General features: G+C 42.9%; 1 protein-coding gene across 1 annotated transcript; it reads right to left on the bottom strand.

The window, feature by feature from the left end:
* Window positions 1–29,311: 29,311 nt before the first annotated feature.
* Window positions 29,312–71,446, bottom strand: LOC124594464. The gene is made up of 4 exons (XM_047132840.1): window positions 70,589–71,446; window positions 70,196–70,405; window positions 40,130–40,220; window positions 29,312–29,424 (listed from the first exon to the last, which is right to left on the bottom strand). Exons 1-4 carry the CDS (start codon window positions 71,135–71,137, stop codon window positions 29,312–29,314), a joined length of 963 nt encoding a protein of 320 aa, XP_046988796.1. The 5' UTR covers window positions 71,138–71,446.
* Between the last annotated feature and the right edge of the window lie 643 nt (window positions 71,447–72,089).

Genomic DNA, 72,089 nt, shown 5'->3' with positions numbered 1-72,089 from the left:
GGACCACAGAGTAAGCGCCTGCAGCCGTTGGTGAAGGGGGAAGGCCATAGGCATAAATACTGGACCAGGTCCACTCGAGGAGCAGTCTCAGGTTGCACCTGATGAAGGTTACGAGCTACGTGACCGAAATATCGTGCAATTACGACGCTGATATCCGGCAGAATGCCCGACAATCCAAGATGTCATCCAGAGGCTGAATTTGTCTAGTGATTGCAGGTGGAATAAACTGTAATGTCACACACTTTTCAGAAGGAATAATTTGCTCTAAAGGAGTATAATTTATACGTAGAACACGAATGAAGCAAAAGCAAGTTTTTTGGCCAGCTATTTGCCAAAAGCAGTGCTTATGTGATAGTTGTAGTTCTCGTAGGCCCATTTTACCATTCTTGCTTTGATATGATGTAAATATTCCCTACTGCCTTTGTAAAATCACACACATGAGAAAAAATCGTAGGGTGCAGAGCACCTCCAACTTCTCACAGAACAATAAACAACTTTTCCATCCAGATTAACAGTCGGCATAATTGTATACGAATGCGTTAAGTCTTTGATATTAGTTGACCCTGATACAACGCTCTTGGTATCTCTGATTTCCAGAGTTCCTTTCATATGCATTTCCTCTTCAAATCCCAATTGATCGGAGCTGAAAACAAATTCCTCGCTGAACGATGGAATAAGTTTGTTAGTCTCATCTACAAATTTTCGCACCGATTCCGCAGTTTGCTGTTCATCATCAAGTTGACAGTTCGTTTGAAATTTAGTTATCTTACATCTTGCAATTCTGCAACACTGTTTGAAGTTATGCTATCTACTGCTGCTCTTGAAATCACTTTAATGTATGTCGCACGCAATTTGATGAGCATAACGTAGTAGACCCTATCACGCACATCATGTGAATTTTATCAACCAAAAGCGCAAACACCAATATTTGTAACAATTACGCATTGTGCTCCGTTGACTATGCGTAGTTTTTTTTTGTGCACAACGCGTTTATACTACTTCGATCTTATTCGAACTTTGCTGATAATCCTTTTCTTTTCTTAATGATCTTCCATGTACGTAATTATGTTTATTACTGCTCCTTGGACAACTATTGCTCTTTATTACGTTTCACTGGAGATGGTATCTGTGGCTGCCTGTAGGACATGGATGATGACTCGACGCTTGTTTCAATATAACTTTTACTTGTGAAGCACACAGCCCACTGATTCATCTAGCAGAAACCCTAATATTTCATCTGTCATTTATTTCTGACTGGGAAATTCCTTGCGTCCCTTTCTGGCAACTGGCAACTGTTGTTGTAGATATTACGCAATGTTTGATTTGTTTATCGTTGTCATTGCTCTGCTTTATATAAGCGCCACTAGCACTGTAGCACTGTTGTGAGTTACTCGTCGACTAAGCAGTTCAACTACATTCCGTAGTCTCATGCTGTATTCACCACTTTATACCTGCAGTTCCACCCCCCGCTGCCATTAGCAACCAATATCGTAGTTGCATGGAAAACAGTATAAGTGCGTAGAATGCCGTCATTATCATTGGCCTTTTGCAATCTCGTATTCAAGGCGTTCCTTTACATATATAAGGCCAAACGACTTGTCTGACGTAGCGATAATAAATTATACACATAAACTATTCTCGTGAATCAGCCTGTCTATTAGTGCAAACCGAGTTATAATCCCTACCGTAGATTCTGTGATCAGCTTTAACATACAGGAAAACGGGGCGGGGGATTAAAAGTACTCATCACTTTCAGCAAATTTGCAGGAAATGTTGATGAAATGTATACACAAACCTTCAACGTGAATCTGTCTATTAGTGCAAAGCATGTCAAAATCTCTATTGTAGGTGCTGAGATTAGCGCCGCGGGCATCTTAATTCCTAACACGTATGGATGGACACAATTTATCAGAGTTGTTCATTTGTGCACAAGTACATTTTGTGATAATGTCATTAGAATTAATGAACTGTTACAGGCAAATCACTATGACTACATATTTCGTACATATAAGAAACCACCGCCTACAACATCTTGTACAGATGTTGAACAGGCAGCTGAAGTTTTCAGTGATAAACGTTTTACATGTCACTGTAGTTTCCAAGGTGCGCAGATTCCTTCAGTTGACTCACAGCGAGAGAACCAGCGTCACGTCTTTAACCGAGAAGTGCAGCTCCCAAGATTTGAAACGGAGCCAAACGCCCAAGAGCTCTGGCGTTCCTAACGACTTTATAGGCAGTTAGCTCGGTACTTGTGGTAAGAAAGCCTTATTCTGCCAGATGGGACGACGTCTTGTGCCAATAACGAAAAGACAGAGGAATGTACTAACATAAAAAAAGTTTCGGCCATTAACCAGTACGGGTGAAAGACTGACATCGATGTATAGTGCGTTCAGATGCCTGTCTTCCTATTTTCAGTTTTTTGTGTGTGAGTGGCGCTTTTTTTATATGATGATGACAAACAACGTATTTTTCTCCCAAAAAATATTATGTCAAGAGGAAAAGAAATACCTACAGAAGGGACGGATATTACACCTAAGAATGCGTTCTAAATTTTGACATAATAAAAATCACAAAAGTGATACATCTACTCCCAAAATCTGTATTTTCAAAGTAACGTGCAATATTAAATGTAATGTATCCGTCGAGTAAAGTGTATGATTTATGTCAGGTCTCTGTGGCAACCGTGTTGCATGCAGATATTCTCAAATATAATAGTGTAACTTTAAAAATTAACTGTTGACGAATTACGACAACAATTAAGAGCTAGAAAAAGCACAAAACAATGCGTAAACGTCATGTAGATGCTAAATCCCATCACAGTCCTGGTAGTACATCTGTCTTTAACCGGAAGCTTGGTTTGAAGACTGCAGTATTTTATGAGGGACGTTGCTTTTGGAGGTGTTGTGCCTTCAATAACTTCCTCTTGCTTTTATCACTGGAAAGAAGGAAGATTAGGGTTCAAAATCCCGTCGACATCAAGGTCGTTAGAGACGATGCAAATGCGCAGAATTTGTCGAGGTTGGAGAAGAAAATCGGCCGTGCCGTTTCAAAGGAACCATTCCGGCATTTACCTGGAGCGATTTACAGGAATCACGGTATACTTAAATCTGGATGGCTGGACATGGATTTGAATCGTTGTATTCCCAGATTCGAGTTCAGTTTGCTAACCCCTGCGGCATCCCGCTCGGTCTAAAAAATGGTTCAAATGGCTCTGAGCACTATGGGACTTAACATCTGAGGTCATCTGTCCCCAAGACTTAGAACTACTTAAACCTAACTAACGTAAGGACATCACACACATCCATGTCCAAGGCAGGGTTCGAACCAACGTCCGTAGCAGCAGCGTGGTTCCGGACTGAAGCGCCTAGAACCGCTCAGCCACAGCGCCCGGCTCCGCTCGGTCTTTAGAACTTATCATGAATGCCATCTGTGTTTCTACCAGATTTTGCTATTTCGAAATGCTTTATCTGGAGAAAGGTGAGGAAATGTTTTATATGAATGTTCGAATGTGTGTGAAATCTTATGGGTCATCAGTCCCTAAGCTAAAAATGGTTCAAATGGCTCTGAGCACTATGGGACTCAACATCTTAGGTCATAAGTCCCATAGAACTTAGAACTACTTAAACCTAACTAACCTAAGGACATCACACACACCCAAGCCCGAGGCAGGATTCGAACCTGCGACTGTAACGGTCCCGCGGTTCCGGACTGCAGCGCCAGAATCGCACGGCCACCGGGGCCGGCCCTAAGCTTACACACTACTTAACCTAAATTATACTAAGGACAAGCACAATACCCATGCCCGAGGGAGGACTCGAACCTCCGCCGGGATCAGCTGCACAGGAAATGTTTTATAGCTTTATCACTGTAGTCAGCCATTCATGTGATGGATATGTAAGAGCTCCGTTTGGAATCATAGCAATACACCTGTGACCGGCTATTTCTTTTGTACAAAGCTGTTATGTTTGACCACTCTGTGATCTGTTAGAGTTCTTGCATTTGAAGGCAATGCAACCTACCAGATACTTCATCGTGTGCCATGATGGCCATACTGCCATACCGCACATACTGAACTGTCGAAGTCAATTTGAAGAAGGTGGTACCTAGTTCGACATATAGCTGACGGAGAAGAACTTTTTCGTTGCTCGCTTCCGCCTATGTTAAAACTCAAACGGCGGTAGAGTTAAAAGGCTGCTTCTATCTCAGCAGCTACAGAACTAAGACAAAGGAACAGAGTTAGCATTTCCAGTGAATATTACAAGGCACATAGTGTTTTTACTTCAAACGGTGAGGGACCTATGTTACTAAACTGCCAAAACCACCATGTACCAGTTGCTCGTGCCTGTTTAAAGGCTTTCAGGGTCAACAAAAATTTGATTTTCGGTATTTCACATCGTTATTCACCGAATTTAAAAATTGAAAATCCTATCATAATCTACTCAGTAAGAGGAATACTCCTACGTCAAAGGTTTAACACAGTAAGTCAACGTAAGGCCATGTAACTCACGGCTTACAAATTACCCAGACTAGATTCACTTAGCATTTGCGACTTCCAACAAACTTTACACACAGTTTCAATCATTTTAGAAATTCGTACCCTCACAAAATATGAAAGAAAAAAATTTATCGGTCACTACATTTCCATTGTTCATTCAGTAAAACTTCAGAATCACCTTTTAATTTATTACTTCTCTACAACTAATTTCATTCTCAACACATTTTGCAGGTAGTACCCATATACACTACTGAATGTACTTTCAAAACTGTTCAGGAGAAATGATGTAATAAACATTAAGATGCGTCTTCAGTCATTAACGTTTAACGTGCTTCACGCCAAATATTTAAAACATTAACTCATTTGTAAAGTAAGAAGACGTCTGAAGCAGTTTTATACAGGAAAGTTCGATTCTGTAAGGAATCTGAGGTGGGGAGGGGGATTATCCACAAAGTTTGCAAAGTGAGGAACAATTATCTTTTGACAGTCTTGGTTAACCTAATACCCAATATGTACAACGCTCCAATGCTTCTTACACAACTAGAGAACTCAACGAATGTTTCTTTCTGAAATGGAAGGAGACTTGCTCTTCTTCCTACAAGTGTAACTGAACAAACTTCTAAACCTCTTCTTATTACGGTTCCCTGATTTTTAGTGTTGAGTCGTATCCAATTCTCAGGGAAGCCTTCTAATTTTTTTAACTACTTCGAGCTTAACCAATTAGATATACCGTTTACTAATTCAATAAAATTACTTTCATTATCCTTTTTCAGCACGTATTGCACAGTTTCCGCTGTGCGGTATTAGAGTAACTGTGCAGCCATTTTCACATGCAGGCACCCATTTTCAGTAACTTTCAGGTAAGTCTCTGAAATATGACATGCAATTGAAATGCCATCTTTCCAAGATACATCCACTAAGATTTTAATCACTTCTGCTCTAGCTCTAAGTTTACAACCTCTTTTAAACGCCCTTATTACATTGAAATTGCTTTTTATTTTTTGAGTGTTTAATGACAGGAGAAATAATATTTTAGTCTCCTCAAATAACTGTATGTTTTCGGAGAAAGTGCTCTTAATGATAGTATCTTAACTCTATCGTCTGCGCTGCTTTCTTTTTTAATAACCATCGTATCTGTCCTGTTGTGAAGCGCAGTAACAAAACACGCTGAGATCTTGGAAAAGGCACACATCACATTATCTGCACTCCGGCAAAATCATCTTAGCCAATCAGTTAGGCGACACACTAAGGAATGTATACCGCAGAGACAGGCTGGACAGTGAAGGGGGAGGCGTGTTTATAGCGATAAGAAGTGCAATAGTATCGAAGGAAATTGACGGAGATCCGAAATGTGAAATGATTTGGGTGAAAGTCACGGTTAAAGCAGGCTCAGACTTGGTAATTGGATGTCTCTATAGGCCCCCGGGCTCAGCAGCTGTTGTGGCTGAGCACCTGAAGGATAGTTTGGAAAATATTTCGAGTAGATTTCCCCACCATGTTACAGTTCTGGGTGGAGATTTTAATTTGCCGGATATAGACTGGGAGACTCAAACGTTCATAACGGGTGGCAGGGACAGAGAATTCAGTGAAATTTTTTTAAGTGCTTTATCTGAAAACTACCTTGAGCAGTTAAACAGAGAACGACTCGTGGCGATAACATATTAGACTTTCTGGTGACAAACAAAACCGAACTATTTGAAACAGTTAACGCAGAACAGGGAATCAGCGATCATAAAGCGGTTACGGCATCGATGATTTCGGCTGTAAATAGAAATATTAAAAAAGGTAGGAAGATTTATCTGTTTATCAAAAGTGACAAAAAGCAGATTACAGAGTACCTGACGGCTCAACACAAATGTTTTGTCTCAAGTACAGATAGTGTTGAGGATCAGTGGAAAAAGTTCAAAACCATCGTACAATATGCGTTAGATGAGTATGTGCCAAGCAAGATCGTAATAGATGGAAAAGAGCCACCGTGGTACAACAACCGAGTTAGAAAACTGCTGCGGAAGCAAAGGGAACTTCACAGCAAACATAAGCATAGCCAAAGCCTTGCAGACAAACAAAAATTACGCGAAGCGAAATGTAGTGTGAGGAGGGCTATGCGAGAGGCGTTCAATGAATTCGAAAGTAAAGTTCTATGTACTGACTTGGCAGAAAATCCTAAGAAATTTTGGTCTTATGTCAAAGCGGTAGGTGGATCAAAACAAAATGTCCAGACACTCTGTGACCAAAATGGTACTGAAACAGACGATTACAGGCTAAAGGCCGAAATACTAAATGTCTTTTTCCAAAGCTGTTTCACAGAGGAAGACTGCACTGTAGTTCCTTCTCTAGATTGTCGCACAGATGACAAAATGGTAGATATCGAAATAGACGACAGAGGGATAGAGAAACAATTAAAATCACTCAAAAGAGGAAAGGCCGCTGGGCCTGATGGAATACCAGTTCGATTTTACACAGAGTACGCGAAGGAACTTGCCCCCCTTCTTGCAGCGGTGTACCGTAGGTCTCTAGAAGAGCGTAGCTTTCCAAAGGATTGGAAAAGGGCACAGGTCATCCCTGTTTTCAAGAAGGGACTTCGAACAGATGTGCAGAACTATAGACCTATATCTGGAACGTCGACCAGTTGTAGAATTTTGGGACACGTATTATGTTCGAGTATAATGACTTTTCTGGAGACTAGAAATCTACTCTGTAGGAATCAGAATGGGTTTCGAAAAAGACGGTCGTGTGAAACCCAGCTCGCGCTATTCGTCCACGAGAATCAGAGGGCCATAGACACGGGTTCACAGGTAGATGCCGTGTTTCTTGACTTCCGCAAGGCGTTCGATACAGTTCCCCACAGTCGTTTAATGAACAAAGTAAGAGTATATGGACTATCAGACCAATTGTGTGATTGGATTGAGGAGTTCCTAGATAACAGAACGTAGCATGTCATTCTCAATGGAGAGAAGTCTTCCGAAGTAAGAGTGAAGAATGATTTCAGGTGTGCCGCAGGGGAGTGTCATAGGACCGTTGCTATTCACAATATACATAAATGACCTGGTGGATGACATCGGAAGTTCACTGAGGCTTTTTGCAGATGACGCTGTGGTGTATCGAGAGGTTGTAACAATGGAAAATTATACTGAAATGCAGGAGGATCTGCAGCGAATTGACGCATGGTGCAGCGGATGGCAATTGTATCTCAATGTAGACAAGTGTAATGTGCTGCGAATACACAGAAAGATAGATCCCTTATCATTTAGCTACAAAATAGCAGGTCAGCAACTGGAAGCAGTTAATTCCATAAATTATCTGGGAGTACGCATTAGGAGTGATTTAAAATGGAATGATCATATAAAGTTGATCGTCGGTAACGCAGATGCCAGACTGACATTCATTGGAAGAATCCTAAGGAAATGCAATCCGAAAACAAAGGAAGTAGTGTACAGCACGCTTGTTCGCCCACTGCTTGAATACTGCTCAGCTGTGTGGGATCCGTACCAGATAGGGTTGATAGAAGATATAGAGGAGATCCAACGGAGAGCAGCGCGCTTCGTTACAGGATCATTTAGTTATCGCGAAAGCGTTACGGAGATGATAGATAAACTCCAGTGGAAGACTCTGCAGGAGAGACGCTCAGTAGCTTGGTACGGGCTTTTGTTAAAGTTTCGAGAACATACCTTCATCGAGGAGTCAAGCAGTATATTGCTCCCTCCTACGTATATCTCGCGAAGAGACCATGAGGATAAAATCAGAGAGATTAGAGCCCACACAGAAGCATACCGACAATCCTTCTTTCCACGAACAATACGAGACTGGAATAGAAGGGAGAACCGATAGAGGTACTCAGGGTACCCTCCGCCACACACCGTCAGGTGGCTTGCGTAGTATGGTTGTAGATGTAGAAGGACAGGAACAACTCATCAAAAACGTGAGTCCGCTTATACACAGAAACTGCATAAACAAAGAATGATTATGTGAGCGAACAATTTTAGAACAAAATATGGTGTATTTCAACAAACAAATCAGATAAAAAGTACAGAATATGATAACAGGGGAAGAAAAACTATTTAAATGAGCTAATATAACGATGTATCAAGATGGAAGCGTTAACTTCCCAAAAGAGTTTCTGAATTTACTCGATGATCTCGGTATGTCCTCGCAGAGAAGCTTCTAAGCAATATCATAGTAGCGGAAATATTAGCCAAAAAAGGAAAAGGCAAGTCAGTAATCATACGACGAGTTCCACTCATTTTAACTAACTTACGATTCAGCTTTCAAAGTTTTGCAAATTTCCGTAAGATTAGTCAAAAAAGCATAACGACGAACATTCCAGTGTCGAAAAGCTTATTTAAAGTAATTGTGTTTCTCGCACAGACACCTAAATGTAGCGTATTCTCGTGCTGGATAACAAGAAAACTTGTCGTCTTTGCACTCGTAAGGAAGATTCAAAATACACATTATAACAATACACTTTCAATATGTTACATGCTATACAGATAAATTGATTAACTGCGCATCTTTCGTTTCGCTATTTACGGAGACCAAACAGAAAAAAGACCGAGTGAAGAGGACCCTTTGCGGCCACTAATAACTATACTTCTGTAAAACGTGACTTGGACCTTAGCGTTAACTGTCGTTGTATCTGCAATTATATTCTATAGTTGTTTCTTGAAGGGGCACATTTCACTTCTTCATTGTCACTAGTTGTTTGTTGCATCTTCAATTCCCTTACATATAACTAATACGGATGGATAGAGGATAGGATCAGTACTAACTGCCTATTCAGATTTTCCTTTTCCCCAAGATAATGAATGTGAAGTTGTTACGACACTCTTTTATTACGGCACACATCTCATTTACTCTCTCTTGCAGGACAATCTCTGGGAAAAGACAAAAATGCAAGTATGTCAGCAATGTATTATTAATAACAAGCAATGAAAGGTCATATTTAAGATAGGTGAAACACACACACACACACACACACACACACACACATATTTCGGCAGAAATTAAGGAATTAAAATGTACTTTACATCCTACATTGTTCAAATTTGCTACAGCGTTCTGAGTTTCATCTCCATGCCGATTAGTATTTACTACGAATGGGCCACATCCGGTGTCAATACCATCCTTAAAGACAGACATGATGCCGCATTTTTCAAATCCTGCAGTTTATCCTGAGGTCTGAAATATTCTGAGCATAACCTTTTACCAGAATTAAAAACTATCGAATCAGCACAAAAAGGCGACTATATCCTGGGCAGAATCAGAGATGTAAATGAAGGGAACTAGCTTTTCGACTTATCTGGCAGCTTCAAAGACATTTAAATAAAAACATCGTAGCTTATTCTCACCTTTAATCCACTCCCAGAAATGTTATCCTCCCAGAAAAGGTTTTTGGATAACACAGATACGCTCTTCAGCCACATGACACATTATATATCGTTTACTACTGTTGGCGAATATTCTGGTTTTGGACACATGATCAGGGACTTCAGCCTATAAATTGGAAGATGCAGGTGTGCCAATACCTTGCAGCTAACGGAGGTCACTGCGCTGTGGAAGTAGGGGTAACTCGTAAAAAAAGCGCGAATATTTCAAGATGTTTTGAGTTAAATGTCTTTGAAGCTGCCAGATTAGTCGAAAACTAGTGCCCCTCTTCTACATCCCTAACTCCGCCCACAACATATTTGTCTTTTTCACGCTGTTGTAGGAGCATTTTCATTCTGTTTCCCAGCTTTTACTCTCCGATAAAATTTGATATTAGACGTTGGCAACCGATGTAGACTTTCGTTGACTCGTTCAACCAATAAGTCGGATTTGATTTATTTTTTTTGTCTTTCGAACCATGTTGCTTGTATCGTAGCAAAAGACAAATCTGTCACAAAAAAGGACGAACTTTAATTGCATGTATGTGTCTACCTTCTTACAAAACTTGAACCGGTTGCAGATGCCTGAATATGAAAATGGTCCGGGTAAAAAAAAAAAAAAAAAAAAAAAAAAAAAAAAAAAAAAAAAAAAAAAAAAAAAAAAAACATGTTTTTTGCACGCAAAACGCAAACGATGCTAGATTTTTGAAAGCGAGATTTCAATTTTATGGTAATGCATTTTTTATTTATTTCATTCTCTTTAAACAGTTTCCGAGCATTCAGTTCACTTAAGAACGAGTTTTATGTGCTCCATTTAGCTCGACCTTACATTATTGTATCTTGACAACGGATACAGATTACTGGATAGAAAAATTCGTTTTTGCTTTATGCATTGATCTACCGTCATGAAAAGTTCGGAGCCGATTCGTACAAGTTTAAAGTATAGAAGTGGCGCGCTTCAAAAGCCTACCAGAAAAACGTGTTTTTGGACGTAAAGTCCGAAATGTGCCATTAGCTGAGCATTAATTTAGCCCAATTAAAATTGTTTGTAATTTGTCTGGACCCCAGCTCCGGTTCGCCATTCAACCGTGCTTAATATAATGCAACACAGCTGTAGGAAGTCAGTACATGAACTTCGTAACAAAATATTTTACTCGTCGCTCAACTGAGATAGTAAACAAATCCCGTTATAGAGGGAATGTGTTGAAAGTTATTTAAGTTCTGAAATTCACTTAATAAACTCTGTTATGGTGAATGAAAACGCCGTTGACAGTTGGTGAACCTCCGTTTTAATTGACCTCACTATCGATTTCATGGCTTACACACGCATCTTTATGCGCAAACTACATATTTAGTGACTGAAATATTATTACAGACTGTGTAAGCAGGCTGTTTAGGTTTTTATGTTGGTAATGTCATGTAGCGCTCTGTATGAAAATCACTGATTGCGCTGTGTGCAGTCTGTGGCTGGTTTGCATTGTTGGAATTAGCTATTGTAGTGTTGGGCAGTTGGCTGTTAACAGCGCGTAGCGTAAAGCGTTGCGTAGTTGGTGTTGAGCCGCCAGCAGTGGTGGATGTGGGGAGTGACAAGGCGGAGTTTTGAGAGCAGATGATCTGGACGTGTGTCCATCAGAGACAGTAAATTTGTAAGACTGGATGTCATGAACTGATATATATTGTTTTCTATCAAAATCTTTCATTTGCTAAGTATGCCTATCAGTAGTTAGTACCTTCAGTAGTTTGAATCTTTCATTTAGCTGGCAGTATTGGATCTCGCTGTATTGCAGTAGTTTGAGTAACGAAGATTTTTGTGAGGTACGTGATCCATGAAAGGTATAGGTTAATGTTAGTCAGGGCCATTCTTTTGTAGGGATCATTGAAAGTCAGACTGCATTGCGCTAAAAATATTGCGTGAAAGTTTAGTGAATGTCTGAGTACGTCCAGTTTTGCTCAGCTCTTTGAAAATCAAATAACGTAATTCACTAATTTCCTTAGGGGGCGTTTCACAACTATATTGCAATTTTTTGCTGTTACAGATGATTAATTTGAAGACTTACATTCACAAAAATTCATACATTAATCCACTGCAGGTGAACGCATGGTCTTTCGTCAAGGCATTGCCATTCTAAGAATATTTTCATTACACAAAAACTAGACAAAGGATAATTGAGAAGGTGGTCCATGTAATGTCCTCCAAGAATGTTGGCGAGTAAGTCGAACCGATATACTGGCGAGTCATTGCATATGCAAGTATTTTTAAGAAAAGAAAACCGTACTGAAGCGTGAAATGAATTCGTTGGTATGTTAACAGCGTTCGTCATCTGCAATTTTGTTCACAGAGGGAGAGATTTTCGCGACATCACAACTGTATAACGTAAAAGTTCACTAGCGAAGTTGTAATGTCACAAAAAATAAGGAAATTGTATTCTGCTGAAGTCGGAATCTTGAAAATACGTTCATTGTCAATAATTTGTTTTACTCATTCTGATTTTAACCAATGATTTGCTTCATAGGTGGTATTAGACTTGAGAAACTTTTAAGGTAAAAAAATGATTTTCGAGGACCATTCCTTTCTACACATGACAATCATTCATTTAAATTTTATAACTATGCCTCGACATCATTAATCCTACCCCATTTCTCGCTTCCATTACCTATAATTGTTACAGTTTCCGGCGACCTTTTATTAACGGTCCTACACCGAAGCTGGCTAAACTCTTGTTTTTCGGTATCTCCAGACAAAGCCGGGGAAGTTTTGCAATACTCCGTAAAAACTCGAGGGGAAACTTTGCCTATAAGTTGGTCGAGAAAGAATAAGGAATCCGTCTCCTGCGAGGGCGAGAAATTTTTCTGCTAACATTTCTCGCTGGGAGTTTTGTCGACTTCCGCGGCTGCGGTATCACCCTTACAGCGCCGCAGGATTGTGTAGCTAAGAGGCCAGCGGAGTTTCCGTTCTTTATAAATGCTGTTAACAGTCAATTAATTACCTAGTTTCACGTTCCTTATACCATCTAAATTAAGTTCCTTAAAGGTATGTAACATGCCAGTATCGAGAGCACGCTATGGTGGCAAACAGAACATTATTTACGGTCTATTTATTATTTTAGAGACGTACAGGCGACGAGTTTTCTCATGGTTCAAACACTACTTTTTTTATGGAAACTGTTTTATGAGGAGAGGATGATGATAAATCCCGGCGTAAATCAGTTTTTTACTTGCGTCTCTGCCTTTGCTGTTTTCATACACTTTATGTTGTTATCGTTTCTACATCTACGTCGGTACTCCGCAAGGCACTTCTTGGTGTGTGATGGAGGGTACCACTAATATATAGCCTCCTCCCCTTTACAATCGCGAATGGTGCGTTGGAAGAATGATTGACGGTAATCCTCTGAATTAGCTCTAATTTCTCGAATTTTCTCATTGTGGTCACTTCGCGAGACGTATGTGGAAGGAAGTAATATGTTGTCCGACGTTTCCTGGAAACTGCTTAACTTTGGATAATTATATTCACATTATGAATATATAGGAGCAACAGAGATATTTTGGATCTACATTTACAACAACAACCATGCACCGCAAACATCAGTGCTGTGCATTGCAGACGGATCGCGTTAATCCTAGAGAGTAATGGCAACTGCTCATATCATTAAATATTTATTCCTAACGGTGAAAAGTATCTATTCAGAACCATTATATTTACATACCGTGTGGGGCAATAAAGTAATGAGACTGAAGTGAAAAAACATGTTGCTTACCGTTTTAGTCAATTTTAGTCTTGCCTCCTTCAAAGTAGTTCCCTTCTGTTTGCACTCACTTTTTCCAGCCTTCTGCCATTTCTGGAACTGATCTTCTGTAATATCCTCCAAGACCCTCGTCACAGCTTTTTGGACACCTTGTGTTGTTTGAAAATGGTGTCCCTTTACCGCCGTTTTGACTCTTGGAAATAGAAAAAAGTCGTACGGAGCGTTATCTGGTGAATAAGGTGGCCGGTGTAGCACTGAAATTTGTTTTGAGGTTAAAAATAGCTGTACGGACAGAGCAGTATGGGATGGCGCGTTATCGTGATGCAGAATCCAATTGTCAGCAATGTTGGCACAGACACGAAGAAATGTTTTACAAAGTCCTTCTAAAATTTCTTTGTAGTGATATTGGTTAACTGTTTGCCCAGGAAACACCCACTCTTTATGAATAATTCTCTTGGAATCAAAGAAGCACACAAGCATGCATTGCACTTTTGACTTTGACGTGCGAGCTTTTTTTGGTCTGGGTGATCCCTTTGAGCACCATTGCGAACTTTGGCGTTTTGTCTCTGGATCGTACTGAAAAACCAACTTTCATCACCAGTGATAACATAGCTCAACAATTCTGGGTTGATTTCCCTTTGCTCTAACAGATCGGCTGCTACATTTTTCCGTGTTTCTCACTGTGTGATGTGAGATTTTTGGGGACCATTTTTGCACAAATCTTTCTATACCAAGATCTTCAATTATTATTAGACGAACCGTTTCTCGACTGATGTTCAGTTCCTCTGCAGTCATTTTCATGGATAATCTTCGATCAGATCGTACGAGTTCACGCACCCTGGCCAAGTTGACATCCGTCCGTGAGGTTGATGGTCGTCCACTGCGGTCTTCATCTTCAACATCTGTTCTGCCTTCACTAAACATTTTATGCCAACGAAAAACTTGAGCTCTTGACATAGCCTCCTCTCCAAAAGCCTTCTGAAGCTTACCGTAAGTTGTCGTCGCGTTTTCACCCAATTTAACGCAAGAAGAAATGGCACACCGTTGCGCAATATTATGCGGTTCCATTTCAGTGACGAGAGACACAAACACGTGTAACTTATTACAGCACAACTCACGGCTGATCAGTTGCATCGAAGTGCCCCTTGGACTAGAAGCAGCTTATAGACCGAGGTAAACGATATTGTGCCTACACAAGCCTGGAGGGTTGTCATAGTTTGCAAAGAAAATCAGTCTCATTACTTTATTGTCGCAACTCGTATATCCATTTTAGTTTTACACGAAGGTGACAAAAGTCATGCAATATTTTCTAATATCTTGTCGGCTCTCTTTTTGCCCGGCGTAGTGCAGTAAATAAACGTAACAAGGATCTACAAATCGTTATAAATCTCTCGCAGAAATATTGAGCCATTCTGACTCTTTTCAGACGTCCATAATAGCAAATGTGTTTCCGGTGCAGGATTTTATGCACGAATTGACCTCTCTGTTATGTCCCATACATGTTCGATGGGATTCATGTTGAGCGATCTGGGTGACCAAATCATTCGCTGGAATTGTCCACAATGTTCTGACACGGCGCATTGTCATCAATAAAATTTCCATTGTTGTTTGGGAACATAAAGTCCATTATTGACTACAAATGGATTCCAAGTAGGCCAACGAAACCATTTCCAGTCAATGAACGGTTTACTTTGACCAGAGCACCCAGTCCATTCCATGTACATACAGCCCACACTATTATGGAGTTACCATCAGCTTGTACTCGGTATTGTTGACAACTTGCATCCATGGCTTCATGTGATCTGCGCCACATTCTGACCATACCATCAGCTCTTATCAGCTGAAATCGGGACTCATCTGACTAGGCCACGGTTTTCAGTCGTCTAGGGTATAACCGAGATCTAACCGAGGAGAGGCTCTGCAGTCAATATCGTACTGTTAGTAAAGGCACTCGCGTTGGTCATCTACTGCATAGCCCATTAACGACAAATTTCACCGCACTGTCCAAACGGATACGTTCGTTGTACGTCCCACATTGACTTTTGCGATTACTTCACGCAGAGTTGCTTGTCTGTTAGCACTGACAACTCCGTGGTGAGAGTTAATTCCTAAAATTTGGTATTCTCGGCGCACTCTTGATACTGTGGACCTAGAGATATTGAAATCTCTCACGATTTCCGAAATGGAATGTTCTGTGCCTCTAGCTCCAGCTACTATTCCGTGTTCAAAGTCTGTCTAGCGGCCATAATCACGTCAGAAACCTTTCCACGTGAATCACCAGTGTACAGGTGACAGCTCCGCCATGCACTGCTCTTTTACACTTTGTGTACGCGGTACTACCACCATCTGTATACATGCATATCGCTACCCCATAACTTCCGTGACCTCAATGTATACGCGAAAGAGGAATATGGGATCAAAGGCGCGAGAGTCGTCGGAGCAAATCGGGAAGAAATGACTGCTAAGGAAGCAATGCGTGAACGTAAGCAGACTACTTTGCGAACTTTACCGTTGGATTTTAAAAATATTGTGTGATGCAAATAAAAACAAGAACTTTTTCCATTTCATTTACTAACAAATGAGATGTGTAATATCAGCTGCTTCCGGTTTTTCACTTCCTTATAGAGAATCAAATTGGTGTTCAGCCTCTGTAGCTTTATAGAGGATAAAATGTTTAATCTATATAATATTTACGTGAAGTGAAAGGGAAGTAGGAAAGCTGTGGAACAGCTACATGGCTCCCTTTGGAAAACACAATGAAACAAAAGTTTGCTATCCATTTAATAATGAATACGTATTCATGATAGTATATCTGCTCAAAGTCACAATACACTACAAAATGTGGTTTATAATGCTGCACAACATGCCGTTTTAAATCATAAAGACAACAATAATAATGCCTGCTTAAAAAGCAAACAAAAGTGGAAAATAAGCTTACACTGCAGATATCGTAAACATGTTCTACCTACCACGTAATGAATTATGTATAACTGAGATTTTCAGGAATGTAAGATATATCAGAAATTGCATCACTACGGCTTATACACGGTGACAATTACTGGACTATACGAAATAGAAACGTAAATTAGTTACAAACTACGATGTGTACACACGTTATTCAACATGCAAACGCCACTACAGATATTCGGATTTAGGTTGTAACATCTTCGATATGCCTGCAATCATTGGCGATGATGTGGCTCAGACGAATGGCGAAATTCTGCTTGACTTGCTGAAGTGTCAGAACATTGATACTCCCGATGACCTCCTGAACGGCTGTTTTCAGCTCAGCAATGGTTTTTGTGTTATTGCTGCACACCTTGTCTTTAATATTGACCCACAAAAGGGAGTTGCACTTGTTTAGACCCGGAAATATGGTGGCCGATCGAGGCCCATGCCAGTGGCCACAGCCATGTGGGGTAGCCGCACGGTCTACGGCGCCTTGCCATGGTTCGCGCGTCTCCCCCCCGTCATAGGTTCGACTCCTCCCTCCGGGGTGTGTGTGTGTGTTGTGGTTAGCGTAAGTTAGTTTAAGTTCGATTAAGTAGTATGTAAGGCTAGGGACCGATGACCTCAGCAGTTTGATCCCTCAGGAACTTATCACAAATTTCCAAATCCCAGTGGCCTCTGGGTACCCCAGAGCCATAATGTGCTCCCCACAGTGCTCCTCCAGGACATCAAACACTCTCCTGCTTCGATGGTGTCGAGTTCCATCTTGCATGAGCTACATCATCTCGAAATCAGGCTCACTGCGGATAATGGGGACGAAATCTTCTTCCAAATCTTCGCATGCCGTTCAGTAGTCACCGTGCCATCAAGGAATATCGCATCGATCATTCCGTGACAGGACATTGCACACCACACGGTCACCCGTTGAGGGTGAAGAGACTTCTCGATGGCGAAATGCGGATTCTCAGTCCTCCAAGTGCGCCAATTTTGCTTAATGATGAACCCATCCAAATGAAAGTGGGTATGCGCATACTAATTCCCATCATTCTCATCATGCCCCGCGACCAACCGTTCAGTTTAAACGTCCTAAAGTAAAAAGTTCAGAAGTTATGACGATTTCATTTCATATAGTTCAACAATTCCAGAATGAGATTTTCACTCTGCAGCGGAATGTGCGCTGATATGAAACTTCCTGGCAGATTAAAACTGTGCGCCGGACAGAGACTCGAACTCGGCACCTTTGCCTTTCGCGGGCAAGTGCTCTACAAACTGAGCTACCCAAGCACGACTCACGGCCCATCCTCACAGCTTTACTTCTGCCAGTACCTCGCCTCCTTGGCTAAGCCATGCCTCCGCAATATCCTTTCTTCCAGGAGTGCTAGTTCTGCAAGGTTCGCAGGAGAGCTTCTGTAAAGTTTGGAAGGTAGGAGGCGAGGTACTGGCAGAAGTACAGCTGTGAGGAGGGGGCGTGAGTCGTGCTTGGGTAGCTCAGTTGGTAAAGCACTTGCCCGCGAAAGGCAAAGGTCGCGAGTTCGAGTCTCGGTCCGGTACACAGTTTTAATCTGCCAGGAAGTTTCATTTTAGTTCAATAATTGTCAGCCTCTAAGTCCCTGGATACAAAAGATACTCAGGAAATCGCGGCATATAAAACAAAGGTTCTCTGCTACTTTGCGACACATAAAAAAGACGGGCTTGAGAGCACACGGAAAATTTCAGACAAGTGGCACCTGAGAAAACGTCACAAATTTAAGTTGAATGCACTGCCGTATTTTACGGGTTACAAGGTGTACTTTTTTCTTCGAAATATTGCCTCTAAAATTCAAGTGCGTATTATACTCGATATTAATATAAAAACTCCAGTGTTGGATTTAAAAATACCCGCCAGCCTTAGAAATAGCTCTATATTCTATGGTGCAGGAGACCTATCTCTATCTAGCAACACTGGATTCACCGGGTAGCAGCAGTGCACTGGTGGGACGAACATGAGTTGCGGGGATTCACAACACTGTCTCCCTCCCGCTCTGCTATCACAAACCCAGTGAACTAGAATTGAACGTGATTTGTGCTGTCGGTAACAGCACAATATTTTTGTTAGTAGCCATTTTCGTAATGAAAAAAAAGGTATTCATATGTCGCGGGCTATATATTGAAAGTAATACCATGCGCAGAACACGGAAACCGAGCAACTGACCCTCCACCCACCAACAGAAAAAAAAAACATTCGCAGTTGCCGGGCTAGTAAAGAAGAACTGAAAAATGAGGAAAACTAAATCTACAAATAGAGAGCTAAATGCAAAATGGCCAAAACCAGAAGGTGACATATTGAAATAAATTTAAGGTCACCGTCAAAATAGCACTGGAATTCACACAAAACTGATCCAAATACACGCTCGTAAGCTAACACTACAGTGGGACTTAACAGACTAAGGGTGGTGTTAACTGTTTATGAAGCGTCATGGACTTAGCAAGCGAACCGAAACCAAAATTTCTCAGAAAATTCCACAACAATATGAAGAAAAAGTATTATCTTTACGTCGCTGTATTCTTCACCATCGAAAGAAAACAGCTTTGGAACTAAGCCAGATAGGAAAAATGGACGAAAATCCTCTGACATCTGATGTGGCGAGTAACAGAACCCTTGCCGTCAGAACCGTTGCCATGAAATATGCTAAAACTGTAATTATAAAAACAGGTGGACATTAAAAATGCACTATGTTGTTGTCCTTTCATGTTATGCTGATGGTACTAAACTTAATCCTATGATCATTTTCAACAGCAAAATAATGCCAAAACCTTCTGAATACTGCCGGGTGCTGCTCACGTACATGACAAGTGTTGGCTGGACGAGGCTTGCATGGAATTTATGGATTAGTAGGGTGTGGGAGGGAAGGAAAGATGGTTTATTGCAGGAGAGTCCTCTTCTTGTGCTAGATCAATTTAGTAGTCATTTGAAAAACTCTGTGAAAGAGAAATCGAGACTGGGAAATACAGAGCTTGCTGTTATTCTGTGAGGACACAGAAAATGGCTCTAAGCACTATGGGACTCAACATCTGAGGTCATCAGCCCCCTAGACTTAGAACTACTTAAACCTAACCAACCCAAGGACATCATATACATCCATGCCCGATGCTGGATTCGAACCTGCGACCGTAGCAGCCGCGTGGTTCCGCACTGAAGCGCCTAGAGCCGCACGGCCACAGCGGCCTGGGACAAAGGAAAGAAAGTAAAGAAAGTAAATTGTACTCGTAAATTGTACACTGTAGTGAACGTTTAAATAGTGAAAAACTGTGAAGATAACGAAAATACAGAGAATATTAAGCATGGCTGGCTGGCTGGCTCTGAGCACTATGGGACTCAACTGCTGTGGTCATCAGTCCACTAAAGCATAGAACTAGTTAAACCTAACTAACCTAAGGACATCACACACATCCATGCCCGAGGCAGGATTCGAACCTGCGACCGTAGCAGTCGCACGGTTCCGGACTGCGCGCCTAGAACCGCGAGACCACCGCGGCCGGCTATTAAGCATGCTACGACCCTAAATATGGTCGTAAGTTTTTAATTCCTGGCGAAACTGTGACAACTGATAGATGTTACCACAGTCATTTTCTATTCCGTTGAAGAAGCTGTAGATGATAAATTAATTAAGCTGAAATTATTCATATACCCTTCACATCACGTAACATTGTCAATTGAACCAGAAACTAACTTTCCACAACCAAAGTGTTTATAAGGTATCACGTCATCTCACAGAAAAAATTAATTTCTGCAATGAACCACAAACTTAAGATGCGCTTAATATGATGAGGTACATCTGATTTGAAATATAACTTACTAATGTAAATCAAAATGTTGAAAAATGTTACGGAAGCAGTGCATGTGACTGTCGACATATTCGTTGAAACTTGTTGTGATACATAAATATCAGCTTTGGCTGAACAGCAAATCATGCATCACAATGATTTCCAATGTAAGTCTTGACCAGTATTGGTTAATTTAAAACATGTAAAACATTAATAACAGATACTTGTATAGAGTTTATTTCTTAAGACTCGCGAATATAACACTCGCATAATGACCAGAAAGGTAAAATTATAAAAAAAGTGCCCGCGTACGAATCACGACACGAGTCTGGTGCGGTATGCACAGACTGTATAGTGGCTTTTGAAGCGCAAATGAAATTGGAATCTAAGAGCTCATTCTCATGCAATGTTATTTTAATTCATTGCCTATTATACCAGCGACTACTATATTCCGTAAATATAACATTAATCATCTTGCATTTATTAGTAACTTCGACGATCGTAGATTTATAATTTTTTGCCCATCTGCTGTATGTCTGACATACCCATAGGTAAATCAAACTTACTAAGACACGCCATTGTTCACGAAGTTACAGTGTTCTCGCTTAATTACTATTAATAAAAATGGCTCTGAGCACTATGGGACTTAACATCTATGGTCATCAGTCCCCTAGAACTTAGAACTACCTAAACCTAACTAACCTAAGGACATCACACAACACCCAGTCATCACGAGGCAGAGAAAATCCCTGACCCCGCCGGGAATCGAAGCCGTGAACCCGGGTGTGTGAAGCGAGAACGCTACCGCACAACCACGAGCTGCGGACTACTATTAATAAATTAGTTTTGATGATGTATTATGAAAAATAGCTGTATTGCCGTTTGAATCCGACAGATAGGCCGTAAAATATTAAAAGCGGTTTCAGCATGGAAACACATCACATTATTCATAGCACATTGACTGTAGAAGTCTACCGCACGTAGAATATACGCATTATCGAGAAAAGAAATGTCTGAATTTGCACCGAGCACAGTAAAGTTAAAATTAAACGAAACATCAAATTTGTCAGTATTTAATTATATTACACCAGTGCCATTTAGGGAAAATATATTATGTACGTGATACATGAAAAGGAAAGAGAGATTAAAAAATGTAACTTCTGAGTCTTTTATTGCAGTTATTTATACAGCCAATTCGATCGATACATAACACGTAGAAATGAAACATCAGTAATTATAATTAATCGAGTGCTAATGGATGTATGTATATAGTAGATAACAGCTTGAAAATATGTTCAAAATCACATGAGATCTACAATTAAGATTGGTTCCAATAGTTTTGCAGCTATGTCTTTTCAAACGCTGGAAAATTAAAAGCATAATAACACCTTAAACAAACAACGTAACATATTTGTTCTACAACACAACAGAAGGAACCCTTTGTTCCGCAGTTTCCTCAACTGAGGTTAATTTGTAAACATAATAATACCGATCCGGTAATATTGTCAGTTTCTATATCTCGTGTGTAACAAAAATGTAAATTATTGGAGGAATGCACCTTTCAGAAACGTAATGGAATGTTTCTATATTTTCATTTTATATTTTTTCGGATTCTCAAAGGCAAGTAACTTTTCTTTCTTTTTTTGTTAATTAGGCACGTCAAGTACGATGTACATGACGATTCCTGTAGGGAAATTAGAGAACGTCTGCCGCGCTACAACAGATAGGAAGCAATCTTAAAAGTGCCAAAATGTGGCCAACGTGAGCTAAACTATTTCAACGTTGAAAAAATGTACAAACGCTTTCTGAAGGGATTCGAATGTGTAGGCGCGTAAGCAGAAATCTGCGTTATCATCATTAGCTCTACGGACACGAAATTTGATTTGTGCTTAGGTCCTCACTCATAAATGAAAAAAAAAAATCAGAAAGGCTAAATTATTTTTGAGAGTGTTTTCATAGTTACTGGTTAATAAGATCTAAAATTAGCAGTTGCTGACTAAAAGCCTGCTGACTGAAACTCATTCCTTCCAATTACATGTACTATTAGATTGACATGAAATAACACAACATGACTGATTCATTGTACCGCAGGCGCAGACCAGTGCACTGTATTCTTTTAAATCGTCGAACGTCTCGCTGTAGAACTTATTAAGATACTGCAGCAACTAACAATTAAGAGGAAAGCAAATGTACATTTTATCTATGAAAACTGATGAGCAAAATAGATTTTACAATTCATGACAGCAAATAATCTTGTGTATTGGTTTACCAAATTAAAGACTATGCCAGAAAGATCAGGTTTTAACTTCCAGTAGATGCCAACGTCATGAGGGGCATAGCACAAGCACGGGTTGGACGATGCAAATGCAATTTCCTGTGTCCTTTCGAAGGAGCCAACCGGGCATGACTTTGGTGATTTACGGAAACTGTAACTACACAAATAGTAAATGCTGGTGGATAAACGGGAATTTGAGCACTGTGCCCCTCGAATGCAAGTATGTGCGACGTCAACGAGAATATTCATTCTTTTTCAAACTACGCGACCTCTTTCTAAACAGGAGAACGATAATTCCAATGAAAAAAATTCATTTCGTTGCTAATTAATCCATGTCTACAATAATAGGTTTTGTTTCACATTTATCCAATATAACAACTAATTTCCACCAACATAATGGATAAACGCAGGCTGAAGTTCTGTGACCATATTAGGAGAATGAGGCCAACCAAATCAAAGAGACAAATTGAGGAATTCTATGAAAGTCGCAGTAAAACTAAAACTGAAACAACGAAATGGTTCGGTACAGTAGGAGAAGGACTGAAGAAAGCGACGTATGAGGAAGATTACCACCCTCTAGGAGGTAAACATACCTACTGTAACTGTGGCTGAGTTGTACAGCGCGTATCAGACGGCAGTCTCTGTAACAATGTATGAATGAATAAATGGTCTCTAGCATAGAAACCATGCATTTCAAGACATAAGTTCGTTAGACCTTCGTTAGACCTTTTTTGTTCCGTATCCTTTAATCGATCAATCCCTGGAGTTCGTACACGGTGGAAAAATCATCCTGTACAAATAAGACTTAGTATTCCATTTTCTACAATATATACGCGTGTTTATTAACCTTTCACATAATTTACGACTCAAACGAAGTCATTTCACACCCTTCTGATTCTTGTTTACATTCTCACAAACGTTGCCTTAAGAACCCCGTTCACGAGAGAATTGGGTTCAGTCTTATTATATATCACGATGGAAGTAAATGATCTGCTTTATTTCATTCTTCAACGTAATTTGCAGCTAACAAGATCTCGCAATGGAACTTAAGGCACCTATTTGCAGTGACGAAGACCTCGATTTTTAATAACGTTTCGAGCTCGTTTCAGTTTACTAGATGTTCTACATTATCGTATTCAACTCCATCTGCATGGCATGTATTTCTTCCTGAAGGAGGGATTTTAAAAAAAGAAAGGGAGTTAGTACGTGAAATTTTCTAGAAAGCTCATGGTTACAAGTTGCCTTGCTTTAGCTTGTGTTAAAATCCTCCTTTCATTACTTCATGGCGCTATAAGAAAGTCCCTGGTGGTTGTAGTACATCAGGTAAAAAGTTAGATTGCGTTATTGTTTACTTGAGGATCATATTTCACTTAACAAGTGGACTGCTATAGGGGATCAATAATCTTATGAATTCAAAGGTTGAAGTCAAAGGTAGTGACCGGTTTTCAATGGGCGCCGTTAATCCAAGGAAAGGAAGATGATATTTTCACCAAATCCAGCTCGACTCGATGTCCCCTGCCGTGAGTGGACCCTACCATCAGGCTTCATTCCTGCTCTACAGGTTTTCGCGATCTTCAGTTCGAAGAATGATTTGATGCAGCTCTCCAAGTTTGTCTGTCCCGTGCAATTCCCTTCAATATCAGCCCCCCCCCTCCCTATACAAAAAAATGCAACACAAATGGTAGCCAGTTTGTTTGTCCCACGGTAGAGCGTCATTCACGTGCTGAAAAACGTGAACTGCCAGACGCTCCAAGCTAGGCGCCAACTATTCCCTGAAAGCCTAGTTACACCGTCTTAAGAAACAACATTAAGTGAGAACTCTGGGAATGTATTAAAGCCTCCTACTGCCAAGACAAGATAAGACTAATTACAGCGCGCACAAAAGTATTACAAGTAATTATTTGACTCGGGCTCTATAAGTGATTGAAACAGAATGAGCCCTATTGGAAGTATCCTCTTTCATGTACGTCTGCAGGCGTTGCTGACTCTTGTCATTAAAGGTAAAAAAAAATCCTGTAGGGTGTTAGGCCGCGTCATGATCCCCTCAACTTTTAGATGGTACATGTTTCAACCCCTTTGCTGGGATCTTCTTCAGTATCTTCTGGCGTCCACAGTTAGCCGAGCAGTGTCGAAGTCCAGTGCCACGTTCGCTTATAAAAGACAGTTTTCATGCGCTTTTGCTGAAGAAGTGGGGTTATTGCGTAAAACTCTTCTGGATGCCACCAGCGGATCGTAGACATTGGATAGAGGGTAGAATTGTAAAACTGCGCTCGGCTACCATAGACGATCATAAGTATGTGCAAATAAGGTAGTTTCCCTAGTAGCTTTGGTCAGTTTAGATCGTAAATGTGATACCTGTACATTAGGTGTGTTGCAGACCTGACAGGCGTTACCTCACTTCGATCCCTTTGTTTACGTATGCGCTTAGTGTCTTCCTAGGTTCACCTAGACACCAGAAGAGGTGAACCAACTAGAAACTGAGCGAGAGTATAGATTAATTCCGTGTAACCTAAGGAACATTTTTGTCCCACATAGTTATGTTCCCCTCTGTTACATTAAAGATAAAGAAATATTTATCGCAAAATGGAAATTGCCAAAGTTTAATTCAGGCTTTATTGGAAAATTGTAGAATTGTAACTTGAAAGAGAGGGACGCTGTAGCAAAAATAAAATAAAAAAAGATTTATGATGTAACATCAAATATGAGAATTTTCTCAAAAAAAAAAAAAAAAACGATAAAACAAAACTCAAAATAAAAAGCATGTCAAACATAGCTTCAGCACTTCATCAAACTTATATAAAACATATTACTGTTACTCGTAACCAACTTCCGCACTTATCAGCAACAACAGGGAACTCTTGCTTTCGATTACGATGAAGAACGTTCTGTTGACTAAATAACAACAACAATTAACAATTACATAGACTATTTTGATCTAAATATAAACTGTATTTGCATCAAAGTAAGTGCTTTGGTTACATAAAAACGCAGAAGTTAGGCAATCATCAATTTTTATTACTTATAAAGTGCAATTTGTATTTTGTGAAGATCTAAAATCAGCAATGAACGGACGCTGATCGATGTCCGGTTCTAAACACGAGGGTCATTCTATAATTAAGGATACAAATTGGTTTGGGGAAAAAACTGCTAGTAAGGGAAGTTTGGTACCTTTATAGCTTCAAGTTGGCATCACTGGGATGAGCCCTGATCAGCTAATGTATCAACATTGTTTTGGTTATAACCTCAAAAATACATTTCAAGATGGCGAGTCCACTTGAAACGTCCACATTAGTTGAACAACGTTCTGTTATTAGTTTTTTGCTTGCTGAAGCCGAGAAACCAGTGAATATATACTGTAGAATGTCTAAAGTTTATGGTGAAGGTTGTATGAACCGTGCAAATTTTTACAAGCGGGTAGAGCAGTTCAGAAATGTCGCGACTCAGTGACTAACGAACACCGTTCTGGCCGACCAGTTGCAGTTTCAACTCTCTCACTTGAAAGTCGAATTGATGACACTATTCGTGCCGACCGCCGTGTGACTGTGGAAATGATAGTTGATAAGATTCAAGTTGGTACTGGTACAGTTCGTAACATTATCTGTAACAAGCTGAAGTACCGAAAAACATGTGCAAGAGGGGGGCCCAACAGAGTTGACACGGCTACACAAGGACACAAGGCTGAAGTGTGCACAGAACTAAATGAACATTATGAAAGAGAAGGTGAGTACTTCCTCAACAAAATTTTAACTTGTGATGTAACTTGGGTTCACTATTATGAGCCTGAATCAAAAACGCAAAGCATGAAGTGGAATCACAGCAACTCAGCTGACAAAAAAAAATTCAAACCCAAGCTTCAGCAGGAAAAGTCATGTTGACGGTGTTTTGGGATCCTGAGGGTCCAGTTTTTTGTGATTATCTCGAAGAGCAGCGTACAACGAACAGGCAATATTACTCGGATTTGCTTTTAAACAAGGTGAAGCCAGCCATGAGAAAGAGACGTCGTGGATCTCAGAGGAGAGGTGAGATTCTCCAGCAAGACAACGCACGTCCTCATACTGCTCAACTAACCCTTGAAACCATCGACAAAATGGGCTGGGAAGTACTGCCTCATCCCCCTTACAGTCCTGATTTAGCACCTAGTGATTTCCATTTGTTTGGTCCACTGAAGAAGGCATTACGTGGGAAGAGGTTTCAAGACAATGAGAAAGAAAAAGTTTGTGGGGAATTGGTTCAAACACCAAGTTACCGAGTTCTTTGCAGTCGGAATAAAAAAGCTTGTAGCCCGTTGGAACAGGAGCATAAATGTTCTAGGGATCATTTTGAAAAGTAGAAAAAATATTGTTTTGTAAAAATAAACGGTTTTTTATGCATATCAATTTGTATCGTTAATTATTCAATGACACTCGTATGTGCAAAACAAGTCGTCCATTCCCAGTTTCTCTCTCATATACTGCTTTATGTTTCTTTCACTACCAATACCAATGGTAATCCTACGATTTACTATGTAATTTATCTAGTGTATCCAACTACCCGACCGTAGTTTTGGTAGATCGCAGCTCTAATAGTAAGGGATATTTCCCAGAGTTATGATAAAGAAGGGTTTCTGGTTACATTCTTCCAGCTACGATTGGTGGAACATCGTCACTGGGTGGAAGTGAAACAGGCAAACCAGGAGAGGGCGAATGCTTTTCAAAATACACTGAAGAGCCAAAGAAACTGATACATCTGTATAATATCATGTAAGGTCCCCGCGAGCACGCAAAAGTGCCGCAACACGTCATGGACTCGACTAATGTCTGAAGTAGTGCTGGAGGGAACTGACACCATGAATCGTGTAGAGTGATCCATAAATCCGTAAGAAAAATGGCTCTAAGCACTATGGGACTTATCATATGAGGTCATCAGTCCCCTAGACTTAGAACTACTTAAACCTAACTAACCTAAGGACATCACACACACCCATGCCCGAGGCAGCATTCGAACCTGCGACCGTAGCAGCAGAGCGGTTCCGGACTGAAGCGCCTAGAACCGCTCGGCCACAGCGGCCGGCATAAATCCGTAAGAGTACGAGGCGGTGCAGATCTCTTCTTAACAGCACGTTGCAAGGCATCCCAGGTATTCTCAATAATGTTCATGTCTTGGGAGTTTGGTGGCCAGCGGAAGTGTTTAAACTCAAAAGAGTTTTGTTCCTGGAATCTCTCTGTAGCAATTCTGGACGTGTGGGGTGTCGCATTGTCCTGCTGGAATTGCCCAAGTCCGTCGGAATGCACAAAATGGACATGAATGAATGCAGGTGATCAGACAGGATGCTTAAGAACGTGTCACCTGTCAGAGTGTCCGCCCCCGGTAGCTGAGTGGTCAGCGCGACAGAATGTCAGTCCAAAGGGCCCCGGTTCGATTCACGGCTGGGTCGGAGATTTCTTCCACTCAGGGACTACGTGATGTCCTAATCATTATCATTTCATACCCATCGACGCGCAAGTGGTGTCAAATCGAAAGACTTGCACCAGGCGAACGGCCTACCCGACAGGAGGCCCTCGTCATACGACATTTATTTACCTGTCAGAGTCGTATCTAGACGTGACAGGGGTCCCACATCACTCGAACTGCACACCATTACAGGGCCTCCACCAGCTTGAACCAGCAGGGTCCATGGATTCATTAGGTTGTTTTCAAAGCCTTTCACGTCCGTCCGCATGATACAATTTAAACGAGACTCGTCCGACCAGGCAACATGTTTCCAGTCACAGCCATCAACAGACCAATGACGGGCCCAGGAGAGCCGTAAAGCTTTCTGTCGTGCAATCATCTAGGGCTCCGAAAGCCCATATAGATGACGCTTCGTTGATAGTTTGCACGCTGACACTAGTTGATGGCCCAGCACTGAAATCTGGAGCAATTTGCGGAAGGGTTGCACTTCCGTCACGCTGAACGATTCTCTTCAGTCATCGTTGGTCCCGTTCTTTCAGGATCCTTTGCCGGCCGCAGCGATGTAGATCGTTTGACGTTTTAGCGTATTCCTGATATTCACGGTGCACTCGTGAAATGGTCGTACGGAAATACCCCACTTCATCGCTACCTCGCAGATGCTGTGTCCCATCGCTCGTGTGGCGACTGTACTCACTTAAATCTTGATAATTTGGCATTGTAGCAGCAGTAACCGATCCAACAACTGCGCTAGACACTTGTTGTCTTATATAGGCGTTCCTGGCCGCAATACCGTACTCTGAATGTTTACATACCTCTGTATTTGAATACGCATTCCTATAGCAGTTTCTTTGGCATTTCAGTGTATTATTGCCTTGCCGCAGTGGTTGCTTCCTGGTCATTGTCTGTATTCCCCGTGCGCCGTGGATGCGCATGTGGTGTCTTGATCGCGGGATGCCACCAAAGCTGGCAGCCTATAGCTGTCTTCTCTATTGAAGTTACATTCGTTGTTGGAAATCTCTCCTCCGCCGGGACACATCACTCTGCCGAGTGGCAGGTAGGGATGTAACGGTCAGACATGTTACAGAGTGCCGACCGCCCTCCGGCAGCGCCGTGGGCAGGGTTCAGTGTGGAAAGCCAGCAGTGGGTCAGCGGCGTGGCGCGTAGCGTCAGCTGATCTTGCGGAAGAGGGCGCCCGGTCGGATCAATGACGGCGCTGGCTGCGACTCCAGGGGGCCGAGGCTCGGCAAGGCTCAGCTCACCGGCCCGGCCCGGCCTGCAGGGCGGTGCGCGGCCGACTCCCGTGCACTGCTGGCACGCCGCCCTCAGCAGACGCTGCACTCGCTAGGAACGCGTCCGCAAGGCGACGGCCTGTTGGCGAGCAGACAGCGCCGTCTGCAGCAGCGGCCAATAGCGCATGCGCACAGACCCCGTTCGCGCTACACACAACTTCATACAAATAACTTCCGCCGGCCGCTGGTGGCCGAGCGGTTCTAGGCGCTTCAGTCTGGAACCGCGCGACCGCTACGGTCGCAGGTTCGAATCCTGCCTCGGGCATGGGTGTGTGTGATGTCCTTAGAGTAGTTACGTTTAAGTAGTTCTAAGTTCTGGGGTACTGATGACCTGAGATGTTAAGTCCCATAGTGCTCAGAGTCATTTGAAATAACTTCCGGGATGTTAAGGATGATCTTGGTCTGCGTAAGGCTGGTGTATATCGCATTGCTTGCAGCTGCGGCATGGCATATATTGGTCAAACTACAGGATCGTGGAGAACCGATGTACTGAGCATAAACGGCAAACACGATTACAGCAGCCAAGCAGATCTGCTATTGCCGAACATAACTTGGATACTGGTCACCCGATGTTATAAATAACATGTCCATGGGACAGTGTTATTAAGGAGGCAGTTGAGATTAAATTAGCGAGCAACCTCGTTAACAAGGATAGGCGTTTTCGTTTAAACTCTGTCTGGAATCCGGCTCTCTCCCTTGTCAAAAAACAGAAGGACAGAGTCAATGCGACCTCACCTGCGAATTCGTAGCCTCACTATCGATAGCTATGACTTTGTTCATCTTTGGTGGCACTAGTGTTCAGTGTGTCTGTTATCTTTCCTGCATCAGACCGAGAACCGAGGTTTTAAAAATGCATGTACGTCGCCTGTCCGTTGCAGTTGCCTTGAAAATGGCGCGGTGTTCTCCCGCCGAAATATCGGCGGTCGCTGAAAGTGTTACCTGGCTGAATTCCCGGAAGTTATTTGAAAATTGTATACTCCGGGAGAAACTCAGGTCTCACACAACTTCATAGTCTTCTTCTACATCTACGTTCATAACCAGCAAACGTCTGTGAAGTGCGTAGCAGAGGCTACTTCCCATTGCACCACTCATTAGACTTTATTCCTGTTCAAATAAGACAGATACGGAGGGGAGCGGAAGAAGGAGTTAGGACGTATATCTAATTCCCATAGATGTTATAAATGCTTGCTTTCGATTTTCTTTCGCTCCCATTTCACCAGACTGAGCCACAACAATTCGTGACTGGGAACAGCTAGTAAGATAAATAAAAAAGCAGTGCATACAAGAAGTCGTATCATCATTATACACGTAAAAGCCGTTTAATACAAACGCTCTTCTGGTGATAATCGATTTACTCGTTGTGAGTGCGCGTCACATGCCTACGTGTAAATCAGCGGCCAACCGCATCACGAGTACATCGGTGACCTTAACGATCAACTGACTGTGCCGAGAGTGGGGTACTAAAATCTTCACTGCGGTACAGAGTGCGCACGGGCATAAATAGCGGACTGTGGCGTCATCTGCCAATCTATTGGCCCAGTGCATACTTATTATAGTAATGAGTTCTGTGCTTTCGTGTCTTCTTCATCTTTACTGCGTTGTTCCTTTGTTTTAGTTACACACTTGAAAGGTTGCTCGAGCTCCTGGTAGTTTTCCTGCAAGTGTTCTACAAAACGAAATATGTGAAAGCAAGTGGGTATTTTCGTCTTACAATCCCGACAACGAAAAATTCTACACTATACATATATTAGAAAGTAGGTAGGTTAACATGTTTTAATGAAAATTGTTTCAACAGCCAAAAATTCAAGTAATCACGAAAAATAATTTTCGATGTTAGCGGTTAGCAAGAAAACAAGATACAAAAAAAGTAAAAAGTGGTGCTATTTACTACGTTATAAATATTGTTTGATGTCTTTACAAATACATATTTTCGGGAACAAATAAATGTACACGTCACGAAATTTTTGGGCGACACTTTTCCTATTCTTTCAGTTCCCTGGAGTACAGAGAATTTACCTTAAGACTTTGACAAAATCGTCGCCACGAATTTTGTTTTGGTCATTAATAAACTCGATTATTATTGCTTGTTTTGTTTTGTTACTGTATTTCGATTTTGTCGTAACATTAGATTCACGAGAGTCAAATTCTGCAGCAGACTGTTATGACAACACAAGTATTCTCAAAAAGAGACAATTCAACCAAGCAAATATTTTAGTTATGACAAACCTTTTATAATGTGCTGTTTTTTTTATCCACATTAAAACTTGACGTCGTGTCCAACTTAAAATGAGGACGTTTCATAACAGAAAGGTCTTTTAAAATCTGAAGATAACAGAAAAGCCTGTCCAAACCGGTTGTTTTAAATAAAGAAATATTTATGCGATCTTCGCTTTAGAAAATTTTTAGCAATTAAAAGAGATCGATCCTTCTGTCTTCTCAAAGTGAGAAAGTTCAAACTACACAAGTAATTTTGATACTGACGTCTAACCGAAAACCATCACTCGTGACAGGCGAGACTCACAATCAGTACACGAACAAAACGCCTGGGGCGGTGCAGTAGGGCCATTTGCCACGAGTACTCGAATGAGACGAGAAATCTGATCGTGTAAAGTTCTTAGTCTGATATCCATCAGTCATGACCATTTTATGTAATCACATTTACTCACAGTTTTACATGTGTAATGTTGACACGACTTTTTCTAAGTACTGCGTTTTTTATTTCTTTCATATGGTACGTAATTGTTCTGATCTAATTTTGATTGTAAGCAATTTTTGTAAATTCTTCCGGGTTGTATGGCCGTGGTCCATGGAACTCTTCTATCCTTGATGTTTCGTCCAAAGCTAAATTTGACATCTTCGGAGGTGCTCCTGGTTGTGCTGAGTCTTGGACGAAACGTCAAGGATAGAAGATTTCCATGGACCACGGCCATACAACCCGAAAGAATTGTCGGCAGCTGAAACATCCGGTCGTGAAAGCCTTCATTGTACAATTTTTGTAAATTGTTTGAATAAATGTTTTTGCATCTTTTACATTTGACTGTCAAAATTTCTTTTACACATCATGATGTAATTAGAGTACTAAGTAATTTTACGTTTTATTTTCAAGCTGCTACCTTGCCGTAGTGGTAACACCAGTTCCCGTCAGATCACAGAAATTAAGCTTTGTCGGGTTTAACTAGTTCTTAGATGGGCCACCGTCCGGTTCTGCCGAGTGCTGTTGGCAAGCGGAGTTCACTTAGCCGTTGTGAGGCCAATTGAGGAGCTACTTGACTGAGAAGTAGCGGCACCGGTCACAGAAACTGACAAAGACTGGGAGAGCGGTGTGCTGACCACATGTCCCTACGTATCCGCATACAGTGGCGCCTAAGTTCTGAGGATGACAGGGTGGCCGGTCGGCACCGTTGGACCTTATATTACATTCTCGCATTTGAAGTCGTTACCTTTAGTTGAAACGACTATGTCTTACAGTCCTTGTATCGTCCGCAATATACGCCAAGCGAGATGTTTACATGTGTACTCCTTTCTTTGAACGGCCATGTCTGGTCAGTACAGTACAATATTGCAGTACCTAAGATTTACTGCTAGTTGTGCTTACACAAAGCAGATTCAACGAAGTTGGGTTGGGTTGCTTTGGGGAAGGAGACCAGACAGCGAGGTCATCGGCCTCATCGGATTAGAGAAGGATGGGGAAGGAAGTCGGCCGTGCCCTTTCAAAGGAACAATCCCGGCATTTGCCTGGAGCGATTTAGGAAAATCACGGGAAACCTAAATCAGGATGGCGGGACGCGGGATTGAACCGTCGTCCTCCCGAATGCGAGTCCAGTGTCTAACCACTGCGCCACCTCGCTCGGTCTTCAGCGAAGTAAAACATTCTACTTGTCCTGTTCCGACATGTACCTTTAAACGTTTTATCGGGTAATTAGGCATTTAATTCAGGACACCAGCAGGCTCCTGCCACGTTGTATGTATTATTTACGAAGACTATTGGTGAGTATTCCATATGACTGTAAGATATAACGTATTATTCCCTTGTTTTAGTTGCTGCTAACCTTATCTGAGTTTTGTTAAACTGCAGGTCACCTGAAGAGACTCGTATGGAAACAAAATCGTTATGGTTTAATAAGCGCATGTAAAATAACAGCTATAGTGGTTTTTTTAAATATTCATCACCTAATTTTGTCCTCACAGTTACTACGAGTGTGATACGTAAGGATCTATAGGATATTCATAGATTCTTCAATTTATACTGGTTCATGAAAAGGTTATAAGTAGGCCTTATCGGGATAGCTGACGTCTATCTTCAAAAGATTGCTAGCTCAGGTTTGTCAACAGAACAATGGTGCTCTCCTTTGAGTCAACTAATCTATGGCTATTGGTGCTCCCCTTCTCTTTATATGTTCCGTATACCTTACTAGTCCTAATTCTTATGAGTCCCAAAGGCACGAGCAATATTCTAAATAGAACGCATGAGAATTTTGCAAGCATTATTATTTGTAGACTCACTTGCATTTTCCCAATATCCTACCAAAGAACAGAACTCGCCACCTGGTTTACTTACAATTAACCCTATGTAGTCATTCCACTTCATATTCCCAGAAGTTGTTACACATAGATATTTGAACTTACTGACCGATAATGTAGCCATAGAATACTACTTTTCTGTGTTTTGTGCAGTGTAAAATTCAACAAGTTACCAATCTTTGCACCACTTTGCTGTTTTTACATTCATATTACCGAAAGAATAACTAGTCATGTTGAGTATTACAAAGAAGCTGAAATTATCGGTATGTGACACTTACACTGATCAGACAGAACATTACGACCACCGACCTACTATCGATATAATCCCGTCTAGGCGATAGCAGCGTCACCTGGCGAACAAATGACTGTTAGTGAGACACAAGCATGGTGCATGTAGTATCAGTGAGCCTACTGTCCGAGTGTGGAATGGGGAAGGCGAGCGACCTACGCGAGTTTGACCGAGGGCAGACTGTGATGGCCCGGAGGCTCGGCACGAGCAATTCGGAAACTGCACGACTTGTCGAGTGTTCGAGGAGTGCTGTTTTGAATGTCTTCAACATGTAGCGAAACAAAGGTGAAACCACGGCCACACGTCGTGGCGTTGGGCAGCCACCCTCATTACAGATGTCTGACGTCGAAGGCTTAGCAGTCCGGTAAAACGGTACAGGCGGCAAGCTGTGGCGGAGCTAATATCATACCTTAATGCTCGACAGAGTACATGTGTGTCTGAACACACAGTGCACCGAACACTCCTAACGATGGACTTGCGCAGCTGACGACCCATGTATGTACCAATGTTAACAACACGACTTCGACAACTACGACTGGAATGAGCACGTGACCGTCGGCAGTGGATGTTGGCGCAGCGGCAGAGCGTTGCATGGTCTGATGAACCCCGATACCTTCTTCATCATGCCGTCGTCTTCCAAGGGAACAGCTCGTTGGCACCTGTATTGCGAGGCAGAGGCAAGCTAGTGGCGGTTCCGTTATGCTCTGGCGAACACTGACGTGGGCATCCGTCGGTTCAAAAATGGCTCTGAGCACTATGGGACTTAACATCTAAGGTCATCAGTCCCCTAGAACTTAGAACTACTTAAATCTATCTTACCTAAGGACATCACACAAACCCATGCCCGAGGCAGGATTCGAACCTCCGACCGTAGCAGTCGCGCAGTTCCGGACTGAAGCGCCTAGAACCGCTTGGCCACGGCAGCCGGCGCATCCGTGGGCCCAGCGGAGATCAAGCAAGGCACCATGACGGCCAACGAGATTCGTACAGTGGTTGCAGACCAGGTACACTCCTTCATGACGACTGTGTTTCCTGACGGCAGTGGCATTATCAACAAGATAATGGCCATGTCACAGGGCCAGGAGAGTGGTGGAATGGTTAGAAGAACACAGTGTCGCCGTCCAGTTGATGTGGTGGCCTCCAACTCGCCAGATCTGAACCCGATCGAAAAGACCGGGGATGTGATTGAACGTGGCGTCAGAACTCGTCCGCCCCCTCCCCGGAATTTACGGGGATTAGGTGACATGTGTTTGCAGATGTGGTGTCAGCTCCCTCCAGCAACCTACCACGGCCTCTTTGCTTCAGTGCCACGACGCGTCGCCAGTGTTATCCGTGCCAGACGTGGACATACTGGCTATTAGATAGGTGGTCCTAATCTTCTGGCTGATCAGTGTACGAGCCGATATAATATATTTTTGCAGGAACATTGTTTGATTTATGCCTAAATATGTTGTTGTTGTTGTGGTGGTGCTCTTCAGTCCTGACACTGGTTTGATGCAGCTCTCCATGCTACTCTATCCTGTGCAAGCTTCTTTATCTCCCAGTACCTACTGCAGCCTACATCCTTCTGAATCTGCTTAGTGTATTCATCTCTTGGTCTCCCTCTACGATTTTTACCCTCCACGCTGCCCTCCAGGACTAAACTGGTGATCCCTTGATGTCTTAGAATATGTCCTACCAACCGATCCCTTCTTTTAGTCAAGTTGTGCCACAAACTCCTCTTCTCCCCAACACCTCCTCATTAGTTATGTGATCTAGCCATCTAATCTTCAGCATTCTTCTGTAGCACCACATTTCAAAAGCTTCTATTCTCTTCTTGTCTAAACCATTTATCGCCCATGTTTCACTTCCATACATGGCTACACTCCATACAAATACTTTCAGTAACGACTTCTTCGCCAGTTTACATTTTATATCCTCTCTACTTCGACCATCATCAGTTATTTTGCTCCCCAAATAGCAAAACTCCTTTACTACTTTAAGTGTCTCATTTACTAATCTAATTTGCTCAGCATCACCTGACTTAATTCGACTACATTCCATTATCCTCGTTTTCCTTTTGTTGATGTTCATCTTATACCCTCCTTTCAAGACATTGTCCATTCCGTTCAACTGCTCTTCCAAGTCCTTGTATTTTACCCCTGCCACCTTCAGAATTTGAAAGAGAGTATTCCAGTCAACATTGTCAAAAGCTTTCTCTAAGTCTACAAATGCTAGAAACGTAGGTTTGCCTTTCCTTAATCTTTCTTCTAAGATAAGTCGTAGGGTCAGTATTGCCTCACGTGTTCCAACATTTCTACGGAATCCTAACTGATCTTCCCCTTGGTCGGCTTCTACCAGTTTTTCCATTCGTCTGTAAAGAATTCGCGTTAGTATTTTGCAGCTGTGACTTATTAAACTGATAGTTCGGTAATTTTCACATCTGTCAACACCTGCTTTCTTTGGGATTAGAATTATTATATTCTTCTTGAAGTCTGAGGGTATTTCGCCTGTCTCATACATCTTGCTCACCAGATGGTAGAGTTTTGTCAGTACTGGCTCTCCCAAGGCTGTCAGCAGTTCTAATGGAATGGTGTCTACTCCCGGGGCCTTGTTTCGACTTAAGTATGTTACATTGTCGATACTAGTCGGGTGGAGCTACTCATTTGTAAACATAAAAATGGTATGGATTAATAATGAATAATTTAGCTGAGACTTCTTTTTTAAACTCACTAGTTTTTATTGTTGTTTTCTTTGCGAATATTGTAAACATTTCTTACTGCTTGTAAAATATTCTCCGCAAGCACAAATACGTCTGCTCCGCTCAATGACAGAGAAAGAAGTTCTACATTCAGATTTTCATCATTTGTTTCGTCAGAGGCAGCCAGCGACAACTACTACTTGGACAAAAATTGTGCAGAGACTAACTGATAGGACCTATTGGTTTATAATCGAACATTGGCTTATAATCGAACCCAACTGTCAATAATAACTAATACATCCTGTTAATACGAGGGCAGTTCAATAAGTAATGCAACATTTTTTTTTTCTGAAACAGAGGTTGTTTTATTCAGCATTGAAATACACCAGGCTATTCCCCAATCTTTTAGCTACACAACACTATTTTTCAACGTAATCTCCATTCAATGCTACGGCCTTACGCCACCTTGAAATGAGGGCCTGTATGCCTGGAGGAGGAGGAGATTAGTGTTTAACGTCCCGTCGACAACGAGGTCATTAGAGACGGAGCGCAAGCTCGGGTGAGGGAAGGATTGGGAAGGAAATCGGCCGTGCCCTTTCAAAGGAACCATCCCGGCATTTGCCTGAAGCGATTTAGGGAAATCACGGAAAACCTAAATCCCGAATGCGAGTCCAGTGTGCTAACCACTGCGCCACCTCGCTCGGTGCCTGTATGCCTGCACGGTACCATTCCACTGGTCGATGTCGGAGCCAACGTCGTACTGCATCAATAACTTCTTCATCATCCGTGTAGTGCCTCCCACGGATTGCGTCCTTCATTGGGCCAAACATATGCAAATCCGACGGTGCGAGATCGGGGCTGTAGGGTGCATGAGGAAGAACAGTCCACTGAAGGTTTGTGAGCTCCTCTCGGGTGCGAAGACTTGTGTGAGGTTTTGCGTTGTCATGAAGAAGGAGAAGTTCGTTCAGATTTTTGTGCCTACGAACACGCTGAAGTCGTTTCTTCAATTTCTGAAGAGTAGCACAATACACTTCAGAGTTGATCGTTTGACCATGGGGAAGGACATCGAACAGAATAACCCCTTCAGCGTCCCAGAAGACTGTAACCATGACTTTACCGGCTGACGGTATGGCTTTAAACTTTTTCTTGGTAGGGGAGTGGGTGTGGCGCCACTCCATTGATTGCCGTTTTGTTTCAGGTTCGAAGTGATGAACCCATGTTTCATCGCCTGTATCAATCTTTGACAAGAAACTGTCACCCTCAGCCGCATGACGAGCAAGCAATTCCGCACAGATGGTTCTCCTTTGCTCTTTATGGTGTTCGGTTAGACAACGAGGGACCCAGCGGGAACAAACCTTGGAATATCCCAACTGGTGAACAATTGTGACAGCACTACCAACAGAGATGTCAAGTTGAGCACTGAGTTGTTTGATGGTGATCCGTCGATCATCTCGAACGAGTGTGTTCGCACGCTCCGCCATTGCAGGAGTCACAGCTGTGCACGGCCGGCCCGCACGCGGGATATCAGACAGTCTTGCTTGACCTTGCGGCGATGATGACACACGCTTTGCCCAACGACTCACCGTGCTTTTGTCCACTGCCAGATCACCGTAGACATTCTGCAAGCGCCTATGAATATCTGAGATGCCCTGGTTTTCCGCCAAAAGAAACTCGACCACTGCCCGTTGTTTGCAACGCACATCCGTTACAGACGCCATTTTAACAGCTCCGTACAGCGTTGCCACCTGTCGGAAATCAATGAAACTATACGAGACGAAGCGGGAATGTTTGAGAATATTCCACAAGAAATTCCCGGTTTTTTCAACCAAAATTGGCCGAAAAAAAAGTGTTGCATTACTTATTGAACTGCCCTCGTATAATGGTAATAATAACAACTAATCGCTTGCTGCCTTGAGCGAAGAGGTGCGTGAGACATTAAACCGTCATATGTGAGTGATGGTAATGTACGTAAAGTAGTGGTGTGGCGCGCTAACAAAAGCCGTTATAGCTTGGGGAATATGCAGTGTAACGTAACTTAATGGCGGATGAAAACTGTGTACCGGACCGATACTCGAACTCGGGAACTGTCTTTTGCGGGCAAGCGCTCTATAGACTGAGCTACTCAAGCACGACTCATGACCCGCCTTCACAGCTTTACTTCAGGCAGTATCTTATCCCCTACCTTCCAGACTGAAGTAAAGCTAGGTAGGTAGAGTACTTTCCCGGCAGAGGCAAAGTCCCCAGTTCGTGTCTCTACCCGGCACACAGTTTTATTCTGCCACAAAGTTTCGTAACAGTGCACACTTCGCTTCGGGGTGAAAATTTCATTCTGAGGAGTGTAAGTATTGTCTTGTTACTAAGGCGGAAGATTTGAGCGTGTAGGTTAAGAACTGTTGGGAAATCGTAACTTCACGATATTTTTAAGATTCCGTTGAAAATCTCCAGACTTCCTTCTTCGTACTGTCAACAGTGCTGCAGGTGTTACACGAGGCAGTCTTCGCAGAAGCGCACTAAGGTTAGGAAATCTCCAAATGTTTGATGTCATGCGCGAGGTATCTTCAGAGAACCAAGGTACGTCGCGTTGCATCACAAAAAAGTCTTGCAACACGGCTGACGCAGTGACAGTTCACCTACGCCAAAAATATGCAGGAATGAGTTTTGCGTATGGCTCTATGCGTATGTTTCCCTGCACCAAACAACAAGGGCACGTAATTCCTAGTTTATACGTTAACAACTATACATAATGAGAGGAACTGATGCCCGAAAAGACTGTTTGCTTTTTTATCACAATAAATATATTTTTGAAACGACTGATTCTAATGTCCGTAAATTACTCTGTAGTGATTCCACCATTTCAACATTCAAAATTATTTATCATTTATTTATAATCTTGCTGTGACGGAGTTATAAGTGAGAAATGACTATTTGACAAGCAGTACACGAGATAGGACTGATACGATTGACTCATTCCTTAAATCCTGGATCAGAAACTCGAGGACACCACATCATTTTCGAGACACACCATATTCACAATGAATTTTTCGTTTCTGTTAGGTCTCATGAAACAAAAATCGAATAATACTAATGAAGAGATATAAAACTAAAATTTATGAAGCATATACATTTGACTCCTGAGAGCGTATGGAAGTCAGAAGAAACTCGACAAGAACGCGTTACCTATTGTGGAGGCACAGGCAGAATGTCGAAAGTATCAGATTAGTTCCAGAAAGAACCTGCATCGAACAAACTACAACATAAAGACAATAGTGCACAACAGGTTGTTATACTGCGCACCCCTGACAACATTCACAATGAAGCTTTCAATTTCCAGCGGACTGTAAAAGTTCTGGCAACGAGCACTAGCACCGGTGTGGCATATACACTCCTGGAAATTGAAATAAGAACACCGTGAATTCATTGTCCCAGGAAAGGGAAACTTTATTGACACATTCCTGGGGTCAGATACATCACATGATCACACTGACAGAACCACAGGCACATGGACACAGGCAACAGAGCATGCACAATGTCGGCACTAGTACAGTGCATATCCACCTTTCGCAGCAATGCAGGCTGCTATTCTCCCATGGAGACGACCGTAGAGATGCTGGATGTAGTCCTGTGGAACGGCTTGCCATGCCATTTCCACCTGGCGCCTCAGTTGGACCAGCGTTCGTGCTGGACGTGCAGACCGCGTGAGACGACGCTTCATCCAGTACCAAACATGCTCAATGGGGGACAGATCCGGAGATCTTGCTGGCCAGGGTAGTTGACTTACACCTTCTAGAGCACGTTGGGTGGCACGGGATACATGCGGACGTGCATTGTCCTGTTGGAACAGCAAGTTCCCTTGCCGGTCTAGGAATGGTAGAACGATGGGTTCGATGACGGTTTGGATGTACCGTGCACTATTCAGTGTCCCCTCGATGATCACCAGTGGTGTACGGCCAGTGTAGGAGATCGCTCCCCACACCATGATGCCGGGTGTTGGCCCTGTGTGCCTCGGTCGTATGCAGTCCTGATTGTGGCGCTCACCTGCACGGCGCCAAACACGCATACGACCATCATTGGCACCAAGGCAGAAGCGACTCTCATCGCTGAAGACGACACGTCTCCATTCGTCCCTCCATTCACGCCTGTCGCGACATCACTGGAGGCGGGCTGCACGATGTTGGGGCGTGAGCGGAAGACGGCCTAACTGTGTGCGGGAGCGTAGCCCAGCTTCATGGAGACGGTTGCGAATGGTCCTCGCCGATACCCCAGGAGCAACAGTGTCCCTAATTTGCTGGGAAGTGACGGTGCGGTCCCCTACGGCACTGCGTAGGATCCTACGGTCTTGGCGCGCATCCGTGCGTCGCTGCGGTCCGGTCCCAGGTCGACGGGCACGTGCACCTTCCGCCCACCACTGGCGACAACATCGATGTACTGTGGAGACCTCACGCCCCACGTGTTGAGCAATTCGGCGGTACGTCCACCCGGCCTCCCGCATGCCCACTATACGCCCTCGCTCAAAGTCCGTCAACTGCACATACGGTTCACGTCCACGCTGTCGCGGCATGCTACCAGTGTTAAAGACTGCGATGGAGTTCCGTATGCCACGGCAAACTGGCTGACACTGACGGCGGCGGTGCACAAATGCTGCGCAGCTAGCGCCATTCGACGGCCACCACCGCGGTTCCTGGTGTGTCCGCTGTGCCGTGCGTGTGATCATTGCTTGTACAGCCCTCTCGCAGTGTCCGGAGCAAGTATGGTGGGTCTGACACACCGGTGTCAATGTGTTCTTTTTTCCATTTCCAGGAGTGTAGTTTTAATATGCCAGGAAGCTGATGATTTCAAAAAGTCATCTAAAACAGAAACAGCAGTTCGAAGCCTCAGAGAAACTAATATTAAAACAAAATTATCAATCATTATTTATGAATTCCTAAGAGAAAATATATGATCTAAAATGAAATTTAGAGGAGGACTATACCGATCATTCGAAAGAAACTGCTCTCACTCATATTAAGCCAAGTCATCTTACTGTTTAAGTACGTGTTATTAAGAGTCTGAACTGAACAAACTGAGTGTTTAATATTAAATCGATTATATCAAGGTCACAATCAAATAGAATTTCTTTCCACAGCTGCCTATTTACTCCTACTAACTTTGTCGTAGTCTCAGAAAATTTAACAGAAGTAATTTCAGAATTAAATTTGTTGGGGATAAGAGCAAACAGAGTTGGTTTCGGAATTTTAAATAAAGTAAAAATATTAATTACAAATATAAACAAAGAGAAGAAAACATAGGCCAAAACAATAGCCACATTACAAAAACGAAAAAAAGTAACTATCGTAGAGGAACCAAAAAAGGCAATTGATCATAAAGATAAACAACAAAACAAAACATCGATAAAATGAAAGCATGTTGTGGTTTATCTTACCATGTATACAAAAATTTGACAACTTGAAATACTACTGAATGCACAGTATTACTTTAGCAGGTATAGATGTTTCAATGACGGTGAATAGTTGATAATGGTTTATAAGCTGGATACAAGAGAACAGCAATAAAATTAACAGCTGCAATACAACCAAATGATGGAAGCAAAATGACATTCAATCAGAAAATTGACCAACGAATTAAGAAGGAATTGATGGTAACCGTAAAGAAAAGATTGATCTGTTTTGGACATCTTTAATGATTGAGTGAGTACAGGTTAACGAAGCAAATGTTCCCGTAATTCTCGAAAAGAAATGAACAACAGCTTGTACCAAAAAAATTAAAATAATGATTTGGAAAGAAACAATACTCAAGAATAAAAAGTAACCAAGATAAACCCTTCAAAAGTAATGATGTACAACTTCCAAAAAATTAGCAGTACAGATGGAAGAAGGGAAAGACAATGGAAAGTGATGAACAACAAAAAGATACATATAAGTACTTTCATGAATCGTATAAGATTTTACTTCCCTGTCAAACGTTATACAGAAACACCGATAAATTTTGCGCTATACACACCAATTGTCTGCATATTCTGTTTCATTTCGTTCACAGCTTTTATATTCTGTTATCAAGTATGAAACTTGAGTGTGGACCATATTAAGACGCAACTAGTATTACGTACGTTGGTGCTCTCGTTTCCCTCGCAAGCAAATTCCTGACTTGTATGTGATTACGCCTGTAACTGTAGAAAATTTATTATTACTAAGTTTCTTTCAAAAAGTCCCCGTTTTAGAATAGACAAGAAATTAACGAGATCTGTGCGTGTAAGGTAGTAAGTTAATTTTGCCACAGTATTCGTCATTAGAAAAATATGTCTTTTAGGAATTAAAAACATGAAATTCTCCTCGTCCATATGAATTTGCAATGTTTAAATTGTGCTAAGGGGTCTGCGTACTAACGCCTGCATACAGATTTTTATTTAAATTGTGTTTCAAGAGATAAAGTGTGTAAATTATTCCATAAATAAACGAATCAAAAGTTTCTTTCTCAAAGTTAGTTAAACGAATGCAATTATTGAACAAAGGTAGGTATGGCAAGTACAAATCTTTACCAGGTACACTAAACGGCGGTGGTATGCCGTTGGTGTTCTCTGACCTGGAAACTGTATCACCAGACTATTAATGAACGGACGTGCAGTTCAACGGGAAATCCTAACCCCAGCCAGAATTTTTAATGTAAATATAAAATTGTAATACTATGAGAGCATGAATGAATTTTAAGATCATTCTGAGATCAATTTCTGAATATGGTTTTCTAATGAAAACGTGCTTGTGAAGTACTTGGCGTTATAATCAATGTGATTACAAGAGCTTAAACAAGTAAATCGTAACAAAATATTGTTAATAATAATTGGTGACAAGTGTTATATTCCAAACAGAGCATCTACGTCTACACCTATGCTCTGCAAACCACTGTGAAGTGCGTATCAGAGGGTATTTTGCTCTGTACCGCAGTCATCTTTCATTGCTGTCAGCATTGGAGCGATACGTAGTTTACTGAATTACTGTCTTAATACTGGGTCTTGAAACTTTGTAAGGGGATTTCCGCGGGATGTGATACTAATTTATCTTCAAGAGTCTGCCAGTTCGGGTTTCTCTGTGATTCCGTAACAGCCTCCCGTTGGACAAAGATACCTGTGATCATTCGTGCTGCCTCATGTTCTGTTTGTTCGGCACCTTAGTCCTATTTGTTATGCGTCCCACATACATGAGCAGTATTCTATAATCAGTCGCACGAATGTCTTGGAGCCGGCCGGTGTGGCCGTGCGGTTCTAGGCGCTTCAGTCTGGAACCGCGGGCCGCTACGGTCGCAGGTTCGAATCTTGCTTTGGGCATGGATATGTGTGGTGTCCTTAGGTTAGTTAGGTTTAAGTAGTTCTAAAGTTCTAGGGGCCTGATGACCACAGATGTTATGTCCCATCGTGCTCAGAGCCATTTTTGAATGTCTTGGAAGCAACACTCTTTGTAAATTGATGCATTTCCTCGGTATCCTGTCAATGAACCTAAGACTGCCACATACTTTATCTACCCATAATAATTATTTTTCCCAGGTATTTATATGAGTTGACTGATCCCAGTTGTGAGTCATTGATACTGTAGTCTTTGGATGCTACGTTTCTCGTTTTGCGTAATGTTTTGTATGCAGTACAGAGGAGGTGGTGTTACATTTGGGTTTCTGTTCTCGTGTTTATGATGTACTCCCCTTATTATGCCAAGAAATCGCTAAGTGTGGAAGGATATGAACATATTTTACAGCGTTGTGTACTGCTTACAGTAGAGGAATAGTTTAGAAACAATGATTGTATCAGCATGATAAAGCTCATTGTCATAAAGCAGCATCTGTGAGGCAATCGCTTGTGGACAACAACAGTCCTGAAATTGACCGGCCTACCTAGAATCTCTACCTGGACCTAGTGGGACACCTGTGGGATGAGTCGACTTCGCTCCAGCGTTCCAGCGTTCAATATCACTACGTTCTCCGATTTGAAACGAAAGACATTTTCCAATTTTTGACATCGAAGCTGCTATTTACGAGGGGCGTTTTAAAAGTAATTGCAAAGTCCGAGAGATGGCACCACCGGTGCGTATCGAGATTTGTTTAGTTAGTATCATCTTTGTAAAGAACGCACGCCATGTTTCAGCCATATTGATCTATTTCTTTGTGTTTAGTATACGTGTGAATCAAGGAAGTCGAGTGATTGTCAAAAAATGGACGAAGATGAATTTCGTGCGGTGATTAAACTTTACTTTATGAAAGGCAAAACGCCTCAGGATACTAAAGAGAAGCTTGATAAACATTACGGTGCCTCTGTACCTTCGATTAGCACAGTTTATATGTGGTTTCAAAATTTTCAGAGTGGCCATATGGGCACAAGTGATGCTGAACGTTCTGGACACCCTGTGGAGGTTACGACTCCAGAAATCGTTGACAAAATTCGTGATATGGTGATGGATGACAGAAGAGTTAAGGTGCGTGAGATTGTTAGTGCTGTGGGCATCTAGAATGAACGGGTAGATAATATTTTTGCATAAACATTTGGGCATGAGAAAGCTATCCGCAAGATGGGTTCCGCGATTGCTCACGCTTGACCAAAAACGGAATCGTGTGAAGTGTTGCAAGGATGGTTTTCAGCTGCTCAGGAAGAGTCCGCAAGACTTTAAGCGTCTTTTCGTCACTGTAGATGAAACATGGATACATTACTATACTCCTGAGACCAAACAACAATCTAAATAATGGGTTACCAAGGGAGAATCTGCACCAAAAAAGGCGAAGACCAGTTCTTCGGGCGGAAAGGTTATGGTGACTATCTTTTGGGATTCGCAACGGATAATCCTTATAGACTATCTGAAAGAGGGTAAAACTATTACAGGTGCATATTATTAATCGTTATTGGACCGTCTGAAAAGCGAGATGCAAAAATAACGCCGGCGATTGAACCGCAAAAAAGTCCTTTTCCATCACGATAATGCACCAGCACACACCTCAGCAGTTGTGGTCGCAAAATTAATGGAAATAGGAATCCAACTCGTTTCACATCCCCCCTATTCTCCAGATTTGGCCCCCTCGGACTACTATTTGTTCCCCAATTTGAAAAAATGGCTGTCTGGACAAAGATTTTATTCAAACGAGGTGATTGCGGCAACTAATAGCTATTTTGCAGATTTGGATAATTCCTATTATTCGGAGGGATCAACAAATTAGAACCCCGTTGGACGAAGTGTATAAGCTAAAAGGAGACTATGTCGAAAAATAAAAAAGGTTTATCCCAAACACGTGAGTAGTTTTTATTTTTGCACGGACTTTTCAAACGCCCCCGTATTTACCGGTTGATTAGTTTCGGGCTTTATCGATTTTCACGAGCTACGTATTGCAAAGAACAAAATTTTTTATGAGTGCTTGTGTCGAATGTTGATAATAGAGGTACAAGTGATAAAATGGTTCATATAGTAACTAATTACTTCCTTACATTTACGATATGGTTGGTGTGGGCAGTTCTATTTATGTCGTTACACTTAAGTCTATCTCAAATCTGCGTCAAAAGACGCCAGAATTGTAGTTTCACCTCACTGTATTATCTTAATGTATGTGAATAATATATATTTTTCTTAATGGTGATGCCTTTATTACTCAGGATGGAGTGATCCGCGTGAAAAACATAATTTGTGTACTTTTGAGAGTTTAGCATTATTGGATTAGATTGTGTGTCGCGCTGCCAAATTTATCGAAGGTGTCATCGTAAATTTTGACAGATGTTTATCCAAAGGATTTTATTATATGACCTTATATAGTCTCCGAAATTATCAGTTTACTTCGCGAGTGTGTTCATAGCAGTGTGAGACACAGTGTTCCATCACATCACAGTTGTACAATAAATTCTCATTTCCCTTCCAGCGCTATGTAAGAGGAAACACATTGTTTCATTCGTATATAAATTGAATCCACCTACGATAGTACTGATATGTTGGTCTAATTTTCAATGCGTTGTTTGTAGTCTTGTATTTGATGAGTGATTGTGATAAGATCGAATGCAATTCATATGCTGATTAAGGTGCTATTCAAGGTTTCTATGAATCGTTTGTATTCGCGTATCTGGAGATTAGTGCAGGGTGGAGTGTCTTTCATCTGCTGTTTAATGCGCTATGGAAATTTTCTATGCATTTTTTCCTGCAAAATTCTGTTTGTTCATTTAGTATTAGTTCCTGCTGCTTCAATGCGTGAATGTAGATTTGTACTTTTTTAAACGTCCATTAACTGGCCTTTGTAGACATTATATGAAATAGAGAGATTTCTCTAGAAATTTTCAGTGGAGCATAGATTCCCTCTGAGGTGCGTTCCTAAAGTTGAAACGTTATTTTCACTTGCCCTTATGTGTTCTCTACGGCCTTGTCAAAGAGGGCGGAGGAGCGGACAGTGGCACTCTCCTACCTTTGGGGTGGGAAACTGCCCTAAAGCCGGAAGAATCAACAATGATTAACGGCATGAGGATGCAGAAGGCAATGGGAACCACTGCATTAAAGACACATAATGCGTATCCACATGTGACCTGTAATTGAAGAAGTGTCACGACGGTCTCTCCATTGGCAAAAGAGTCCAGCACAGTCCTCCATTCGGAGAAGACTGCTAACGAGGAGGTGACGATGAGAAAAAGATTGAATAACCAACGAAAGGTTAACGTTCTATTATTCGGGCGTCGAATTTCAGGAGTCTGAACGAAGTAGGAAAGCGATAAAATCTGAAAAGAGGAATGCTAAGGCTGAATCTAGATATAGTCTGGGTCAGGGAAATGGAAAGCGAAGAAGACAAGGATTTTTTTCGGATGACTATAGAGTAATATCAACAGCAGGCTATAACGGAGTAGGATTCGTTATAAATAGAAATGTAGGGCAGAGAGTGACTTACTGTGAACAGTTCACTGATAAGTTTGTTCTCAGCAGGGTCGACAGCAAACCTACACCAAACAAGTGCGATATGTAAGTACGAAGGGATGACGAGATACGCCTGAGGTCCTCTAAGGCTATAGATACCGCGATAAGAAACAGCTCAGTAGGAAATTCAGTTGAAGAGGAATGAACATCACTAAAATATACAATCGCAGAAGTTGGAAAGAAAAACATAGGTACAAAGAAGGTAACTGCGAAGAAACCATGGGTACAAAAGCAATACTTCAGTTGATCGATGAAAGGATGTGGTACAAATATTCAGTGAAAGTCGGGAATACAGAAATACAAGTAGCTTAAGAACGAAATAAATAGGAAGTCAGGGAAGCTAAGGCGAAAAGATTGCAAAAAATGTAAAGAAATTTTTTAAAAAGTCATTGTTGGTAGGAATGACTCAGCATCTAGGAAAGTCAAAACAACCTTTGGCAACATTAAAAGCACAGGTGGTACCATTAAGAGTGAAATGGGAATTTCACTTTTAAATACAGAGGAGACAGCGGATAGGAGGAAAGAATACATTGAAGGCTTCATGTGGGAAAAGACTTGTCTGAGTGATTGAAAAAGAAGGGGCAAGGGATAGGACATCCAGTATTAGAATCAGAATTAAGAGGGCATTAGAAGAGTTAAAGTCAAATAAGGGAGAAAGGATAGATAACATTCTATCAGAATTTCTGAAGTCACTGGGGCGAGTGGCAAAAAAACGACGTTGGGTGTAGAATGCATGAGTCTAGCGATATACCATCTGACTTTCGGAAAAATATCATCCACAAAATTCCGAAGACTCCAAGAGCTGACAAGTGCAAAAATCATCGCACTATTAGTTTAACAACTCATGCATTCAAGTTGCTGACAAGAAAAATATACAGAAGGGGGGAAAAGGATATTGAGGATCTGTTAGGTGACAAAACAGTTTGGCTTTAGGAAAGATAAAGGAACCAGAGAGGCAGTTCTGACGTAACGGCTAATAATGGATGCAAGACTGAAGAAAAATCAAGACACGTTTTTAGGATTTTTCAACCTGAAACAAGCGTTCGACAATGCCAAATGGTGCAAGATGTTCGAAATTCTGAGAAAAATATGAGTAAGACATAGGGAGAGACGGATGATATACAATATGTAGAAGTGCCAAGAAGGAATAATAAGACTGGAAGATCAAGAACGAAGTTGTCTGATTAAAAAGGGTGTAAGACAGGGTTGTAGTCTTTCGCCCCTACTGTTCAATCTCCATGCTGAACAAGTAACCAAGAAAATGAAAGAAAGGTTCAAGAATGTAATAAAAATTTAAAGTGAAATGATATCAATGATAAGTTGTGCTGATGGTGTTGCTATCCTCAGTAAAAGTGAAGAAGAATTATAGGACGTGTTGGATGGAATGAACAGTCTAATGAATAAAGAAGTAGACTGAGATTAAATCGAAGAAAGGCGAAAGTAATGAGAAATAAGAACAGTGAGAAACTTAACATTATGATTTATGGAGTTAACGGAATTATGCTACCTATGCAGTAAAATAGCCCATGACGGACGGAGCAAGGAGGACATCAAAAGCAGTCTAGCCATGGAAAAAAGGCCATGCTTGGCCAGGAGAAGTCTACTGGTATCAGACATGGGCATTAATTCGAGAAAAGAAATTTTTGAGAATGTACGTTTGGAGCACAGCATTGTATGGTAGTGAAACAAGGATTGTGGGAAAACCGTTACAGAAGAGAACCAGAGCATTTGAAATGTGGTGCTACAGACGAATGTTGTGAACCGATAAGGTGAGGTATGGGAGGAGGTTCTGAGCAGAATCGGCGAGGACAGGAACATATGGAAAACACTGACAAGAAGAAGAGGTAGGATAACAGGATATTTTTTTTAAAAAAAGAAGCTGCATTAACTGAGCAATATATCTTGCACAGAGACCACGTTATTTCATAACTTACGTGTGGAAGTGTGGAACGTCAGTAATTCGAAATCAGCCTAGTAATGGCAAGAAATGTTGCACCTAGAAATCACTGAGTCCTCCCAAATCGAACACAGTACTACCTATCTGTACATTCACTATGTGATCAAAAGTGTCCGGACACCCCCAAAAACATACGTTTCCATATTAGGTGCATTGTGCTATCTCAGAAGTCATTAGACATCGTGAGAGAGCAGAATGGGGAGCTCCGCGGAACTCACAGGTTTCGAACGTGGTCAGGTGATTGGATGTCACTTGTGTCATACGTCTGTACGCGAGATTTCTACAATCCTAAACATCCCTAGGATAGTGAAGTGGAAACTGAAGGGACAGGTACAACACAAAAGCGTACAAGCCGACCTCGTTTGTTAACTGACAGAGACCGCCGACAGTAAAAGAGGGTCGTAATAGTAATAGGCAGACATCTATCCAGAGCATCACACAGGAATTCCAAACTGCATCAGGATCCACTACAAGTACTATGACAGTTAGGCGGGAGGTGATACAACTTGGATTTCATGGTCGAACAGCTGCTCATAGGCCACACATCACGCCGGTATATGCCAAACGACGATTCGCTTGGTGTATGGAGCGTAAACATTGGACGATTGAACAGTGGAAAAACGTTGTGTGGAGTGACGAATAACGGTACACAATGTGGCGAATCGGTGGCAGGGTGTGGGTATGGCGAATACCCGGTGAACGTCATCTGCCAGCGTGTGTAGTGCCAACAGTATAATTCGGAGGCGGTGGTGTGATGGTGTGGTCGTGTTTTTCATGGAGGGGCTTGAACACCTTGTTGTTTTGTGTGGCACAGACCTACATTGATGTTTACAGCACCTTCTTGCTTCCCACTGTTGAAGAGCAATTCGGGGATGGCGCTTGTATCTTTCAACACGATCGAGCACCTGTTCATAATGCATGGCCTGTGGCGGAGTGGTTACACGACAATAACATCCCTGTAATGGACTGGCCTGCACAGAGTCATGACCTGAATCTTACAGAACACCTTTGGGGTGTTTCGGAATGCCGACTTCGTGCCAGGCCTCACCGACCGACATCGATACCTCTCCTCAGTGCAACACTCCGTGAAGAATGGGCTGCCATTCCCCAAGAATCCTTCCAGCATCGGACTGAACGTATGCCTGCGAGAGTGGAAGCTGTCATCAGGGCTAATGGTGCGCCAACACCATACTGAATTCCAGCATAACCGATGGTGGGCGCCATGAACTTGTACGTCATTTTCAGCCAGGTGTCCAGATACTTTTGATCACATACCTCTACAGACATTCAAACGCCTCACTGGAAGTACCCCCACCAGAGTTCATACTATCGTAGCAGGGAAAGATGGACGCACCGCTTATTAATACTCACTAACAGGAGTCGGGATACTTCCGATGAAATAGTGTAGTTCGATTGCAGAGGGCAAGCCACTAGAATGCAGTAAAACGTTATTACTGACCCCATATTAAAGCTGCAACAATGCGTACGAAGTTCTGATGGGTTCTGAGCAGAAGACTGTTTTCGCTTCGGAAACTGTTGGTGAAACTCTTTAGGAAAGAAACGTCTTTCCGGCAGTGTTTAGACCTTGAGGTGTGCCCGAGATGGCGTCGTCCAGCAGACGTGGAGGGCCGGGATCAATGTTGCTAGGAGACGCCACGTGGCCGCCACAACCTCTCCTGCCACAGGCGCTCCTTCGACGGCGTCTGCTATCGAGGCACGGGTTTTCAGGACAACAGCGTGCGGAGGTGCAGTATTTAAATAGCAATGGCTCAGGCGTTAGACAATAGCGGATACGTTATCTATGAAGTGGGCATGTAGGTGAATAGGGTTACAAGCGACAACATGCGCTCCTTGACACATGACGGAAAAAAATCGTAACACTGAGAAATAATCATTCTAAAGTAATGAAATTTCGGAAATACAATTGCCTGGGTAATATATTTAAGTGATTAACGTAATAGGTTCACAGGTTAATGTACACTACTGGCTATTAAAATCGCTACACTACGAAGATGACGTGCTACAGACGCGAAATTTAACCGACAGGAAGAAGATGCTGTGATATGCAAATGATTAGCTTTTCAGAGCATTCACACAAGGTTGGCGCTGATGGCGACATCTACAACGTGCTGAAATGAGGAAAGTTTCCAACCGATTTCTCATACACAAACAGCAGTTCACCGGCGTTTCCTGGTGAAGCGTTGTTGTGATGCCTCGTGTAAGGAGGAGAAATGCGTACCATCACGTTTCCGACTTTGTTAAAGGTCGGATTATAGCCTATCGCGATTGCGGTTTATCGTATCGCGACATTGCTGCTCGCGTTGGTCGAGTTCCAATGACTGTTAGCAGAATATGGAATCGGTGAGTTCAGGAGGGTAATACGGATTGCCGTGCTGGATCCCAACGGCCTCGACTAGCAGTCGAGATGACAGGTATCTTATCCGCATGGCTGTAACGGATCATGCAACCACGTCTCGATCCCTGAGTCAAAAGATGGGGACGTTTGCAAGACAACAACCATCTACACGAACAGTTCGGCGACGTTTGCAGCAGCGTGGACTATCAACTCGGAGACTATGGCTGCGGTTACCCTTGACGCTGCATCACAGACAGGAGCGCCTGCGATGGTGTACTCAACGACGAACCTGGTTGCACGAATGGCAATACGTCATTTTTTCGGATGAGCGCAGGTTCTGTTTACAGCATCATGATGGTCGCATCCGTGTTTTGCGACATCGCGGTGAACGCACATTGGAAGCGTGTATTCGTCATCGCCATACTGGCGTATCATCCGGCGTGACGGTATGGGGTGCATTTGGTTACACGTCTCGGTCACCTCTTGCTCGCATTGATGGGCACCTTGAACAGTGGACGTTACATTTCAGATGTGTTACGACCCGTAGCTCTACCCTTCATTCGATCCCTGCGAAACCCTACATTTCAGCAGGATAATGCACGACCGCATGTTGCAGTTCCTGTATGGGCCTTTCTGGATACAAGAAATGTTCGACTGCTGCCCTGGCCAGCACATTCTACAGATCTTTCACCAACTGGAAACGTCTGGTCAATGGTGGCCGAGCAACTGGCTCGTCACAATACGCCAGTCACTACTCTTGATGAACTGTGTTATCGCGTTGAAGCTGCCTGGGCAGCTGTACCTGTACACGCCATCCAAGCTCAGTTTGACTCAATGCCCAGGCGTATCAAGGCCGTTATTATGGCCAGAGGTGGTTGTTCTGTGTACTGATTTCTCGCGATCTATGCACCCAAATTGCGTGAAAATGTAATCACATGTCAGTTCTAGTATAATATATTTGTCCAATGAATACCCGTTTATCATCTGTATTTCTTCTTGGTGAAACAATTTTAATGGCCAGTAGTGTAAGCTATTGAAATGTGAAAGCTGGTACATCAATAGCCGATGTAAACGCCTTAATGTTGAATACAAGCATGCAAACGTGCATGCATGAGGTCGTACATTTCAGAATGTCAGTTTGTGAGGTGGAGCTCCATGCCTGTTGCACTTGGTCGGTCAATACAGGGTCGGTTAAAGCTGGTTGCGAATGACGCTGGAACTGTCGTTCGATGATTTCTCATACGTGCTCGACGGGAGGAAGATCTGGTAATGGCAGCATGTCGACACTCCGTAGAGCACGTTGGGTTACGAAAGCTGCTTGTGGGCGAGCGTTATCCTGTTGGAAAATATTCCCTGGAATACTGTTCATGAATGACAGCACAGTAGGTCAAATCACAGGATTATGTAAAAATCTGCAGACAGGATGCTTCTGCTGTCATACGAAATCGCACCCAGACCGTAACTCCAGGTGTAAGTCCAGTGTGTCTAGGCTGCAGAGAGGGTGGTTGCAGGCGTTCATCTGGCATCCACCTAATCAACACACGGGCATCTCTGGCAGAACCGGCTTTCATCAGAAAGCACGATAGACCTCCACTCCGCCCTCCAAAGAGGTTTTGCTTGACACTACAGGAATTGCACACGGCGGTGGTTTGGGACCCGTGGAATGCAACCTACAGGGTGTCTGGCTCAGAGCTGTCCTTGAGGTGACTGATTTGTAATAGTTCGTTGCGTCACTATGGTGCCAACTGCTGCTCGAAATACTGCTGCAGTCGCACTTCGAAGCGCCACAGCCATACGCCGAACACAATGGTCTTCCCTGTCGGCAGCCACACGGGCATCCGGAGCGCAGTCTTCATGCGGCAGTACCTCCCCGTGACCACTGAGAGCAACACTGTACTACATTCTTGTCAATTCTTTATTCAGTATAGTCAAAGGAACATCCAGATTCTCGTAGTTCTATTACACGACCTCGTTCAAACTCACTGAGCTGTTAGTAATGGCGTCTTCGTCATCTTAAAAGCATTCTTGACTAACATCAACTCACTACGTCCAGCCTGGAAGATAACTATCGCTCACTACCATTACAGCATGTATTTAAGGCAAACCTCATTAGCACCCTAACAGTGGTGCTACTAGCACTAGTTTTATGGGACCGCTGCGAAATGTGAAACGACGTCATCTTTCAAATGTAGACACAGGCCTCCTGATTCTCGTTTCCCTCTTGATATTGGAATATTTCCCATTGGTGTATGTTCCAAAACGCCGCGCATAAAAATGGGATGTTTCCAGAACTTATACCTCGGCTCCTATTGACGATAGAAAGGGGGGGGGGGACGGGGGGATCAAATATTTTGCATAGCCCTTGGGCTAGAGATCATTTGTATAGTCGATAGAAAGACCCTCATAGCATCACTATCCTACGAAATGTGAATATTACACACTTCCTCCTATGGACCAAATCGGTTGGTTCTCTTTGTATTCGATGTAGTCAACGGACCACCTTAAGGACCATATGGAAGCACCATTAGTAAATGGGCAGTCCCTTAGAAAACACAATAAAAGGTTTTTTAACCATTTTTTCGGAGCAAAATTAGCCGCGGATTACAAGACAGCTATCCACAGCGGATGGCTGACATTTTTACGATATGTGCTTCAGATCCCGGTCTCAAATAATCTTGAAAATTTTATTGATATCTTAACCCGTTTCCGAGAGGCAGAGGCTAAAAGTTACCTTACATCTACACTCAAAATATGCACATCATTTCCGAATGAGACGAAATGTAAATAATAAATAACGGCAACAAATCGCTCCATTTTAGCGTTATATTCGGTATCTCTAAGCATTTGTCTAGAAGTCCTATCTTCCCCTAAAACATGGTTTTTGGATACAAAAACCATGTCACTGATTCCAAGATGGCTATGCACAGCAAGTGGGTGTAATTTGTACGATATATTTCTAAGATTCAGATCTCGAACAACTTTGAAAATTTTCTTGATACCGTTATCCGTTTCCAATATGCACAGGCTGAAAGTTACCCTGCTTGTGCACGTGAAATTGGCACGTAAAATAAGGTTTGAGGTGAAAACGTTGTAAGAGGTCCATGACTAAGGAATTTATTGCTAGCGCACTCGAGCAGATGTAGCTTCGATGGACTGCTCACGAGCTTCCTGCGATATGTAAGCTACAATAGAATCGCAGACCAGAGTGCTGTGTCGGCAGCAGTAGTTGTAGTATCTCGCAGTCGGGCGGTTGGGTCAGGTCGGTCTTAGAGAGCAGTTGTCTAGTTGTACAGCTGACAGAGAGCACTTGTGTCCTGTATGGAATTACCAAGGCCGATCGAGGAGAACGATGGCGGTGCCTGAGCGATGTAGTATAAGGTAAAAGCAAAAATTATTATTATTTATTGCCGCGCGCATATGTAATTTGCAACCACTCATTTTGTGCTATTGTTATATCAAAGTCACATGTAAATATTTTTCAATAATAATCTTTCTTATAAAGAACAAATAAATTCGGTAACCTCGCTATAAAAATGGGACTAAAAGAAAAAACCAAGTGTAACTTCCCAACAGATAAATTCGGTAACCTCGCAATAAAAATGGGACTAACCTCCCAATAAAATGTGACTCATATACAACCTTTCAATAATTAACTGACTGTGAACCTAAACTGGTAAATCTAGACGTCAGCAATGATGCGTCATGGCCCTGAAAAGTCATTCTGAATAAACTGAAGATTCTTACCTCAATTATGTCGCCGGATGACGCGTATATATCTGCTCCTATAAGAAATTTTTTTGGCACAGCCCAGTGCAATGCTGGCCTCTAGATTGTGTTATGTTGAAAAACAACTGATTTTAGCCCGCATCTCGTGGTCGTGCGGTAGCGTCCTCGCTTCCCACGCCCGGGTTCCCGGGTTCGATTCCCGGCGGGGTCAGGGATTTTCTCTGCCTCGTGATGGCTGGGTGTTGTGTGCTGTCCTTAGGTTAGTTAGGTTTAAGTAGTTCTAAGTTCTAGGGGACTGATGACCGTAGATGTTAAGTCCCATAGTGCTCAGAGCCATTTGAACAGCCAACTGATTTTATTTACAATAATTGGCATGACTATGGATAGGAGAAATTAGTAAAAACTTTAAATTCAGATGAATGACTGCCAAAAGTTATCGTTATAGGAAAGATTATTATTGAAAAATATTTACATGTGACTTTGATATAACAATAGCACAAAATGAGTGGTTGCAAATTACATATGCGCGCGGCAATAAATAATAATAATTTTTGCTTTTACTTTATACTACATCGCTCAGGCACCGCCATCGTTCTCCTCGATCGGTCTTGGTAATTCCATACAGGACACAAGTGCTCTCTGTCAGCTATACAACTAGACAACTGCTCTCTAAGACCGACCTGACCCAAGCGCCCGACTGCGAGCTACTATGGTTCAAATAGCTCTGAGCACTATGGGGCTTAACATCCCCTAGAACGTAGAACTACTTAAACCTAACTAACCTAAGGACATCACACACATCCATGCCCGAGGCAGGATTCGAACCTGCGACCGTAGCGGTCGCGCGGTTCCAGACTGAAGCGCCTAGAACCGCTCGGCCACACAAGCCGGCCGAGCTACTATCCCTACTACTGCTGACACTGCTCTTTGGTCTGCAATTCTATTGTAGCTTAAATATCGCAGGCAGTGCTTGAGAAATCCATCGACATTACATCTTCTCGACTGCGTTAGCAATAAATTCCTTAGTCATGGACCTCTTACAACATATTTTATAAAATGGCACAGCACGGAGAAATATGAAGTAAAGTGTCTCCATTATCAGCAGAAGGCTTCTGGGAACCCCACGGTGTGGTACTGAAGCACATGCAAAATTTTGATGCTCGTAAAATGCGGTCTGATGTGTAAAATTAGTTCTGCGTTATTTCAATTTTACATAAGGAAAGTAAGAGTGGATAGGCATGAGCGACTTGCAGCGATGGGCTGGTGGGCGTGAGCGAGTTAGAGGAGCACCTGAGAGTGAGAGGTGAGTTGCATTTTGGAAAGAGGACGAATACATTCGCATGCCAAAATACTTGGATCGTTTTTACATATGTTGAGAAAGGTAGAATAAGGCAGCTGGTAGCTCACTTTTCAGTCTGTCCAATAGGAGCATTTTTCTGCTGGCGTTGCTGCACGTAGTTATTGTCAGTTTGCGATTAACGATTTTTTGTCATTGCAGGTGTTAAACATTCACTGTATTAGTAATTGAAAGAGTACTGGAAACCTGAGTGGACCTATGAGGGGCGGGACAGTGTCCATGAAACGTTCAGTGTACAACTAATCAAAGTCGTTCGATAGTAACGGATTGGCACCATGCGAAATCCTGCATTGATAGCGAAGATAATTCAAAAGCCAGAGCAGTAGAAGTAATTGCTATGTCCTACTTTCATTGGTTGGTGGCCTTTGAAATAGATGTTATAATAGCAGTTTCCATTTTTTATCACTATAGTCCCCATTTTTATAACATATCAGGTAATTTAGACAACATAAACTTTATGCACTTCCTACAATTCAAGTACGAGACGGCATCATAGATTATCGAAGCTACAACCATGGCTTCCACCTAAAATACATGTATCTGTGGCAGTGGTTTAACTACGGATCCGATGCAAGACTGTACTTCATTTTTATCTGTTGAATAGCCCCAAGCAAACTAATATCCATATATAAAATTGTTATCAACTTTTGCTTGTTCTCACAGTTGCTGACTCTTTCCCTGTTTTTATTAGTGGTTAGCCGGCCACGTGTATCAGTAATTTTTGTAGCTAATTCTCTGACATGTGCCCATGCATCATTATCACAAGTATATTGTTTTCGTGGTAATGCGCTGTTCGTCTAACTAAGGATTTACTCCATATTCTACCAGGGCACTGATAAACTTACCGTTAAGCACCCTGAAAGCAATATCATGATCATCATCATCACATCTATTTTATTATCTGAAATACATTTTCCTGTCCTGAGATACATTTTCCTGCACGCTTCTTCGTGAAGAATAACTAGTTAAAGGAAAACGAGGCCGATCCAACATATGGCCATCACATTTCACAGGAACTTTGCCGACAAGAAAAGACTTACTGTGTCATTGAACCACAACAAACATTGCAATGTAGATGACTATGATTTATCAAAAAATCTGTGCTAAAATATTAATGTCAGAATACATAATTTAAACCCTAAAAAGCTGTGTATGTTATAAAATGTGAGTAGGGAAGTATATAATTGACCTATTTCAGAAGCAAAGGGCACGAAGTACAAACGTAAACACACAAAAACCATCTATTTCTGTAAATGTCATTGCAAACCTTGTATATAGAAGGCCTTGGCAGTAACTTTGCTCTTTGTTTGTCGTTAGATACATAGTGTTCAGACAGTGATGTAAATTCTAGTAACAAAGACTTGTTTATTCCCAATGTTATTGTAGTTGCTTAGTGAACGTAGTACCATACTTGGAATAAAATATTCGTCACTCTACGTCATATAGCGTTAACTGTCATGTTGTATCCATAATGTTATATGATGTAGCGAGACATTTAGGCACAAAATGGAACAGGCTATTCATAAGGCAACGCACACATTTGAGGACTGCAATAGTAAGTATGAACTAGAATAATAAGACAAAACTACCTGTGATGTTCTGAGCTTGGTACAAGCGGAATACCTCCAAAGAATTTGCAGAAGTAGGTAGCTCTTTTCATGTGATGGAGTGTCGTTTTCGATGCTCTTTTCGGTCTGATATTAACTGTGCACAATGAAAAAGTTTTATACTAAAATAGTGTAATATATATCCGGCCTTTGTTGAAAAAATAGTAATGATTCATGAACGAACAGCAACAATTTAATAGACTGGTTGATTAGTGATTTTCAGAAAAATGAAAAGAGAAATTTTGGAAGTAGGTGGTGGGTCTTCCTATCACAAAATGAATGCGCAGATTAATCTTTATGAGTGTTCGTGATAATTTGAAATACGTTACCAACCGCGTTCGTCAAATAAACCCCACATCTGCGAGTAAAGACTGGTAAAACCGATTGTTATAGCAGCGGTGAGACTACAATATTTCCACTCACCGCTAGTTACAGATAAAATTTCTGCCTTTCGTGCTTTCAGAAACTGAGACAGAAGATTTAGTTGTGTAGATGTGTCTTCTCGTTTCATCATGGCAAGCGGTAATAAAGGGAACATCATGTAACTGGTGTCGAGAATAAGGGATACGCCTAGGCCGTGGGCATGCTTACTTCCAGTAAACCAGTATCGTAAACTTATAAGAGACGACTAAGCACCAATCGGACATATTCTTCTATTAGTGTATTAGGGACTGAAGGGCATATTTCTGTTCATAGCTGACACATTGGATACTTGGTTCGGTTATACTGTAGCACAAATTAAGAGGCTTCGTTCACTTCGCAGTAAGGAGCCTATCTACAAAATAAAGTGCTTCTAAAAATTATTACGCACTGCCGTTCTGCCTAAAAGCCGCTTCCTTTCCTTGCCATCATTTGGCCGGGAAGTGAGGAGACATTAAACCACTACGTTCTGAGCCAAACCCTCCTCAGTGCCTAACGAACTGAAACTTACGGCATTTGTTTATTATCAAACCTCCCAAAGTAGAGCAAACAAGTTTTCAGCAACAGTTTACACCATCTACCATCTCTCGGCAGTAATAACAATGAATTATTGTTGTAGATCTCGAATAATTTAGAAATCGATATTAAGTATGACTCTGCAGACTTTTCCGTTGGATCTATTGAATACATGACTTTGGAATCTACCGCGCCGGCCGGTGTGGCCGAGCGGTTCTAGGCGCTTCAATCTGGAATCCTGCCTCGGGCATGGATGTGTGTGATGTCCTTAGGTTAGTTAGGTTTAAGTAGTTCTGAGCTCTAGGGGACTGATGACCGCAGATGTTAAGTCCCATAGTGCTCAGAGCCATTTGAACCATTTGAATTTACCGCCGTATCAAATTGTATTAATCGCACAGTATTTGTTCAAGGCAACAACACGACATGGTCAAGTGGTTGTTACTGGTCACTATTGGCAAGTAGCAACTGCTAACATTAATGCTGTTGCTACCTGCCGGCAGTAACCAGCAACAACTAAGTGACTAAGTCAAGTAGCTGCCCCGACAAAATATCGTGGAATTTACAAAACGTAATCCGGAGGCAGAGCTTAGAGACATACATTGGCCGCTACAACAGTTTTCAAATAAACGTGCAAAAGCAAAAATGAGGAAATGTTTCCGACTTGCTGGCGGAACTACCTTACAGGCAAAAGGGTTATTCACACAGTGGTAGATGGAACCGAAATTTTTACTGCCTGAGTTTCCTGTGTGTTACAAGAGGTTAGTACGAACAGGGTAGGTGAATGATAAACGGCTACGGTTAAGAGTTTACTATAGACAAAGGTGGTGATTCTATGAAACCGAAATTTTTATTTCCTGAGTTTCCTGTCTGTCACAAGAGGTTAGTACCAGCACGGTAGATGAATCATAAACGGCTACGGTTAAGAGTTTGCTATAGACAGAGGTGGTGATTCTATAACATTTTAATGCAACACACATGCTTTCTATTCCTAAAGCCGGCCGAAGTGGCCGTGCGGTTAAAGACGCTGCAGTCCGGAACCGCAAGACCGCTACGGTCGCAGGTTCGAATCCTGCCTCGGGCATGGATGTTTGTGATGTCCTTAGGTTAGTTAGGTTTAACTAGTTCTAAGTTCTAGGGGGCTAATGACCTCAGCAGTTGAGTTCTCTTGTCGGTTCCTCTGCACCACAAAGAAAATTTGCCAGTTGGAAAATTGATTCCTAAAAAGACACAATATTATTATAGTCATTTCCATATTTTAATCGAAAATTGCAGCGGGAACCACATGGCAGGTATCGCTATACAGTTAAACCCGCGAACACAAACCACAGTTTTTGTGGCTGACTGCACTGTATATGGGTTCCAGTACTAGCGTGACGCGTGGCATGCGGTGGAGGCAGCAGAACTGTCTAACATTCTTCTGTGAATATCACTTCACTAAATTTACCCAGCGAGTAAATATAATTTAATTTTCCTAAGCATTTCTGTTAGAATTTTACGTGGCCTAAACCGACACATTAGTAACGTAACTACTCGCCTCTGATTTCGTCCAACGTTTACAGACATGCTCCCTTCTCCACCGTTTCTATTTATTGACTCTGTAAGTTATTTAAAACATATGAAATCACGGAAAACCAGGATGGCCCGACGCGGGTTTGAAGCGTCGTCCTCCCGAATGCGAGTCCAATGTGCTAACCACTGCGCTTTGTCGCTCGGTCTTGAAGTGGAAAAAAAAAAAAGATTAGGAGCGAAGTAGTGTGTAGAGTACAGAAAGTGTTGTAGTTATGCCATATTACGAAACTTCATCGAAAAAGTGTAAAGATGAGTATGATATGTCCAATCTTAAACGCATTTAATAACTTCACCTATTTCTATCCACATACTGTTTCCTTCGCTCATCGTCAAACTTTTTGATTAGCTTTACAAATATCAAACAGCCGTATTAGGTATGAAGTTTGCCGCTTTAATACAAGTAATTTGACCATTAAAATGTATCGTAATTATGTTCTGTACAATAACAGTACTGTACAACCATTCACTTCTAAAATGTTAACGTAGTGGGACTAATCTATTTCAATGCTGCAGTAGTAGAGAAATAGGTTATTAACCCACATCTAGTCTCGATACTGCTTTTTAGCTTGTGAAGAGTTGATAAAAAGATCGCTGCAGCTCTCGACACACGGCATGACACGTTTCCCCAGTAGTCAAGCCTGCCAAGTTAAGAAAGAGCCCATGGGTGTATGTCACCAATACAAGTACCTTTTTCAGGTGAACCGTCTCGACTTGAGCGGAGTACACGATACGTGGAACACTTATGACGAGTTGAAATAATTTGCTGAGTACAAATCTCGGGTGCCTGTCATCCATCAGAGCCCCAAAGACCATTTAGCTAACAGAGTTTACGTTGTTAAGCACATGAAGTTCCATATTTCTCCTCCAATTTCCGGAAAAGAAGTAGCGTGAGAACTAAGAGTCTAGAAAACGATCCGAGTTCTAGAAACTTACCAGTTACGATTAACACAGGATACTTTCCCACTGCTTGCCTTCGGGCAAACCCACGTGAATGGCTTTCTGACGTGACCAACTTCAGGAAACATGCCAGCCAGATATAGGCACGTATAAGCTTGCAATGTCTGCTGGCAACGACGAATTCTTCATGATTCTACCAACAAAACTAGCAAACCATCGGATGTTGAGAAAGACAACACAGAAACGGAAAGACCTTTCACTAAACAAAAAACAGTTAACCGTGGCTTTCCCGAATGTAGGCAGAAACGACTGAAACAATTAGCGTTCCAAATCGTTTACATGCTAGCTTACCGATAGTCTGCATATTTCCGTTCACAATCATAGTGATGTGTGAAATAGTGGTAAAGATGAGTGCACACACCGATTTTAGATCCGTGTAAGATATGCTGTTTTTAAACTTGTGATAGTGTGTTGCTGCTGCAGATCTCAAATCAATTTTTCGAACGGCGATTTCCAAATATGTACATTTCTGAATCGTAGTTTCTTGGAAGTTACGTTGAAGCGATGTACTAAGCATTGATTTAAACAAATTATTATTATTATTATATTAATCATTTTATCACTCAGAGGAACACAGACTTATTAAAAGCTGATATACACATTTTGATGTTCCACAACAATATGTATTTGATAGTTGGTTGTTAACTGGCTTTTTGTTTTCTAGAGCGTCCTCAGACAACTTAAGACTAAGCAGACAGTCCACACAATATCAGCTATAGTACAAAGCTTGTTTTGCCAACGATATATGAACATTTAGGATTGTATATCTATACGAAAAACACAACTACAACGAAATACAGCAAGAAGCTATGAACAATAAACCTTATATTACATTATAAACACTGAGTGAAATTATAAGAAAGTACAGGCTAAAACAGTACACGATTAAATGCTGATTTAACCCTTAATGATCAAAAATAAGGTTACATTATTAACCCTTGCTGAAGCAGCAGCAGCCAGTTAATATTTTCACCATAATATGCTTGTTGTAAATAGTATAACTGTTCCTCAACCACATTACTCCGCCTGCTTCTTCTCCTATGCTCCCCTTCCCTCTTTTTTTTCGCCTGTTCCTCACGTCAACCAGTCATTTTGCCCCTACAGCATAGTAATCTGTGCCAGTACCCATTCGTGTACTATTTTGGCCAGCACATTCTTATTCATTTAACCTTTTGAGCTTAATGTAATGAGAGGTTTGTTTGTCCATAGCTTCCAAGTGTATTCCATTACGCTTCTGTTTTCCGTTTAGATGAATAGTCGTAACAGGCCACATATCCTGGAAAAAACAATCTTTGCACAGGTGTAAACTCTCGTTGTCGTTGTGTGGAATATCCGTTTAGTCTTCAGTTGTCAAGGCGGGCTCTGAAAGACGAAAGACGGTTAGCAATGGTTTACTACATGCAAATTATTGTGGAGCATCAATACCAGTTTTTCGTCAATCATTTTATATATTTCATTGCTGTTACTATAAAAACCACGTTAGCCTGTGACATGTTAAGAGTGAGACTGACGTCAAATTATATTTTATGGGGGAGAGGTGAAATCTAGTAACAAACTTTGACCCCTCTGCCAGCCGCTCTCCCAACCCAGAACTGAAGCCACGATCCGTTCCTGAGTCAGTGCACGTGTCAACGGCCTGCTAAAGTCAAAGATGTTCCTGGCTACGCCTTCCGCGACGCTGGTCTCTGGCCATGCTAGCAAGAGAAGAAAATCACCCTGCAGCGGAGAATTCGTATTGCCACTACTTTGAGGATGTTTCTCAGGCTTTCACTGCCCAGCGGTGTACGCGCTACTTTTAACACCTGGCTAGTGTTCGAACTTTCCGACAAATGTTCTTAAGTGCTTTTATCTCCTGTTCTACAAAGTTACAGAGAAGAAGACAAAAAGAAAGATAGACGTGCTTGGACAGGATTACGTGAATGAGGCGTCACAAGTCTGGCTGCCGGGTGCAGGACCTTAGTTCTGTACCCTGTACTGACGAGGACTTTACCTTTGCTGGTGCATTGGTATTGAGACCACTTGTGATGATATCTGCGGAACTACCAGACGGGAAACAGTGTCTCCGGTATCGAAAGCCGGCGCAAATGATCGAGAGAGATGTACGCTGAACCCACGTCCCTGCAATAACGTCGTCCAGCAATGCTTCGGCAACAGTGGGAAGCAGCTGTCACAAGATTGATTTTCGCAGTTACGCCTAACTACAGGTTTAAGCACTGACTGACGTAAGTGGAAACGCATCTTCCGCTAAAATTTAACTAAATATGTTACTATTACACAACTTAACTGAAAAAATAACTATCACACAAGGAAACAGAAATTTCGCTTTATTCCTTAACTTCAAATGCACGTGTTCTGGGCTCAAGATTCCAAGCCGATTTTCCAGATGGCATTGGCATTTGTGTTTGCGAGATACCATGACTGACAAATTTTATTCACATTTTTCGTGGTTTCAGTCATTTCTTTCTTTGAATTCTCAAAATAGGACGGTATCTGTGATATTGTTTCTATACCATGCAATACCATAAAGTGATTGTACTTTGAAATGACAAAAATAGTTGAAATTGCAATATCAGTTAATAAAGAAGGCCAAGTGCCAGAAGAACGATTCTTTCATGCCATTTTCTAGCATTACACCGAAATTTCACTAATACCCGAAACGCAGTTCGAGAGAATTGAAGGATTGTGGTACACAGCCAGATATGTTTTTTATTGTGTAATAATTTCAATGTTTCATGACTGTAAAGTCAACTGAAATGGGAAGTATAATCACTGGAAATTTCAGATCGTCATAAAACATCTGAGTTTGCTAGTTGTTATACTTTGGTGGGACCAGATATCATCACGCTGGGTCTTATTACATTTTCCAACGAATTTTTCTGTATTTTGCACCTTAATTCTCCCAGTCTGTATTAGTGGCCCACTTTCATCTTTGAGATAACTTGGGTTGTTTTTGGTTGTTTTCGTATGTTTACCCCATCGAGAAAAATTATTGTTAGAAATACATATTTCTAGCAAGCATCATAGGATTCGATTCCTAGCATTATGAAGTATCCTTCGATTCGTGTAACGCAGATCAATGCTGTTTTTGTCATTTTGTATATATTAAGTGTCCTAAAATCCAAGGATATGCAGAGGACACTAAACAGGTAATGGGTTAAATAAAAAAAATACAGTTGAAAGTATGTATGAAAAAGCACACGAAGAAGTTTACTACCTCATATCTGATTAGTGAAAACAGGATAATTTTTTATTATTAAATTACTGTGATTTAGACAATTTTTACATTTGTGATCGGCTAACTTAAGTGTTATTAACTTCCACAGCTAACGTTGTTTTATTATTGGAATCGAATATAAGTCATTAGAAGTTACTTCTGAAATGGGACTACAGCGTTGTCCGTTGCTATCTACATCTACATCTATATCCATACTCCGCAAGCCACCTGACGGTGTGTGGCGGAGGGTACCTTGAGTACCTCTATCGGTTTCCCTTCTATTCCTGTCTCGTATTGTTATGGAAAGAAAGATTGTCGGTATGCTTCTGTGTGGGCTCTAATCTCTCTGATTTTATCCTCATGGTCTCTTCGCGAGATATAGGTAGGAGGGAGCAATATACCTGACTCCTCGGTGAACGTATGTTCTCGAAACTTCAACAAAAGCCCGTACCGAGCTACTGAGCGTCTCTCCTGCAGAGTCTTCCACTGAAGTTTATCTATCATGTCCGTAACGCTTTCGCGATTACTAAATGATCCTGTAACGAAGCGCGCTGCTCTCCGTTGGATCTTCTCTATCTCTTCTATCAACCCTATCAGTTGTAAGTAAAATACGTACGACAGTCATAGTATTCTTCCATTCTGCTCTACGTCATTACAACACAGTCATAATCGCTGTACCTCGTGTATACGAAATCGGTTTGGGACTAAATATCATCATCAGATGTCGTGGTCAATACCCTACACAATAACGGACCTGGCACCAAATTAAATTGTAGTAGAAATACTGGTCGTATACCCGAGTGCTTCAGAATGACACAGTAACTGCAGGGAAGTAGAGCGCATAGTGTCCATTCACAGCTTTTCACGGCTTAAATAATGTAGTCGTCCAGATTTCACTTCTACAACTGACATTTCGGGTGTGTGTCACCCTCGGGAGCAGTCAAGAGACGTAGATGTGGATGCAGAAGAAGAGGTAGCAAGTGGCGATACGGTGCCATGTCGTCAGCCTCTTAACTCATTGCAAGGATGGTCGAAGACGCGGTCGAAATCTCAGTTGAACAGGTGGAATTTACGCAGCTGCATACCCTAAATTTAGTGGCTGCATACATAGTTTTACATATCTGCATCACAAAAATACAATGTCCTGGACAAGAAGTTCCTATTCACAGGGTTGCCTACCGAAATATCCTAATGTATCCTGGTAGTTAAAAAGGGAAAATCTCCCGTGCGTCGTATAAACACTTTTACAGTATGTTTACATTTACATCAACGCCTACACTCCATGAGCCACCTTACGGAGTGTAGACGACGGTACTTTGGCATCGCTGACTTCCCCCCCCCCCCCCCCCCCCTATTTGATCCCTCCACTGTTGATTCACGAATGGCGTGTGGGAAGAATAATTGTCGTTTATTCTCCATGTCAGCTCTAATTTCTCTGATTCTCTCGTATCTGTCAGTGGCGAGACGTGTGTTGGAGGAAGTGATATGTTTCGCGGCTCTTCTTGGAACACAACATCTTGAAACTACGACAGTGATCCGCTTTGTGAAGCACAATGCCTCTTTTGTAGCATCTGCCACTGGAGTTTTTTGATCATCTCCGTAACGATCACGCGTCGACTAAGCGATCCCGTGACAAAATACTTCGTTTTTCATTAGATCTTCTGTGTGTCTTCTGTTAATCCAACCTGGAGTTTTTTAACTAGAGGGCAATACTCAAGAATTGGTCGAGCAAGTGTTTTGTAAGTAACTTCTTTCGTGGATGTATTATATTTCCTTAAAATTCACCCACAGAATCTCAGCCTGGCATCTGCTTTTCTTACAATCAGGTTAGGTTTCTCCGAATGGTTACTCCTATGTGTTTTAGGGTAGTTACTATGATCGATTGCAGTAGTGTACTGGAACGGTGACAGATCTTCACGTGCTCTACGTTACATTTATTAACGTTGAAACTACCATTCCTTGCAGAAATCTCCGCTTCTCTGTAGACTTTTCTGCATATCACTATGATGTATCGCAAGCATTTAGCATATCGCTATATATGACAGAACTTGACTAAAAAAAAGGCTATCGGTTGATAGGACGAATCCTAAGGCAACAAGGAATAGTCAAATTAAACATGGAGGGATGCGTGTGTAACGGGAGGGGGGTGGGAGGCCTGGAGGATTGTAGCATTGTAGAGACAACAAAGCCTGACAGCGGCACGCAGTTACACGTGGATGTAGGTTTCGGCAGTTATGTACGGATGATGGGTTTTGTTCTGAATAGACAAGCATAGTCAGCTGCATTACACTAGTCTTCAGACTGAGTGAAGATCGCAACAAAAACGTCTTCTCACCATGAAAATGCTACGTCATTGTATGAAAGCATCTTTGCATAGTGTTAACTGCCTAGAGATCCCACCGCAGCCTGTTAGTTGAAAGAGAAACTGTACACTTTATTTCAGTCGATGATCACACAAATTGTTTCGACTGAAAAGAAGGGATTATCAGCAGGGCATAAACACTTCTTGGCCGATGGGTGCGTCAGAATAGGCCAGGAGTCAACACTGCATTGAGCCTTGTACTAGAAGAGGCTGCTACTCCTGCCCAATGAAAGTAATTGCTTAAGGGTTGACTGACTGGGAGTCCTTCAAGACGGATGTTCAGCCGCCTGTTCGTAAGTTCTTTGAAGTGCACATCACTTCGTGAACTTGCACGTCCATAACCTACCACAGTAAACCCACAGGGGAAAGGGGCCTACAGTTTAACGCGTCGTTCCGGGCATATATTCGCTTCACTGAGAGCAGAAGGCTAGGGTAAAGGCAGTCTGGAAAATTCCTCTGTCCGACCGGGTAGATCTCGCGAAATTTACTGTTTCCAGTTTCACACTTCACATCACTATATCACCAAAGTCTGACTATCCAACGAGATTTGACATTGTCAGACTGGGGAACGCGTTCTATTTGGATTACATTATTTTATCCACAAATGCATTGATAGCGTTCGTCTCATCATCAAAAGTCAAAATCCCATATTTTGATACGAAAGCAACAGCTGAAGCCATCAGCAGAGAGTCATTGTGGTCACTTGAAATCGATTGTGAGTGACCAAATTTATTGTTTGTTGGCGACTTGACGTGGTGCTTTCGTAACAAAATATAGGATTTTTACTTTCGGCGATGAGTCATTAGAGTCGAAACCGATTAACTGTAACATATCTATTAAACACACGCTACGGTCGCAGGTTCGAAACCTGCCTCGGGCATGGATGTGTGTGATGTCCTTAGGTTAGTTACGTTTAAGTAGCTCTAAGTTATGGGACTGATGACCATAATGTTAAGTCCCATAGTGCTCAGAGTCGTTTGAACAATTTGTCCCATAGAGCTCAGAGCCATTTGAACCATATTAAAGACAATCAAGGCAACAAAGGTGTACCGTTAAGGTATCCAGAATAGACGCGACCGTGGTGAATAATTTACGTAGTCTGAAATTTGCTGAATAGTTGCAGATGAAGGAATTGTGATGCAGAGAAAACCAGAAATCAGTGCTTCTTCGTTTATTAATCCATTTTTTAAGCGTTTCGGCGACAGCCGTCTACGTAACCCTGGTTCGGATAAAAACCAGAGGATCACAAATATACTTGGTTGAAACGACCTTGATCAGGCTCCTCATCTGCTCAAGTTCGTTTCAAGTCAACCAAGTAACTTTGTGATCCTTTGGTTTCTTTTCTGAACGAGGTTCTGATGACGGCTGACACCGAAACTCGTAAAAAAATGCATTAATAGAAATTCTTCCAGTCCATATGTGACATAACAGGAAACCAGTGCTTAACAGTATTGGTTAAAAACAGTCTTGGTTGCAATTTTAGTTTTTTTTTTATTATTTTCCAACAGTAACAGTTACTCGCTCCTGTGAACGGGAACGCGTTATGCAGATCTTGGTGCCTCTCGCGTCCATCTAGAAAAGATAACCTGAAGATGCCTAAATAAGGCGAAACACGTCGTTGAAAAAAAAAAAAAATGAAATAAAATAAAATTGGAACCAAGACTGTTTTGAAGCAAAGATGGATTAATAAATGAAGGCCTACTTGTTTTCTCTGCAATGCAATTCCTTCATCTGCGACCAATTTAGCAAACTGCGGGCTACGTAAATGAAATAATCGAGGCATTTGTGGTAAAAGAGTCGGCTGGTACTCCCAACTTGCTCTGACACATCCAACGACCGAGAAATATTTGTGGGGTACCGGTATAGTCACTAAACAGTTTATGGATTTTGGATTTGGCTTGATTTGGGAGAAGACAGCAAACAGTGAGGTCATCGGTCTCTGATTAGGGAAGGATGGGGAAGGAAGTCGGCCGTGCCCTGTGATTGGAACCATCCCGGCATTTTAGGGAAATCACGGAAAACCTAAATCAGGATGGCCGGACGCGGGATTGATCCGTCGTCCTCCCGAATGCGAGTCCAGTGTGGTAACGACTGCGCCACCTCGCTCGGTAAACAGTTTATATACCCATCGACTCAAATAAACCCTATGGCGGAATGTCCTCCCTATTGTTTCTCGGCAGTAGCGTCGAAAATGTGAAATGGGAAAATTCCGAAAGCCTCGCGTACACACAGGCTTCAGTGGATTGGCAGATTGTAGGGGGTGTTCGCCGGAGGGGGCGTCGCACGGCGTGTCACGACGCTCGCCGGGCCCCACGTGGAGTAGCGTCGCGGCGCGGCGCGGCGGATCGATGGCGCGTGTGCGAGGCGGCGCGGCGCGGCGCGTCGTGGGACGCGGGCGACGCTGCGGCCTACCTGGCAGTGGGCGCAGCCGAAGCTGACGGAGTAGTCCTGCGCGCAGTCGTAGCGGCGCAGCAGCTCGTCGAACTTGCAGGCGAGCGTGGCGGCGAGCGCGTCGAGGCGCGCGAGGGCGCGCAGGTGCGCGCGGCAGGCGGCGGCCGGGCCGCGCAGCGCGGCGGCGCGCGCCTCGGGCTTGAGCGCGTCGAGCGGCGCGCGGCCGCAGCACTGGCGCAGCCGCAGCCGCCGCAGCGCCGCCTCCCGCCGGCCGGGGGCCGCCGCGCACGCCACCGCTGCCGCCGCCTCGTCCAGCCGCACGCCCCCGCAAAGGCACTCTCGGTCTGCTCCGCCCCCGCCCCCGCACGGCGGCCCCGGGCCCTCCGACACCTGCCCGTTGAGCCGACCCGTCGTCATCTCGGCCTCCACCGCCGCCGCCGCCGCCGCCGCCTCCGTGTCCCTACCGTAATTACTACTACTATTATTGTTACGCTGCTTATTAACTCCGCTATCGTAATTATTACTGTAGTGATTATTATCCGAGAGAGAGGGCATCGCGTCCCGCGCACTGCAGCTGCCCCTGAGGTCCGGCGCGGTGGCCGGGTCCGCGATATCACAGGCTGACAACCAGGGGTTCAGGAGCGAGAGCGGCGTCGTCGCGTTGTGGTGCGCGCCCGTCGCCGCCGCCGCCGCCGCCGCCGGGTCGGGTGCCGCCGGCAGTATCAGGACGAACAGGAGGATGGCGGCGACGGTGCTCGAACTGGGACCGCCCTGGGCCGCGGCTTGCTCTCCCGAGACCGATGTCGCTGCTTCCGCCGCTGCTGCTGCTGCTGCTGCTGCCGAGTTTCTGACGTGGCTCCGGCGCCGCTGCTGCTGCTGCTCGATCGCTCTCGATGTCGCTCTTGTTCCGTTTGTCGTCTTCGTCGCTGGGAGAATAGGTGGCGCCGTACAGGCCAGGGGCATTGTCTGACGACGACTTCACGACGTGGCGTGGTTGTCAACAGCGCGCCGGGGTGGTGTCCGCTGCTCCCCTGCCGCTCGTCCGCGACGCTGCTGTCGTCGTTCCAGTCGCTGTCGCCTCCGTGCCTCTCGTCGTTGTCGTAGTTGTGGTTGTTGTAGTAGTAGCGGTGCTGCTGATGGTGGAGAGTGTTGACAGCTTCGACAGAAAGAAGAGCTAAGAGTTGTCGGCGCCGCCTTGTGAGGTGCATTTCGGTTGCAGGGAGCCGATCCTGCCACCGCCCGAGTTGCTGTGCCGGCCGCGGTCGCGTTCGCGGGGCGCCGGCGGCTGCGAGCGGGAGCCGGCGGCGGCGGCGGCGACGGAGCACGGGCGGCCCGCCGCGCGCTGCTGACGCGGCCGCTGCTGCTGGGCGCTGAGCTGCTGACGCTGCTGGCTGTGGGGGGCGGCGGGCGCCGGGGCGGCCGAGCGCCGCCTGCAGCGAGGGCGAGGGAGGCGGCCGGCCACGAGCACGGCCACGGCCACGGCCAGCACGACCAGCGCCGCCCTAAGCCTGCCCCTCGCTCCCGCAGTACGAGCCGCCACTGACCCGAGCTCTGGAACCGGCCGCCGCGATTCGCACAGGCAGCCCGTTACCATGCTGGTCCTGCCGAGGGCATCTAAGGCTATCGCTCACACGCACACTCTCGCACTTGTCCCCTCTCTCTCTCTCTCTGCTGCTGCTGCTACACTTCTTCCTCCCTGGGCGCTCCGGCCGGACCGCCGGACGACGAACGCGAGTACGCACACGAGCACACCGGAAGAAGCACACGCGGACGCGCGAGCGCCTCTCGTTCGAGGAGGGAGCGGCGGCCGCTACTGCCACTGCGCCATCGCCGTCGCACTCCTAGCACGCGGCGCGGCCTGCCTTCTTGCGCACCCGGTCCGCCATCTTGGCACACTGCGCGACTGGGACGCGGC

The sequence above is a fragment of the Schistocerca americana genome, chromosome 2 (assembly GCF_021461395.2).
Source record: "Schistocerca americana isolate TAMUIC-IGC-003095 chromosome 2, iqSchAmer2.1, whole genome shotgun sequence".
Taxonomy (NCBI): domain Eukaryota; kingdom Metazoa; phylum Arthropoda; class Insecta; order Orthoptera; family Acrididae; genus Schistocerca; species Schistocerca americana.
This window is presented reverse-complemented; position numbering and strand designations above follow the sequence as displayed.

Coding starts and splice junctions, on each gene's coding strand:
- LOC124594464 (XM_047132840.1), bottom strand. CDS start 71,137: ATGCCCCTGGCCTGTACGGCGCCACCTATTCTCCCAGCGACGAAGACG. Junction 70,406..70,588: donor CGGCGGTGGAGGCCGAGATG/ACGACGGGTCGG, acceptor CGGCTGCGCCAG/TGCTGCGGCCGCGCGCCGCT. Junction 29,425..40,129: donor CATTGTGAATGTTGTCAGGG/GTGCGCAGTATA, acceptor GCTCGCCAACAG/GCCGTCGCCTTGCGGACGCG.